The 72,089-nt window shown below is 37.8% G+C and overlaps 3 long non-coding RNA genes across 4 annotated transcripts; all 3 read left to right on the top strand.

Annotated features, from left to right (window-relative positions):
* The first annotated feature begins 16,737 nt into the window (after positions 1-16,737).
* LOC148050780 (uncharacterized) lies at positions 16,738-31,757 on the top strand. The gene is made up of 5 exons (XR_015700580.1): positions 16,738-16,928; positions 25,145-25,274; positions 26,488-26,665; positions 28,275-28,387; positions 31,275-31,757. It is a non-coding gene; the product is annotated as an uncharacterized LOC148050780 (long non-coding RNA).
* Positions 31,758-39,646: 7,889 nt separating this feature from the next.
* Positions 39,647-42,531, top strand: LOC148050779 (uncharacterized). The gene is made up of 3 exons (XR_015700583.1): positions 39,647-39,744; positions 40,780-40,915; positions 42,403-42,531. It is a non-coding gene; the product is annotated as an uncharacterized LOC148050779 (long non-coding RNA).
* Positions 42,532-44,872: 2,341 nt separating this feature from the next.
* Positions 44,873-51,228, top strand: LOC148050778 (uncharacterized). 2 transcript variants are annotated; one of them, XR_015700582.1, is made up of 5 exons: positions 44,943-44,996; positions 45,093-45,145; positions 46,167-46,289; positions 47,226-47,293; positions 49,709-51,228. It is a non-coding gene; the product is annotated as an uncharacterized LOC148050778 (long non-coding RNA). The 2 variants fall into 2 exon arrangements; XR_015700581.1 differs by having other exon boundaries at positions 44,873-45,145.
* Positions 51,229-72,089: the final 20,861 nt, after the last annotated feature.

Here is a 72,089-nt window from a genome sequence, read left to right as displayed (position 1 = left end):
CAACTAAATTTAAAAAAAAATAAAAAAGAGAAAGGAAAAACTGGCTAAATTTAGCTCTCGGAGTGAGATCAATGTGGGACAGAATAAACCCAGCATATTTAGGAGAGCCTGAGGCTTTTTTAGTGCATGAAGAATGCCCGATGCACATTTTGAAATTCAGCAGATAATGTTTTTCCATTGCTGTTATCACTCTAAAGATAACTCAGCTCCTCCCTATCTTTTTTTTGATGTTAGTTCTGATAAGTATGCATTTCTTTTTATGACCTAAAGCAACTTCCAGAAGCATTGGTCTTTTTTAAATTTATATATTTTCAACTACGTAACAGAGCAAGTCTCAGTCCCAGCAGACTGCATGCATTCCTGGAGTACTGCATCTACTACATACAGAACCCACTCAATCAATAACCCAAGAAGCGATGGTGAGTTTTCTGTACATGTTTTGTGTACTAGTCGTTACGAACACTTAATATGTAATTTATCAAACCTCGCAGTTAAAATTAATCACCTTCAGAATGGATGAAGCAATTGTTCAGAGGAAGATGTCCTTGCACGGACAAAATTGCTGTTTTGCAAAGAGGGAAGGAAGAACTGTGTGTGAGGAGTGAATAACTCCTGAGTTTTAAATGCGTATATTTGTTGGGTGTAAGCAGAACTTGCATCCTATGAATTACACTACATTATATCTGTTTAGTGAAAAAACCCAACCAAACAAAAAACAACAACAACAAAAACCCCAACCAAAACACATCAACCCCCTCAAAAAAAACTAGCTTAGCAGCTGTGGCTTTGCATTATAATCCAAGGCTTATCAGTTAAAGCAAAACCTCTCCTCCTCTTCTTCCAGCTGCAGTGGTACAGATTATCTGCATTGGCATGAGGCAGTTGGGTTGTCCCTCACAGCCCTCTTTCACAGCAAGCCCTTTTCCTGGAACCACCTCTCTGCTGTCTCCTTACCCATCACAAGGTCATTAAGGTGGTAGAGGGTTCACCATATGTCTTCCCTAACCTATGTCCTTTTTCTCTATCAAATGAGAGAGTCAAAACTCAAAAGCAGACTGTGATGGTCATTAAAGCTTAGAAATGAGATTGGGAAGATGCTGGCAATGGCTTCTGGGGTCATGCGTCCCTTGCAGTAACTTGAGGCAATGCTATGCTCTTGTTTGCACCAATGTTTATAAGAACAAGAATTTTTTTTTTTTTTTGGGAGAAAAGAAAAACTGGAGAGGTAGGGATGTTCATCAAAACACCTGCTAAAATTCACAATGGGCAGTGAACCAAAACAATCAATTATTCACACAGTTCTAGTCCCAGGGCTTTCTCTTCAAATCTGAGAACATTTTCAATTCACTTGCCTGCTCTCCAGAAGAATATTTTTGGTAAATTTATTTTACATAGGACAGAAGGTGCGTAAATATAGGATTTATGTGTGACTCTGTTTTATTTTTTTTTTAAACATAAAGTATTCCAGCTATTGTTCCATGCAGAAATAGGTGGCTGAACAAAAGTAAACAGCCCTGTTTCTTGCTTGCATCTATTTGGGAGGAGATGGTTCATTTGCCATCTGGAAAGAGATGAGAAAAGATCTGAAGGGCCTCAAGCTGTGGAGCAGACGTCAGGGAGCTTCACAGAGGGGCTGGGAAACCTCTGTCCTCCTCCTCCTGAGTCTGAGGACGAGAGGCTGTGCAGCTGAAACGAAAGCCTTTAAACTAGTACTGTCCAGCTCTTTAGAATACACAGCCTTAAAGAAATTAAAGTGCTAGGCTTATAAAAGGAATTTGGCACCAAAAATATATCCAGGGAAAGTCCATTTCCACATTGTCCTGGGAGGGAATAGTCTGTCTGGAGACAGCAGTTGAGTTTGGCATCAGTTGCTCGGAGCATTTCCAGCACAGGTACTTTTTTTCCTGATGTTTACAAAGGGTGAAATATCTATTTTATTACAATATACGTTGCCTTCAGCAAATGAAACCATTTTTTGGCCCAATAAGAAATCCACAGAAAATAAATACCAGAAAGTTTTCTTTGCTTTAAGATACTTTGGGAAAATTCTTATGAAGATGTATTTCATGTTGTTATTCTAGTAGGAAAAATACCTTTTTTTTGACAAACAGTTGGAGAAATTAGATACCTGCTCTGGAAATCTATAGAGAGATTCAAGAAAGCTTATAATCTGCTCTTGTAATTCTAACTTTTTGTGGGTTTTGTTTTGGTTGGTTTTTTTTGGTTTGTTTTTTTTTGTTGTTGTTGTTTTTTTAAATCTCAATTCAACTCATGCAAATGCTTGAAGTTTTGGATACTTCAATTTCTTGCCTTTTTAGACAGCAGTAAGAATATCTATATATTCCTGGTATTTGTGTACTGAAGGCATGTAAGTAGCATAACTGGCTGGGCCATCTCCAGAGAGGTGCAAAGGACAGATCCTCTGCCAGTCTTTGCAGCAGCCATTTCTCATGCATGGCCCTGTGTGAGCCTGCACATAGGTATCCAGCAGCTATCGAATAAAGGAATTGCAACCATTTCTTCTGTCTTGTTCCAATTTAACCATCAGGATAGCAGTTTCCTGAACTGCTAACTGAGGTCATTTTCTTTAAAACTCTGTGTGTGGATACGCTATTCCTCCATGAAAATGTTTCAGATATAGCATTGAAGAAAACCAAATTTTGTTCAAGCAATGAGGATCGGCACAAAGTAGTTATTTTTTTTTTTTTTAGTCTGCTCTAATATTTTATGAGCCATCTTTGTACATATATCTGGTTAGGACAAGGGAGAAAGATATTTTGGAAGGTTAACTTTATGTTGTTGCTAAGCCTGTTTGGCTTTTGTATAACTATCCATAAAAAATACTAATACAACAAAGAAATCCCATTTTTATTTGTGCTTTATGATTAATGTGTTGGAAAGAGATTCACAGGTCTCTGAAATCAATGCAAAAAAAATGCTACTTACCTTATTTTTTCCTATTGATTTCAATAGATGTTAGATTTAGACCCTTAGACTTTCACATCAGGAAACCAACTTTCATAATTCTTTCAGACAAAAAGAAATGACCTGTTCTTTAATATTAAGTCAATCTTCTTCTAATATCATTACAAAGGGTAGAACATAATGTCTGCCTGCCCATGCACTCATCTGTGTGGTCTGCTTTGCTATTTCTGAGTCTGGAATGTGCTTTCTGAGAGATGCCTGTCAATTATCTCTGGGCTGCTGTGTTGGCCGACTCACAAAATGCCATTGCAGGGAAAAATACAAAAGCATTGTGACTAATGATATCAATAGGAACCAAGACCAAATAATAGCGTCTGGAAAATAAAGCTGTACATTCAAATCCCCTTAGAAAAGTTTGGTAAAGGACACAGGAACTGACTTGCAAGAGGAACATGTTTTGTTGTTGTATGTGCTCCTGCAAAATCACATTTTCTCTTTAAGTACCTCTTAGAATTGTTTTGGCTGCGTGGCTATTTAGAACTGTCTAATATTTCCACGTTTGGAGCCCCCTTGCCCCCACGCCCCTTCCATCTGTCTTCTTTTGTTTGTGCTTGGTAAGGCACTTCCTTTTGTTCTGATTTTATATTCTTTTCCCCAAGACAGTTATTATATCTGATTTTATTTTCTTGTCTATTGTTTTCCTAAGCTAATCTTCTTTGTTTTCTTTCTTATGTTTTGTAGTTGTCTTTGCTATTTCAGCTCATTGCTGTATGTGTCTTCCCTTACAAGCCTGCCTTTATCTTATTTTACTTGAGAAGAATTGCTCATTTTGGCTACAGTTTTAAAGCTGTGTCTATTCTTGCCTGTATTTCTTTATTACCATGACAAATCTCTTTATTTAGCGGTATCCTGTCAACAGAAAGACCATCTTATTTTTGTTGCCGCATGTCCTGAGTGGGCTTAAGTCTCCTCTGCTGAGTTTGCTCATGCATATTGTATTGTCCGCTACAAGCGTTAACTTGTGAAGGATGTGCAGGCCACTTGCCATAACCAACTGTAACGTTTCTCTTCTAATTTTTCATTTGAAATGTGTGTTTTTTCTGTCTTTGAATTATCTGCTGTTGTAATTTTGGTCATACAGGGATTGAAGTTGTGTTCATTCAGTGCGTAAGGGAGTGTGATGCTGTCCCACGTACAGGATGCTGAGTCAGTGCTTGGTAGGTGTTCACACCATCATGTATGCTAATGACAGTTATTTTCAAAAATTACAAGCAAAAATCTATTCTTATATTTGTCTGAAAATTCATTCAAAAAGTTACCCTTTTCTTAAAGCTGAAAACTTCCCTTTTATGTTTTTTCCTCCTTTTTCGATATTTTTTTTCTTGATTTTGCATTATATGTCTATTCTTAGTTCTCCAATTTTATTTTAATTTTTCCTTTATTCTTTTCATATCTCAGCTGTAGCTGCTTTAAAAAGGTGATCAAAGCTAGCATTTAACAGGGAAAGACCTTAGGCCCCATTCATTTGCTATATTGCAAGTGGTAAAGAGACAGTGTAAAAAGGGTTAAATTAAGCATTCAACACACTTAAACTGTTAAAAAAAATTTAGAAGCTCTGATACATTCATAGAAGTATTTCTGGAGAAACTTTGAAAGGACAAAATATGTATTTTGAACTCTGAAATACTACTAAATAGCATGATTGGCATTGTTCCAGAAGCACGTTACAAGATGCAGTTTTGAGGCCTGTGTTAATATGGTATTTTTATGGATAAATACCACATAAATAAACGCACATATAAGTAAATTGTATGCTATGGTTACAGAGGTAACTACACTTGAACTTAAATAACTTTTACTGGAAGTTCATTTGATTGTGCCCAGGTACTATAAGCCTCCTACAATGAAAACAAATATGTGCGTCTTGGTCTCGCTGGCTGTAAAAGAAAAAAGGTTTTGAACTGACTCTAAAAGTACTGGATATAATTCACAATAATTTATTTTAACCAGTAGATGCAATGCATAAATATCTGTTGGACCAGTGAGTACCAAGTTGGGCTTCACATGAAACAAAGTCAGAAACTTGGGACTTTGTTATAACAGAAATTGAACCTTGCATCTAAAGGGTACCAACACTCTACTGGAAATCTCCCTAGACAACTAATAAGTACCTTCAAACTCCTCAGTAACTTTGAAAATAAAACCTTTACTCACACAGGCACTTTTAAGGCTTTAATTCTGTAGGTGAAAATTTTGTATTTATGAAATTAATAGGAATATTGTCATTGATTTTTTTTGTCCAAAATTTTTCCTTTTTTATTTAATACTATTGGCTATGGCAGCCCTTTGCTATCTGCTCCTTCTGCAGCTCTCTTGTCTGCTGTTATTCAGTTGGTAAGAGGGTCCTGTACAAGCCAGTACAGACTCTCTGCTCCTCCAGACCCCAGTTCAGTTCACTTAGACTTTTCCCAGGAATTAGACCCATTTACTGAGTGTCAGCCTGTGATGCTTTAGGACCAATATAAAATGTGTGAGGGAAGACATCCAGCTGTAAGTTCGTAATGTGGAAATTGCTTTTAACTCATTCCTAGAATGAACCCCACATTTATTACAAAAGTGTGCATGTAAGAGTGATCATTTCTTACTGCAGGGCTGTATAACCCACATAGGTACATCTACTTAATATATAATATGTCAGCATAACTTAGATGCTATTAAAAAGCCATAGCGGGTGATGTGCTGCCAAACCTGAGGGATGCTAACACTTCCGACAAGATTAACAGCGTGGGGAAATTTGACTCCCTGCATTGATCAGCAGGTTGATAGGAAAGCTGCCATGGCAACGGGGGCAATATATTGTTTTCATCTATCAATCATCTCTCTGGGCTTGACTGGGAGACGTTGAGCCTGCAAAGGCGCTTAGTTGGTACTTTAATGCAGGATGTTCAGCACATCTTTAAAATGTAATTGCACTGTGCTTCGTCCTTTGAACTCTTACACATCCCATTGTACATCCCATTTCAATTCTGTTTTGCTGCCAAGGTGTTTTATAAAGGTGCATTGAACTGCTTTCTTAGTGTGGGGGTTTTTTTTATTTATTTATTTTATTTCTCTTTGAAGTCATAGCCGTTGAGGCTGGAAGTAGGACTCCTACAGACCAAGAAGGAGCTAAAGTCTGGGAGAGACCTGTCAGGAGTGAAAAGGATTTTCTCATAAAGCTGACAGGTAAAGGGTCCATTCAGTATGATAGTTCTTTCAGACAAACCCATTAATTAACTCTTGTCATCTGTGACAGTCACAGGTAATTCCCACACCGGCAGGTCTTTGCACGTGCCAAATGGATTCCTGTTATTCCGTTGGCAACTGGAATGTGAAATCTAATTTTGCTAGGACAGAAAATAGTATCGCTGTTTATGCCAGGTTTCAAAATGCATCAAAGTGAGAGACGGAGGAGGAGGGATGCATCTGCAAAGCACCAGGAGGACGCAAGTGGTCCTCTCAGGACAAGAGGCATTGCTCTCGCAAGCATCAACAAGTAATTAATTACAAACAACAAATTGGTCTCACAGGATAAGTGTTGAGGGTCATAATCAAAAGAAGGAAAAAAACCCTAACAATTTTACTCATGGTTAGCTGCAATGAGGTAATAAATAAGTGAATGCTTGAAAGACGACAGAAAACAATACCGAGCTTTAATTCTGTAAAATATTTGATTAATGAAATTGATAGTAGATATGAGTATACACTAAGCAATGTAAGTTCTTTCTCTTAATCACTAAAACAGTGACTTCTACTGCTTGTTTGTTCTTAAATGGGGATAGTCTAGGAAGTTTTATGCAGGTGTGGCATTAACAGTGACATTAAGTAGAAATTCAAGAAAAATACTTCCCATTTGCAAGAAGATCAGAATTATATATCTCAAAACGCATATATAGTATTCATGCTTTCTTTAGACACCACAAATGCAAATGTCCCAGCAATTACTGAGGAAAATTTGCTCCCCATTGAAGATGGGGAAATTTCTCTTCTCAGTTTCAGTGGGGCCAGGATGGAGCATACTCATGTTTCTTAGATATGAGTGAGCTTCAGGACATCCTGAAGTAATCATACTTGAGTTGATGCAGTCTTCCCAAGACTTAATTATCTTTGTTGCTTCATATGTGCTGACTTTTTTCCTGAGATAATTTGGTCAGGCATATATTTTGGAATGCCTCTAATTCTCGTTTTAATTTGTAATGTGCAACTGAGCATATGCTTTTGAATCTCTTAAAGAACAAGCACAGCGTGAAGGCTGAAATGATGCGCACATGCATGTATTAATTATGGTAATAGAGCAGGGAGCTTGAAACGTCCTAGGCATGAGCTCCTTTGCACCAATGACATAGCTTATCTCCACAATTTTATATTTCAGGATTCATGATGTAAGCAATTGACAAGAATAACATTGGGATATTACGTGATCTTTCTGCAACAGAGGTAATATTGACTTTAAAGGGAGAGATCTTTACCTTATTTGCAGCAGAGCTCTCCTGAGCATTTTTCTGAAGGAAGAGAGTATAGGGGTTCAGGCTAACTATCTAGAGGGAAATGAAAATGGTGCAGTGGGAGGAGACGGTTTTCTTTGAATATAATTGTAAAGTGTCTTTCTGCTACGTGACTTCCCAGTGACTGTGATTCTTTCCCTGTTGCGCTGCTTCATCCATTTCTCAGGGTGTATATCTATACTGGTGTCTTGCAGACTGGTGCTCTGATTCCACATGATGCCTCTGACAAAATTAATGATATAACAGTGAGTTACTCTTACAAGACAGCTGGTGCTGTATTTGATATTTTTTTATTTTTTTTTTTACTTTATCAGCAAATACCAGTCCCATCTCTTCTTGCACCTGCCATCTTAGATACTGGTATTTCCTCCAATACGTGGTTTCATTATTCCTTTCCTAGCTGATTATTTCTACAACTTCCAGGTTTTGCCAGCATTAACTTTGTCATATTCCATAAGATAGCAACTCTCCACTTTTATTTTAGAGTGTTCTGGTGCTCAGTTTGTAGTAGCATACATACCTTGTATTTGTCAGTCATCAGCGTACCGCTGCCTGCCTTGATTGATGTACGTTTATCTCTTGTAATTTGCCATATCTTGCTAGCCTTCTCTCCCCTTCTTTTTCATGAGCAGGAAAGACTGGCTTCTGCTCTCCCATAAAAGTAGTTTATATATCAATCCATGTGATATGTGAATTTGCCCTTAACATCTGTGAAAAGTGCAATGTGTTGTGATGTTCAGAAAATGTGTAAAACTGTAGAAAAGTTTGTTCCTACCTCCAGTCCATAAATATCCATTCTATAAAAAAAGATTTACAGTGCTGTATCTGTGGTATATAAGTGTTCAAGTTACTCCATAATATTCTTGGAAGGCTTTTGCTTGTCTATCCAACTTGGATTTGTGTGTGTGCATGTATTTAACTTATTTTTGCAGCTAGTGTTGCTATTTTAGCTTTTTTTATCTGATTTCATTGTGTTGTAAACTTCTTTCTTTCTTTCTTTTGCTAGAAAGCTGGGTAATTTCACTTCCTTCTGTATGAGAAACATATGGTAAAAAAATATATGACTATTAAGTCAAAAAATATATAGTGTTGCATTTGCCCCCAGCCTGCTTTTCATTTTGCCTTCTGTAAGCCTTTAAAAAGGCTGTAGTATGGGAAGAAGGAGCTCATTTTGCAAAGGCATCTTTTTAATTCAGCTTTTCTTGATCAGATTTAGCTCTCAAGAACTTTCAGTTTCTGCTGGCTCAGGGAAGAAGACGACTTTTACTGAAAATCATACTGTTCTGAAATTTCAGAAGTATGTACTAGCCATAGTATGCACAGCTTTTAAAAAATATTTCAGAAATTCACCCAAAACTCTGACCTATGTTTCATGAAGTAATTAAGCTTGATCTTAGTGTTAAAGCAGCTGGGTAAGAAGCAGCAAACAGAAGGGACCTCTCCAAGCTTCTGGCTACTGTGAAATACAACTCATATAAACGATTGAAAGTTAAAGACACCAGAAGAACCCCCATAGGAATAGTAGGAAAATCGTCTTAGCCTGCATTTCATGTTCATGCTTTTTATGTGTACTTTTTGTATTTGAATAAATTATATGTATCTTTAAAGCCAGGCAGAAACTGATCACCTATGTACTGCCATTTAGAATGTAAAGTGTTCCTGTATTTTTCTACATGTTTTGAGGCTCTAACCTTTGAAGCTACCATAAGAGATCAAGGAAAATAATGAGTTAATTTGTGTCTTGATGAGTGAGTATGAATCAAGCTTTATGAACAAATACTGGTGGTTTTTTTGGACTCGAAGTACATCACCCAAAGTGTCAGCTGATGTCAGGATTATTATTATTAGACATTACTTTCTGAGCAGGGAATCTGGTCTGTTTGGATCAGGGTTAGATTCTCTGTACAATAGCTTTTCCTGCAATTTTTCATTTTCAGCTCAAAGTTTTCAAAACAACTTCAGGTAAAACATTAAATACTGGCGAGGAATGTGGTGTCAGCCTAAGAGAACTGAGGTAGTGTCACATTTATCTTTGAGTAAGAGCTTGGCCTGGACATATAATTAATGTCTTTTTTCATTGAGTTAACCATAATGAAAGAAAGGATATGAAATACTTAAATACTGTAATACTTAGGGGAAAAAAAAATACAAAAATAAAAACCAAAAAAGGTATTAAAGAAAAAATAAAACAAAACCACTACCAACAAGAAAAAAAAAAATCCAAGAAATCTATAGGTAATGTTTAGGGACTATTTGCAATGTGAAACCTAGAAAAAGATGACTATTACATTTGGAACAAAATAATTGCTACAATAATAGGAATGATACCTTTGAGAATGGAAAGAAGAAACATTTTATATAAGTGTTGAAAAATGGAAAGCTTGGAATATATGTCTTTCAAAACTTCAGTTTAAAAAAATTATTCAAAATAATGCAAAGTCATATGAATTGGAAGTACAAATTTGACAGTTACTACTGGATCTCAGAAGATTTTAGTCTTGTGTCAGAATATAATGCATGAACTAGAATCTGTATTTGAATGCAGATGCCCAGAGTATTTAAAGCTAATCAAAACAACATTTTCCTGTGGTAGCTGGTGGCTGTACAGTGGTGCATTTAAAGTAACTTACCGTTTTTATCCTCAGCTTCATTTCGGTAATATCCCAAAAGGGCAAAGGAACTCATTTATTTCATAGAAACACTAAACCCAGTTATTTTTATTGAAATATTTCATATTTTTCATATGAAAACCTCTTAATTTCAAATTATTCATAGAAAAATATTCATATGTGAGTCAAGTCTCCTTAAATATCCATTTTAGTTGACTATGAAAAAAAAAAATCTTTGAATAGATTTTGTGTAACAAAGGCATGCTTTGAACACTTGAAAATCTGTTTGTTTCTTTTTCTTCTGCTGCATTTGTTTGTTGTATTCAGCCAGCCTTCCAGGTGTTCAGTGAAACATGTCAAAGATGGGTAAAGAAAAATATTGATTAAGAAGCTACTAAAAGACAGAACAAGTTTGGAATGAAGTGATTATTTTTCTACATGGTGAAGGTTTCTGAGAGAGAGAGAGTCTCCAGTTTTGTTCTAGGGTGGCTGGGTTTAAATGTGTTTTTAATGAGCTAAGGGGGGGTGCTAAACAATAGGAGTAAAAATAGGCGGATTTTATAAAATATAAAATTATTCAAATTTATTTGGTTGAATAGGAAAATATGTTGGAGGGGTCTAGGAGAGCTAGATGAAATCATAGGAGGGTAAAAGATAAAACATGCAGGTGCATTATTAAAGTTATCAAATGGTTAATGAATTTGGAAAGGGAAAACCATTCAACAGTGCTGGGTGCAAAACCAAACAAGGATTTTTATCTATTTTAGTGTCACTCAGAAAAACAAACAAAGGATTAAGCTTTTTAAATTACAGAAAGGAACTAATACCTCAATTATTATAGCAGAACTTGTGAATCGATGACTGGACCTGTTTAAATCAGAAATAAATAAGAAAGATGGGAAAGATGATTTTGGTGGTATCTATGGTACAAAGAAGAAAAGTTTCTCATACTTGCTATATTTCATAATTCACGAGTCAAGGGAGATCATGCTGAACAGCAGCAAAAGTAAAATTGATTAAAGGATATATTTGTGCTACAGCAGTGGGGAAATATAATAGATTTAGGTCAGAAACAAATTCATAATCCTAGTGTCTAAAACCCACCCTTGAATCTAGGACAGGCAAACATTCTCAGGATCACATGCAACATCACAGATGGTCAGGAAAAGGCCCTGTGTTTTGTTTGTGTGGTTTTTTTTTTTAATTTTATTTTATTTTTCCGGCCTCAGTCATCTCTTCCAGGAGCTGTCATAACCTCCTTACTTGAGCAAGTGACTTCCACCTGCACACCCCATCATTTTGGAATTCAGTTGGAAGAGATACTAATTGGATCAAGCTTCTCCATGGAAGACACATGATTATATCTGATCTTGTGGGTGTAGCTATTTGTTACACACCTTGATGTTACATTTTGCCAAAAAAAAAAACCCTTTGTTTTGATGAGAATACAAAGATACCACATTTCATGAGCTGCTGCAGATATTCCTCTTCTTTGGTACAGTGATGGCAATTGATCTCGAGGCATGATTGCTCCTTCAGTGAGCTGGTAAAAATGGATAAAGAGACGCTGTGATTTCTGAAGACTTACTAACCGCTATTGTGGTCAATTGTTCCATATGATCTTGCTTACCAGATTTCTAGACTTAACAATCAATAAGAGTCATGACTCATGTCTTCGTATTTTCCTGACTACTTTCTAGTATTTCAGAACTGTAATTTCTCATACTGCACTTAAAAAATTGGCTTTTTCAAAACCCATTTTTTGAAGTGGTTGGGGTGAACATTGCCATTTGAGATCAGTCCTTGAAAGGTTTAAACTCCAAGTGAAAAATGCTTTACTGATATACTGCAACTTGAGATCTTACAATATATTCAGCTGCTATTTTCAAACTGTTCTCAAAGATTTTAGGGTTCACCCTGGAACATCCCTAAAGATTCAGTAGAGCAAATACAGAAAATGCCAGTGTGTGCGTTATAAATGTAGACGAGAAGTATGTTTCAAACCAAAAAGTTAATCTGCCAGTATCAGGAAAAGCTACATTTAATACAATGTGGATATTTTTTTCAATGACAGCTCTTTGATCAGATCATTTTGTTATTAATTTTGACTGGGTTGAGTGGATATTCTTTAATTTTGGTGGAAACTCTGTATGGGTTTACACATACCCTGGCATCTTTCCCAAGGGGGCAGCTCTTATAAACATCTGATTGCTACTTGGACAGCTAGTGTTAGTTGCTTTGTTTATTACTGCAGAATAGACTGATTTTTTTGAACAAGGTAAAGAGAATAGATACACACTAAAACTTCTACCACTGATCATATTCTCCTTGGTAAGAAATGGGATGACAAGAAGCCAATCAAATTTAAATGACTTTAAATCAATGTATTAAAAACCACCAAAATATATGTAGCGTTGTTCTGTATACTAGCAGATCCCTTTGGAATATGAATCAACATGTAAGGTCCTGAATATGGGTATTGAATCAGTGGGTTCATATTACATTGTTGTAGTAAATCTAAGTCTTCCATCATGTTTGAGGATTTCAAAGTGAAAACTTAATACAAACAATGAAATAATTAATACCGGTCAAGTTTCACAGGCCCCTTGACCATTCTAACACTTGGATATGTGTGAATGCATGACACACAGAACTGATATGCTTTCCCCTTGAGCTGTCTTTCAAGAGGGATTAATATGATTTATTTCATTGAATCTTTGAGCTCTATTCAAAGACATTCTGTGTTTCAGGAGGAATGTAAAATTGTAAAATAAATATTATTCTGGTGTATTCTCCCAGCTAAATCAACTCACCCAGTTATATCTAGCAGAATGCCACGCTTCTGAACTAGTGAAACAAATTTGTCTGGGCTTTCAATGGGGCCCAGTAATGATTAAAACTGATGCCTTGAATGAAATTTTTTGTATTCTGTAATGTGCACTCTGGCTTTATAAACTCTTGAAAATTTCTATAAATACTGCTGTGCACAATACAGCATAACCTGAGGAAAGCATAAAACTATTGTATGTACTTTACAGTTATATACATGTTATCTTTGAAATGCTGCTTTAAAAATCTGGATTACCCATTGTATTTCTGTAATTTTCGAAACATGAGACAGAAAAACAGAGATTATGAGGGATTGTCATTCAGATCTGGAATGTCACTAGTCTGAGAGAAAGGAACTTAATGGGTGAAAACAAATATGCAGCTGCATATTTTATAAAAATAAGTGTTTTGACCCCTTTGTATGTCAGTCATTCATCCTGTCTATAGTAAAGTAAGACACCTGACAAAATACTGAATTTTGTTGTTCCATGATGTTACTTTCAGATGCTCCTAAATAACCCTTGTTGTTACAGCTGCCAAGACTCACCTGACGAAACATGTTTTGATTTAGGTAATCATCCCGTTCTCTGGAGTCATAAAAGTAAGGCAAGAGTTCATCTTTTCTGAGGGGTAGAAAATAGAAATTAAAGCCTCTAAGACTGTTGTGGTTTAGTTATTGGGAAACTGTTCTATGCCTCATTTGTATAAAATCTGAAAACAGACAGATATTCTGGAATATTTGCTAAACTGTGCAGTCCTAGATCTCTTCTGGAATTAAATGAGACATCCAGTCTAAGAAATACAGGATATAATCCCTTCTGGACATGTAGCCCTGTATCTTGACTTTCTTAAAGATAAAAGTTAGGGTGTGCTTCTTGCCTTCTGTGGGCAGAGCTGTCCTGAAGCCCTAACAGAATAAAAGTGTTTTGAATACAGTTAGGTTTTGGGCACAAATTAGAAATCTATTGAAATGATGGCTAAAAATTATTGGCCTCCCCCTCCCCCCCATCTCCAGCAAGGCACTCTTTTGATAGCTGGTGCTCTGATTATTTTTGGAAAATTAAAAAAAGTGTATGTCCTGGTCTGCATGACTGTTTGTCCTTTGAGGCCACTTCTCCTTGGTGGTGTTGGTGTTCAAGGCAAGAATTGGACCTTTCTGAGTAAAAGAGCACATCATCTGAATTAGATAGGGTTTTTTTTAATCCTCTCAGGCAGGTTTCAGAAGCCCCTTCAATTGGCAGAAGAGATCAGGATAGACAAATTTTACCTAGGGGTACTGGTGCAATTTCTGTAATGGGGATGAAGGGGAAAATAAGTGACAACCTTTGATTGTCCTCTGGCAACATCAACAAATAACGTTTGCATTTCCTACATCACGCAAGACTCAGGAGAATTTTGATTAAGAACTGCTTATCACATGAGACCTTTTATTTTTCTCGAGAAACTTCTTTAATCTCGGGTTCTTTAGTAACTGGATTACATCTACTGCTAGGTGTGGAGTTGTTTTTTCCTAGACAGACATAAATGATATTTATTATTGCTTTTATATTGTATGCGTTGTTATTTCTACAAATTTCTTTCATGATCAGCTCCCTTTTTGCTTACACGTATCCTTGTGCGCTTTTCACCAAAAAGATTCACGAAACAGCCATTTTGTAGGAAGATGATGACAGTCAGAAAAAAAATTCTACTTCAAGGCCAACTTCTGCTTTAGTTCCTGCAAATCCGTGAACTCTCCCGAATGCATTGGATGGCTGCCACTAGCAGTAATGTCACTGTTTAGATGTGTACTTTAGATGTGTGCATCTGCCATGGTTTCTCAAAGCCTGCAACCTACAGATTCATCTCATGTGGTGATTTCCAGTGACTTAAAATACAAGGAGTATAAGTTATTTATGTGCGTTAAAACCTACGTAATTAAGACCTGAAATTATAAACTCTTTAAAACAGCTGTTTAATTCTGTATTATTGCCAAGAATTGCTTTCATTCTTTAAAATGTCCAAAATAATATAATCAAATCCTACAAGTGGCCTGAGCAAGAGACAGCACTGTGCTGGAAAAAAATGAGGGGAAAAAAATCATTGGCCAAGCACAAAACAGTGCCTTAAGGGCTTGTGTTGGACTCGCTGTCATTTGCAATGATGTTTCTGTACTTTTCTCTGTGTGAAAGGGAGCACTGAGAGTATTTTAATCCTTTCTTTTTTGATCCCTGGGCACAGAGAAAGAGATTACTACAATCCTTTAAAAGGCAGTGTTTTTTCTTATGCTGAGATGTGTTCTCTCTATGCTCCCATGTAAAAAGCTATCATATTTTAGCATGGATCAGAACAGTGCAGAAACAGTACATATAATTTGTTTCATTGAGCTAAGTAAGCTGCTTTAAACAGCTGATGCTTTGATCTAACTTGCAGATGAGATAAACAAACATTTCCTAGCATTTTGACTACATTCTTACTTGCAAGAATAAGGCATTGTCTGTAAACAGTGGGTCTACTGGTTAGAGTAATATATTTGTATAAATAACACATAAAAAAATGACTGTTTATCTATTTTCTTCCTCCTCTACTTGAGTCACAAAACCCGATTGAATTGCAATGCATGCCTGAATAAAAAAAAAATAAAAAAATTATGGAGCAGCTAAAGTAATTAGAACTATTGTTTTGAGTAGATGGAGAAACACATGAATATGGTATAGGTATTCATAAATAACAATATTAAATCAATGATAGCCTGTTTTCTTATATGATGTTCTGTTTGTTCTTCTGTATCTGCTATCATAAATCATGCAGGATGTTCCTCCAGCTCCTAAGATACGCAAGTAGTAGTTTTTGCTAGGTCATGAGTTTAGGAATTTGTTTTTGCCGAAAACGTCTGGTTTTCAGGCTCACCTTCACCCCGAGTGAGAAATGGCATGAGGAAAACATCATTATCACTGGAACTGTTCTTGGTTGTTTGTACAGAAACCACGGCCTTATTGAAAAACATGAATATTGCCAACTGTGGAAATAGTGCACGGAGTTGGAAGCAATGGAATGACATGCTCAGCAAAAAAAGGAGTTTGTGGAAATAAAAATTTAAAGATTGAATTTCAAATACTTTTTCCTGTGCAGCAGTCAGAAGGAAGACAAGGGATGAAGTGAGAAGTGTGAGACTCTTGCAGTGGAATAATCTAAGGACTTTATTTAAATGTAAGGCTATAAAAGAAAAATTTGAACAGGCTCATGAAAATAAGGATTTCTATTACAGACACTTTCAGAAAATGTGGTGTTTCAGTATGGGTACTTCTGGTAAAGAAAAGTGCAGTACCACATTTCCAGAGGGAGAGGGCTGATGCAGTATTCCTAGCTGACAAGAAAGTGTTGGTATTACTGGCAGGAGAAACGAAGCTGCTGTACTTGTGGTGTGCGCCCATGGTGCTCCTGTTCTCGTGGGCAAGCCAATGGAAATGCTCTTGTAGGTAAGTGAGTACAGTGTGAGTAATGGTCATAGTTTTGAGCTCTGAAAGACTTGTATTAAAATGGATAAAGCTGTCTTAGGACAGTTATTGTAAATATTTTTCTCTCTTTGGTCTGTATTGTGAGCCATTCTTCAGAAAGAGGCAAGAAATTATTACATTGCAACAAAGCAGAAGAGCTGCCACGTAACATAAAGGGTCCCTTGGTTTCCTTCATGTTAATAATAATGCTAAATTTCTGTTTCTGGGTTGGCATAGCTATGCAAGCTGACACAGGGGTGGGGAGGTCACTTTGACTCCCCCACATACACATACAAATAAGATTTCTTGGGAGCTTGCTATTCCCTTCATGCATTGTATCGTCCATGACCACAACCTTCCCCATATTGATATTCCTTTGTTCTGGCCAGCCTTGGCACTGCCAGGCCTCTGTTACACGAGAGGATTGGCCTGGCTCTGGGGAGTGTCTGGACAGCTATGAAAACCTCTTTCATCTTGTCTTTGGAAGAAAAGAACAGAGAAGAGGAGAGGATTGAGGCAGGAAGAAGCTTTGATTGAAAGAAAAGGTGAGGGTCTAATTTCTAGTCGTTGAAACGATTAACTGCATTTGTCTTTTACAATCAGATCTTCAAATTTCATTTTGGATCAAAGTAACATAGACTATCAGTAGATTTTATCTTTTAGGTTGTATTTCTTTATATCCTTGTATTGCTTTATGCACTTCATAGGATTTCAAGAGGCAACACAGTTGTGGGAAAAGTGCTCTTAACTGCAGATTTTCATTGAACTTAATGTCTTTGTACTAAATTCAATTTTGGATTTACTACATTTTCAGCATTTTGTAAATAGAATCTCCTATTGTAGAAAAATTGTACTTTTGATAATACAGGTATTTCCCTTGTTAGCTCTAGCTTATGCTTTTTGGTTTTGATGTAATGAATTAGTCTAAAGACCAAAAATGCTGCTTTCAGGTTCCCCTTCAGTTGCTGCCTAAGAAATAAATTTACTGTTGCACAAAATGTAAGAAAAAAGCATAATAGAAAAAAGTTTTAATTCTCAGGAGCTTGAAGAAATGTGGCATTGCAGCCTTGTGTCTAATTTTCATATACCTCAGATGAAGGGCACAGGCTGATTTGTAGCAAACTCAAAGCAGGGATAACTCAAGAAATGAACAAACTACACAGGCTGTAAAATTCAAACTACTTTTTAATATGATATTGGCTGTGCCAGTCTCTGAGTTAGTATAGACAAGGAATGGGATGAAAGGTGCTGGTCTGCCTTGGACACAATGACCCACCATAATTACAAATTCTACTTTCCTAAATAAGAATATGCTCCAAAGTTGAAGAGCCCAATTTTGAACCTCATTTTGTGGTACTGGGGAAGAGCAGTGGGTTCTGCACCCTCCCTCATTGTGCTGCATACCCTCACCAAGGGGTGATCATCCTTGTTGGTTTAAACAGAAGGCTCTACTGAAGTTCATGTTTACTAAAAAGACACAAGCATATACGAAAGGTGTCTTGAAATCTGTAGTATATCCCTTACTTGTGCCATAGAATATTTCAGTCAGTTTTGCAGCTGTGCTTTTAATTCCAACTACACCTTTCAGGAGTTGACTTTAAGGTGACAATTCTTCTCCGTTATTTAGGAAAAAAAAATTAAAAGGGTGTAAAACATGAGAAGTTAGTAATCTGGCAAAGACGAAAACATCAGGTTTAGACAAAATAAATCCAAACTCTTCCCTTCGTGCCCCCCCCCCCCCCCCCATCCCTTACTCTTCAATAAACAAAAACTAGACTAGGAAAGACTGTCTTTCTTGTGACTGATTTCAATATCAAGCAGAGTGTAACTGTACCTCCCAATTAATTTTTATTCCATGGTGGAAAAATCTTATGGACTTATTCTCATGTGAATTTTCTCACAGTTCCAGTCTTTACCTCAGTAGGATCCTTTTTAGGACTTCTCTCTGCTTTTTAGCAATCAGTTGGATTGAAATAAGTCAATGTGTTCACAGTTGTAAGGGTGTGGGCAGGAAGACCTGCAGGCAATGAGACATGATATAGACAGACTAGATATGAAAACGTACACATTAAGAAACAGGGCTGGAAAATGGCTACAAAACTTAACAGTTGCTCCTCTTAGACCAAAACACAGATTTTACACCAAACTTCAGAAATATTACTGCACACAGCAGGTACATGGCTGCAGAAACAAAGGCTCTACGTGATATATAATGGTACTGGATAGATGCTAGTCATTGATAAAATCTCTTTTGGGCTGTTTGGTGTTCTGGTGGTGAGGATATAAAACAGGAACTAGAATTTAAACACTTTAAAATGCTTTTCAAAAACACCTTATGAAAATTTCACCCTCAACCTGGGTACAGCGAGGGTTTCGGAGGTGGGAGCAGAAGCAGGCTGGAAGCAACCAGGGAGCTATTTTGAACAGTTGGTTCCCACATAGGTGATGAGCAGTTCTGGAAATAACGTCTTTCTAAAACAAAGCAGTGCAGTATGTGAATTCAGAATACAGTAAAGGTTTGTGGTTTTTTTTTTTGTTTGTGTTGTTTTTTTTTTTTCCCCCAGAAATTTCTACTCATACATTTGAGGACAAAAATATACCTCTGGGGACTTCAGGTACAATGCAAAATAACAATTAATTTTTTTTTATGGGAAATAATATGAGTAATGCATCATTACTGACTACCACAGCAAAAGTTTATAGCATTTTCATTTTTAGCCATTAATAAACAGGCTAATCATTAACATTCATTACTGAGGAATGTATTGGATATTATATTATTGAGTTATTATTGCTATATATTATTGAGTTGTTTTTCTGAATACACAGCATGCTAAATGTGGTATTTTAATTGTAAATTACTGCTTCATTGCTCCATATTCTAAAGACATGGTACAATATTTAACAGCTTTAGTGATTTATATCTTACACTTTTGTTTTGCATGATGTATTTTTGAAAACTCTCTTTCTGCAGGACCTGTGTTGCTATTTGCTGTTTCACTCCAAGTCACTATTTTGATGAAACCTGTAAGAACTAAAAATGAGAGGATAATAGCTTAATGTTTCTTGAAATGACATGTGATACTTGGAAGAATCACAGGACTTGTACTACAGCTTTCATGCATGTTTCCAGAATATATTTTTGCATAGTAAAGCTGAGGAATTTAATAGCTGTTTCACTTCTAGGGGCATGAGCACAATTTTATTGCACGTTGGCTTTTTGTGGAATGATAAACTAATTACCTATTCACTGCTAAGAGCATAATTTTAACTTGCTACAAATATTTACTGTTAATAGTTTATTATTTTTATAACTGTATATCACCTTAAAAATATGGTATTTCCTTTTAGGATTATGTTAATGGAAAAGTTCAGCTTTACAGTCAAGAGGATACTAAAAGTCGCTGGGTTTCAGACTTTCGCTCAATTTGAATATATGTAAAACTCAATAAAGTGGGCCACCGAATGACAGCTGAGCACCTGGAATACAAGCTGCAAATTTGATCCTTGCATTCTTCACAATACAGGAAATTTACTGCAGTGTTGGGAGATATTAAATTTCTGAGCTTAAAAATTTATTATGTATCTGGATAAGGGAATATTAAATTCAGTATGCCACCGGAAGGCCAGGGATCTTAGCAGCCATGAAAATTATGGCAACATGACTGCTGTTCGTCTGATTATGTGAAATGAGTTTGTGGTCTTGGTCCAGTTCTTAGCTCTTGACAGGGACCTGGGTCACCAAACTGCACAACAGCTCTGTGCCTTTTATCTTGTCTTTCATTTCAACAAAAATGTATATGGAAAGTGAATTAAGGTACTTCTATAGGAAGCTTGCATGACCAGTGATGAATCTAATACACATCTGTTGTGATGTGAGGTATAAATTGCCTTCCCTGGGAGTCAAGTGAGAGATACTAATCTCAACCCAACACATACTGTGTTTTCAAGGTCTAGGAAGTTGACACAGTTGACACTTAGATTTCATCCAAAGATATTCTCAAGAGTGGAGATCCCCGTAGCAAGAATACTGGGGGTGGCAGGGAGGAGTTTGTGGAGCTCAGACCTGTATAATCTTCATGCTCTTGCTTCTGTCTTAAGTGATTACAGAGTTGAGGTCGCTGGAGGAGCAGAAAGGAATAAAAAGAAGGTGAAAAGGAGTTGGTTCTAGTCATAAAACTTGCAGGAGAGGCATGACTTGTTTTACTGATGTAAAATTCCCTGGGTGCCTGAGTGACTTCAATTCTCAGTCAGGAGAAATCTTGGAGGTGTATCTGAAAGGGATATTTTAAATGAAATCATCTAACTGTGAAGAGCTAAAATTAGATTTTTGTCTCCAGTTACTTCTTTAACTTTAAGGTTTCTGGCTTTGTCTTAGGTAAATTATGTTTGAAGTGCCTGTCTTCTGCATCATCTCAATAGGAGGACTGTTTCTTAAAAATATGCGTGCTTATGAGCAGAAAGATTTTGTTGGCTTTTCCCTTTTGCATGAGAGTTTGTTCCTCCTGTCCTGCAATTCAGGATCAGCTCCCCCTGCATACCAGGAATATGTACATGGGAAAGATGTGCTGACGTAGTCCTTCAAGGGGACCAGACTATTCTAAAGGCTTCAGTGTTGTAAGCCTGTTTATTGTATGGCACACACTGGAAATCTGGGAAAATTTGTATCATCCCTTACAAAGGCCTGTCGCCAGGCGGTACAAGCTAGCCCTAAGGTAGGGGGGGAAAAATAGAATACCCAGAAGAGGTGCATGAACATCTCCTCAGTGATTTTCTGCCTTTCTCCAAACACCATTTTATCTTAGTATGCACTTTAATATATAAGCCAACGCTGCTTTTCCCCTCCAGACAAACTGAGCTTCTTTTTTCCAAGGTAAGCTCTTAGAAGTTGCCGTGTTTTGATATTCTGTACATAATAAATATCCCTATATGCTAATGACACAATCCTTCAACAGAAATGAACTACTGATGCATAAAAGGTTGTTACTGGCAGTACTGTGCCACTTATAGAAGCTCCTTTTCTTTTAAGAAGGCTCAATTACCTTTCTGAAACCACTGGGACATCACAAGGATAATGCTCCCTTTCAAGAAATCTCTCTCTTCAAGCTTCCTACTGATGGAAACCCTGTGTTGCTGAAAGGTGGCAATTAATCCTTAAACAAAGATATATTGCTTGTCATAGGTTCCTGCTGGTCTCCAGTTACACAAGAGACATTTCTACCCGCTCAAATCTGACTTTCTTATGTTATTGTCTACTCCTATCTTATAAACATCTGACATACATTTCCTTCCAAATAAGAATTTCTTTTTTGTTTTACTATTAGGGCAGCTCTAGGAGGTGTTTTTCCATTTCATAACAACATCCCTGGGGACAAAGAGCTAATAGTGAGACTAAATTCCCTAAAGCAATTTTCTTTGATATCCACACCCTCTCCTTGTTCTGTTGGTACAATCAAAAGTTAGAGATGTATAAAAGCTACTCGGCTACAAGTTCATTTCCTGTCAGGGCAAAAGTTGTTCTCTATAGCTTATTTCTAGTGTTTTGATCAATCTGTTATTTCAAAGTTTATTGTAGCTGTCTGTTAAGAGATAGAAGTTTCTCCTGTTGTTCAGCCTAAATTTTCATTGTCCTTATCTCATCACCTTTTCCCCTCCCCCCCCGTTTCTACTTTCTTGAAGTTTGAAAGTAGAGAATCAAACACTATTAATACTTACAGAAAAGAAGCCTTTCTGGAAAGAAGATAACTAATTGTGGAAGTCTTATGTAAAGTTTATAAAGTTTTATTTCTTATATCTTAAGACACAACAAATTTCCTCCTAGGTATGAAATATAAAGGCTGCTGGAAGAAAAGTGCAGACTTATGATCCCGTTGTCCCTTGAATTGCTCTAAGGCACTATGTCTGGCTGAGCAATGTGAGATAAATTAATCTGACAACTGTTGGCTTCTCAATGGGTTTTGTAGGGTTCTTTTTCTATTTGTGTATGATAAACATCTGTTGTCCACTAGTTTTAGCAAATCTAGTGATACACTGTAAAAGCAAGAAGTGGAGGAGAAATTTAGACAATTCTGCTTGCTCCTTTCATTGTCATTTATAGGGTTAACAGCTGTAAAGCCCACATACAAGACAAGACAGGTCCTTATCATATTGAAAAGGAATAAACATTGATGCTTCTGGAAAATGGAGTTGTAAGACATGTCCTCAACCATGAGCCTTCTAGTTGAGCCCTTTTCTGAGAGAGCAGAGCTGCCTTCTAAGAAGGTTGTCCTCCAGCCCAGGAGCGAATGACAGATGACAGACCAGTTAAGGCAGGCTGAAAAACCAAGCCTTGTGCATGGACAGCACTATTCTGGAAACATGGGTGAAATGGGAGGTAGGAAGAGGTTAATAAGTAGCGAGAGAACAAGGAAGAAGAAATCAAAGTACAAAAAAAAAAAAAAATCTCCATCTATCTCTTTCAATCCTTTGGCTTAGAGTTGCTAGCTCTGGTTGGCCTCCCACTTTTTTTTTTTCAAATCTCTTCATAGCGATTTATTTAACACTTCTGTTTGCTTTAAAAACTGAAAGTACATCAAGGCTAAATATAAGCATATCTCCAGCTCTTTGTTCTCTGCTACAAAGGTTGTAGCTAAGATTCTTCACTACCTTGCACCTTGAGATACTAATTACACATGTCAAATTAGGTGTGGACTGCTACTACCAACATCAGAGAAGATTTTTGTTTGATGTCTTACACCTTCCCTGCACAGACTGAAATCACTGCTAGAGGTGCAAGACATACTAATACCTACCTATCTACCTACCTGTTTATCTTGATGGAAAGCTTTCTGATTAAAATATGGGAGTGAAACAGTGCACTTGGGATACACTCCTTGCTTTTGACAGGCTGCTTTTATAAAGCTAGGCAAGTCAATTGACCATTCCTGTTCCAGTCCATCTCTGTGAAGTGTGGTCAGATGCACACACAGCATTTACCTAAGGGCAGTTTCCAAGCTTAGTTCAATAACAGTTGTCATATGCCTTTTTATTCTTGTGGTAGATGTCATAGAAAGAAAAAACATTTATATTTAAGGTAAGCTTGACAATTTTTTTCACTGATAACAAAAAAATATTTTTTTTCTGTAAAACCTCCTTAATGATCTATTTCCTTCAGTAACTAAAGTAAACAGCTGCAATCATCTTGTGTGTTAGCCAGCATTGAGTACTCTAGAGCAGATTTAAATTCCCTCTTGCTCTGCTGTTGTCCTTCCCTGCATTTCTTTCCCCTGCTCGCTCTTTAATGTGCAGTCAGGACCCCATTTCTATGGAGACTCACTCATCGACCTGTTTGCAGTGGTTAAGGGTAAGCACATTCAGGAACCCTGGGACTCTGGCTTATATGTTCTTCTAAGAGGGATCTTTCATTTAACTGCTCTTTATCCTGCCTGCTCTTCTGCATAGGTAATAAATAATAACAATCTCAATAATATATTAGACATTTCCCCTTTGAACATAACCTGCAGCCCTACTGAAGCAGGGATAGCAATATACACCATTGTGTTTGGAGAAGAGGGACAAGCCAATATGTCTTGATAAAATGTCAGGGCCATCCGTGTGTGATACATTTACTGGGCAGTGGGTATAAGCCTTCAGGAAATGCATCTTGTAGTAAACAGGTTTCAAAGAGACAGTTGTTACAGAGCTACCACAATTTCAACTTTGAGCAATGAATACTGTAAAAGTAAACTGCCATTATAAAATGCGTTAATTGTGATTTCCAGGAGTTTTACTTTCCTATTTTATCCTGCTGTTTATACCCAACCGAGAGCAGTAGCAATATAAAAATACATAGATTTGTTCAAATGTTCACTAATACACTGTTTAATTCAAATTGTTTTTATATAGCTTCCTAAATTCTATTTCATTTTGTTATTTTTGGATTTATTACTGCTTTAGTTCATAAAACTGCTGGATTCCAAAATCTGAATTGCAGTCCCTCTATTTTTCTTTACTACAATAAGTTGTATACAAGTATTGTTGATTACTTTCCTTTAGTTCCTCATGAAATAATAAAGTAACAGCTTTTTATGCTCCATTTAAATTTTGAGTGCCATCCAAGATCCTTCTCTCCCTGTTTTAGCATCCATTTAAAGTGAATTTTCTAATCAGCTATGCCCTCCACATCATAAAGCCTCCCCTCACTATCTTTGCTGATAACTCCAGAGATTTTTCAGGCTGGGAAATTATTGGTCATGCTTCCCCAGTTATGGTTCCCCCAAGGGTCTAGCCCTTAGGAAATTCATGCTCTGAACTCCTATTCCCTATCTTGAGAAATATATAGATTTCATGAGCAGATGGTTACATGTAATTTCGAAGGTCAGCATTCAAGGAGCTTAGAAAACTTTAACTGAATATTTACATGCTCTACAACTTCATTCACTTTTGGTTTTGGTAAATTTATTTAATTGATCTTAAGCTCATTTTCTCTCTGAATGGTCTCTCTTACTTCTCAATAAAAGCCCTAAATGGACAACATTCAATTTTAAGTGCAAACATTAGTTTGAATCAAGACTCTTGTTGATTAAAAAGGGTTTTCAATAACTAACCAACCTGTGTGTTCAATAAAAAACATGAAAGACTTGCATGCTTAAGACAAGATTGTAGAAAACAGACATATATTTACTTGCATGCATATGTACATATATGTCTATGCACACATCTGCAGCCAGTGAGCTCTTCCAGACAAATTTACTCTTTTAACCATGGGTGCTTTTGCCCACAGCTCTGCTGCACTGAGTGAAGCAAAGCCCTTTTGACCCTTCTCGGGGCTCCTCGCCATGCCAGTGCTTGCTCCTCCAGCAATGCTCAACAGAGACTGAGCTATGCAGTATCTCCAATTCAAGTTATATGAGGTAAAAATAAGGCAGGGTGACTCTGGAAATTGGAATGTGACTGTGGTGGTTCAAAGGGTGGGGAAAAAACGCAGAACTCAAAGTAACCCCATTCAAAACTGCTATACATCTGGAAAAGCATGTTTTCCTTCAACAGGCTTCTCTCCTGACAAATTTCTGAGAAATGAAAAGTAAACAAATAAATTGAAAGCTAAAATGCACCTCCACACATCCTATTTTTTGTTATATTCCCTAATCAGCAATGGCCTGATGTTACAAATGAAAAACTTGGATTATAACTGCGAAAATGAACTCTGCAGAGAAACATCAAACTGTATTCAGATCCAAGAAATGGTGCTTAACTCAGGCTGTAAAATGAAAAGACAGTCAAAAGCAGAGAGAACTCATCATTATGAGCTGGCTTATTATGCTCATATTTGACCATTATCAAGTGTTCAGATGTGAGATGTGATTTCTAAACGTGCCCATAAGCCTGTGCTCTTAGAAATGGATTCACTTTTAGAAGACACTACAATGTGTATATTCCCACAAATATTCCATAGCTGCTCTTGATCCTTTCTCTCCTACCCTCTTATTATGATTAAACTTTATTAAGACCTTTATTCATAAGATCTTTTTTTCTATGTCTTCTGAGATATACTAGAGGTGCTTTTATGTTAAATATGGTATCAATTTTAATATTGTAGTTGGTATTGGTATTTCATCTTGTTTCCAAGAAGCTCTGTTTCTTAAAGAATGGCTCAAAAATTTGTTATCTTGTTCATGCAATAAGACCAAACAGATATGAAGGTACTTCTACTGATATCTTTTTCTAGTAGTACTTCTAGCAATCTTCCTTGATTCTACTACTTTCAAGGTCAGTTTGTTCCTTATTTAGAGAAACAAACTTTGTAAAGCTCCTCTTAAGAGACTAGCAACTTGGGATTTTGGTTGCTTTTCTCTTTGTTCCAGTACAGTTTTGCCTGGGCTTTATAATGCATCTACTTGAGGATAAGAAATCTATTATAAGACATGACAAGGACAAAAGCTCCTCTGGGTTGCGTTGCAGAGATAGGGTTAAAATGCTTTTTGTGCAGTGCATTTTGCTGTAACTTGCAATTTCTACCGATACTCCATCGTTGCGGTCTTTCACTCTCTCCTCTGCTGCCTAGTACAACTCTCTCTCTTGCTTCAGTTGGTTTCATCCTTTCCCTTTTGTCTTTTGTGTTTGAAGGCAAGGTCAGAGAGCTGCTTGTCTGTGCGGGCTCCCAGCAGAGCAGGAGATAGCTGACGTGAAAGCCTGCTCTGAGCCACGCGGGGGTATGGAGGACGCCTGAAAGGGAAGTTCTAACAGGAAAAAAGAAAGCTGGAAGGACCCAGAGGTTTAAGGCATAACCCTTTGGAAACAAGAGGTCAGTTAAAGGTTTAAAATTGTATCTGGTTTTCTTCTGGCTTTGATGGAAAGTTCCTTTAGAGCCCAGCTGGAAGAAAGGACTCAAAGTGATGGGAGGGTTTGCAGGAGTGATGATTTTTCTGCCTTATCATCAGTATTGCACACTTTGCAATATCTGAAGTCTTTTACTTTGCTGTTCAAAAGTCTGTGGAGAGAAGAGTAAATTATACTCTTCAATGACAAATTGACTGTATGAGTAAAGTGCACACACAGAAAATTAATTACAGCAACTTTAACTCCAAAGATTTCTTTCTTCCTTCCTCCACCCAAAGAAAAACTGAGGGAATGTTGCCTATAACAGCTTGTAGCACTATTAATTCTTACTTCATGTAGCTACATATTGTGCTTTGAACATAGGTCATATAACGCGGAGAGGTGACGATTTCTTTGAGCTGGGTACCTGAGACGGCTTCACAACAGACAGGGCTGAGGGGACTATCAGGCACTTTGTGGAGTCTTTATAAGTAATATAATGTACTTAGGTGAAACATGTCAAATAGTCACTCCTTCTTTAATTAAAAAAAATTCAAATCTATGGACTCTTTGCACAAAAGAGTCTGCTTTGGCAATTTCTTTATGTTTTTTTTCTCCTTTTTTTTGGCAGCACAGTTGCAAAAGAGTGATACTCTGACATTCTGCAAAGAACTGTAATCTGATTTTTCTGGTTCGAAATTAATATTGGTTTCAAATATGACCCAACAGACATACAAATCTTACTCAAACTTGTTAAATGCTGGATAAAGTATTTCAGTTGATATAGACTGACATTTTTAACCAAGATTTTTGATTTGTAAAAATATTCTCAATTCCAACTTTTTCTTACGAACTGTGAAGGGAATACTTTTAGACATGTTATTGTATATCTAAGTGACCAGCGATTCACTTAATCGCTTTACATGTGCAATATATGACATAACTAAATCATGTGGCTTTAATTGCTTATATTTTGTAAATGCAAGGATAAGACTTTAATTATTAAATTGAAATTATTAAAGCAGTGCAGAGCATCTACATTACAAAATCCGGAAGTCTGACAAGTTTCCTGGAATCAGCTGAACAAACTCCGGCTGTTTAGATAGAAAACCCAAATGTGAAATTTGTGGTTTCACTCTATCCCTGTTCCTGAGCATTCTTAAGTAAGAAAGAAATCCTTCTTTTGTGTGACTTATCCCTAAATATACAGGCAGCTGAATTGACTTCAAAGGATTAAGTAAAGGTTTGCACGTTAAAGACCTAAACTGTAGTATTTTGAGCTTGAATTACTTGGTCTTTTTTATTGTCTGTGAAATATATTCTCTTTGAGATTGGTCGGTCTCATTTAGAAAGTAGATTGCATAGCCTTACATTTCTAGAAAAGTTACCTTATGATGACTTTGGTAATTTCACATTTTTATCCATTGTGAGATACTTTTCTATCACCCTATCCAAAACCTGAAGTATTTTGCTGATAAAACTTATGTAGCCAGTATTTGCTTCTGTATTGCTTTTGTGAGAACTGCCAAATAATAATTTATGTGCAAAAGTTTTTTGTTTGTTCTTCTGAAGTATAACTATTTTTTTTTTTAAAGGAAAAACTGTTGAGAAAGATGCAGTTTTATTTTTTGGCCTCTCTACAAAAACATCTTATGATTTAAATCAATTGGATGGAGGAAAAATCCAACGCATCCAAGCAGACAGCTTGGTATGTTCTACAACACATTATTCCAACCCACTGCAAATATTTATAATGGAAATGATAACTGAACCTTAGCTACACTGGAGCAATACTGGAGGTAGTGGTATGAAGACACTCTGATAGATTGTATCTTAAGTCAAGAAAACCATATGCATACTGAACAAAGTCATAAGGGGTATGCAAAGTATGCCATTTCACTTCCACTAGCTGTAACATTCCTATTTTTGGACAATTTTGGAAGGGAAAGATGAGGGAAGCTGGGAACCCTTTGCTTTTCCTGAGGCTTGTGAAGGTGGGCACAAGGCACAGTCTAGCTCAGCAGCAGCATTAGGGTAGGGCTGCGTGCGCATGCCCATGTTTTGCATACACTTATGCACAAAGTCAAAAAGTTAAATTGGCTATTAATAGAGAACTAATTTGATGCTTTTAGATAGTACTACTCAAATTGTTCTTGATAAATAAATTATTGGATGAATTGAGCCCTAGATTTACATATCATTTCTGATCCTAAATTATGCATTCATTATTCACAAGTGTTTGATGAACAGTTTATGAAAAAAACCCAAACATTAACTATGCATTTTGTAGGATGATTGACTCGCCATCAGTGACAAAATTGTTGTTTTTCCATGATTGAACAGCTAACCTTAAAAAAAAAAAAAAAAGGCAGCTTAATCATAGAAGTGCTGAACCCTGTTATGCATAAGTGTATTTGTTCAGACATCTCAAAATATTTATCCTAAAAAAACCCAATTATCAATCACTAATAGAAATAAAGATCTATGGTAATCATGGTTATGGAGTTCATTACCTATTTGAACGTGCTCACACTGAACAGAAACTTGGAACTGAAATACAAGGCTGGAGCTGATCAAAATATGTAACTGAGCAGCACAGAGAAGTTGCAAATAACCACAGCAAGCTGGCTATAAACAACATGTAGACTAAGAATTTATTGTTTTTTGAAAAAGCGCAAGGTAAACAGGACTATCCTATACCTCTTCAAACTACTGATCCTGAATTCAGTTCAGTTGTGCCAACGTGTCGTTCACCTCATTCACAGTCCAAAGACTCAAAGATCTAAGGCTGTGGAGCAGCCATTGATGCATTTGGTGATGGCTATGTGGTCTGTACTGAATTTGTAAGTTTTAATTAGTGAGGCAGAAAAATTCTTATAGCAGTATAGATCTATAATACTGCTAAGACTGACCAATGTCACAATGTGTTGAAAGCTGCGTGGTCAGTCCTCCATCAGCTTGGGGAAAAGAAAATGTAAATCCATAAGACAGTACTGGAAATCTTTAGGAAACCTTTGTCTTAGTAATGTCTAAAATGCCCGTAACCATGTGATTAAGCAGCAATGACCTGGTTATATGGAAAAACCTACAGAAAAACTTACTCAAGCTATTTTAATTGATTGTTCAGTCACCTGCAAATGATGCCCCTAGCTACGAAATGCAAATTTGCTTCGAAATATTCTTGTTCATATGATAAGAAAAAGGTCTGCTGTAATTTGAATATCGGTAAGCTTGGCTTGAGAACCCTCTCCTCTGCACGTGATATATACATGAATATACATATACATATTTTGTATTTTATATGTAAGCATAACATCTATTTATTTATATATATTTGATAATATGGACTTGTAGACAATTCTAAAAGGTAAAAAAGATACATCGCATCAATTTTTGCAATTGGGGAAAACATGGATGTTAGCCCAGGACAAGTACTAGCTCCCACTTCAGTTATGAATCTGCTCTTTGTCAACATAGGCTACCCACTTAAGGAGATGAAAAATCACGTGAGCCCCTCATGGTAAGCCATGTATCGCACAGAAAGAACAACGAAGGTCTTAGACAATACTTGCTGTTCACTGCTGTGTGATGGGTATGTAAAAACCCTTTTTTAGTTCAGTAGACATTTTCTGGTTAAAGAAATATATTCACAGACTAGGGCCATTATTGTTGAAGCAGTGAACTTTCTATACTGGTGAAATCAGCTTAACTAGACCTGAACCTGAATGGCATCTTCTACTGCTGAGGAAAACGCGAAAAGACACAAAGATGAGAAGGAGCAGACAACTTTGCATGGCTTGTTTAAGCAGGTTATCCTTTATAAATATCACCGATGTGGAAAGAGAGCTGTAGAGCACATACTCTAAATGTTGATTCCTCTAAGTGAATTGCAAAGCCATATTAATGGTGGTTGGAGAGGACCTCTGGAGACCTGTGGTCCAGCCTCAAAGCGTGACCTCACCGGTGGTCCTTAAGTGTTCTCCCTTGTTGTGTATCCATGCACTTATGCCAAGCAGTCTCTGTGCACCTCCAGCAAAGCTTGGTGTCCCATTGACTACTGATGGCAGGGTCCTCTGCACCTCCTGGATATCCCCTTTGGTCTCCATGGTAGAAAAGCTCTGTCTCATGCTCATTTGGTAAGAGCTTAAAAAATGTGAGCTGAAAGTAGAGATAGGACTCTTGCCACCATTTGTCTTCTAGATTGTCCCCTCAAATCCTGGAATATTTGCTGCATGTTGTAGTCTTCTGGTGTTTTCTCCAATCATATCTTGTTGTATTGGGTCTGGCTGAGATGGAGTTCATTTTCCCCATAGCAGTCCTCATAGAGCAGTGCTTTGTATTGGTAGTTAGAAAGGTGTTGATGACACACCAGTGTTTTGTCTACTGCTGAGCAGTGCTTGCACAGCATCAAAGTTGGCTCTCCAACATTGCCCCCTCACCAGTAGTCTGGGGGTAGGCAAGATCTTGGGAGGGGACATAGCCAGGACAGCTGACCCAGACTGACCAAAGGGATATTCCATACCATATGATGTCCACTAAGCAATAAAAGCTAAGAGAAAGGAGGGCATTCGTTATTTATGACTTTTGTCTTCCAGAGCAACCACCACATGTACTGAAGCCCTGCTTCCCGGGAAGTGGCTGGACATCGCCTGCTGATTGGAAGTAGAGAATAAAATCTTTGTTTTCCTTTTGCTTCCACGTGTGGCCTTTGCCTTTGCTTTTGTTAACCTGCCTTATCTTGACAAATAAGTTTTTTTTTCCATCTTATTTTCTCCCTCCACCCCGTCCTGCTGAGGAGGGGAGTGATAGAGCAGCTTGGTGCACATAGCATCCAGCCAAGGTCAACCCACCACACTTGTTATGTAAATTATAGGGTTGATACTTCTTCCTTTAAGAAACTATTCCACAATCTAATATGTCTTAATGTCAAGGAGATTTCTTCACATTGTTTCAAGCTATACCTCCTTAGGTTACCCTACATAATTTTTTCCTACTTCAGCTCATTCATCAAATATTTATATGTAGTTCATGTATGTATTTACTCATTACTTAGCTAAATTTTACATACTTAGCTCATCCTCCAGTCTTTAAGTATTTTTCCCTAAAGGTTTATTTTAGCTCAGAATGTGATTTGATTACTCGTGCAGAAGAATGATTATTTTTTCAGATTTATATTACCCTAAACATATTAGGGCAATATCTGTGCTTATTTATATCTCACACAGTGTCAGTGAATGTAGAAGTATTAAATAAGTACAGAAATTGGTCTGTGGGGCTTGTGTTGCACTTTGGACAGCACTTGGTAATCTGAAGTGACATCCAGCTGAAAAATAGCAGAGAGCGATGAGCCAGAATACAGTGCATTTGCAAAGGCATATTTCCTTCTTTGTCATCTGGTTATTGAAGAGGCAGAGAAGTAACATTGGTCTGTGGTGCAGAAATAAAAAAGTGCATGTGTGTTTGTACGTACGTATCTCTGCGTACAAGCATGTATGGACATACGGATGGTAGAGAGCAATGGAGCTTCTTGCTGAGAGAATGAATCAAGGACAAAAGAGAAATTAGTAATAATTAGTGTTTTTCACATAATTGGATTAATATTTTTGTGTTCTTTTTGCTGCAGTTAGGGAAATGCATGCATTCTGCATTGTTTTCTTATTTTATAGGTGCTAAAAATGTTCTATGGATGCGTACCCCATATTCTGACCATGGCAGCCTGGTGCTGTGCTCCAGCCACGTTCAAAACCTATTAGAGGAAATCGTTCTTATTGACTTCAGAGGCATGTGAGCTGCACACAGGGTTGTGCTGAGCAGTCCAACTTATTGAAGTTATTCACGTCCTTGAACGGGTGGGACCCTTCTGTAGCTGCCTGGTGAAGGGGGCATGTACAATTCTCAGGTCTAGTGGTCTTGTGTTTGATTAGGGAAGTAAAAGTGGTTTTTCTTTGGAACTCTGCAAACCTTAATTCTTGGCTATAAAGAAGTGTCTGGGGGAAGTGGTGTGTAGGTCAACTGCCAGTGTTGCTTGGAGCTGGATGTGTTGCTGAAACCCCAGTCTGAGTCTCTCAGGATGAAGGGAAGAAACTCCTGTCAGTTATTTCTGATCTTAAATCAATGACTTTTTCAGGCATGCGGCAGCTTTAATATTTCTCCAAGAATATCTTGTAGAAGGAGCTGGAAGGTGTATTATGGGGCATACAACATCTTAGTTTACCAGGCAAGTGGAGCTACCACAAATATTGCCTCATTGTTGGGTTTCTGCAACAACATGTTTTCTTTCCCAGATATGATAAATCACATATGGTAGCTCTGGACAGAGCCCAGCAGGTCCTGGTAGCCTTTCACAGCCTCCAGCCTGTAGGTCCTCATTGATAATCAGGTTTATAAGAGCATAAAGTGTTCCCATGCTGTGTAAAATCTTTACCCCTTTGCTTTAGGAGGGTATTTTGATATATACCGTGTTCCTGGTTTTGTTTTTATTTGACATGAGACTACATATTATGGACTTAGCTCAACCTTATCTTTCCCTGTCATGGCTATATCCATATTAGTAGCTGCTCAAGGAGAGTTTATCTGGCAATAGATTTACTTAAATGCCATCACCTGAACCCTCATCCCTACACGCAGCTGTGGAAGACCTGGAGGGGCTTATCTGGCTGTTCTTACGCTGCCAGTGTGGTGATGGTGGTCATTCGGCTGTGCTCCCCATAGGAACTGGGGTAATGTACAGAAACAGGTGAAACCCACAGGCATTTCTGCAAGTTGCAACTTCTAAATGTGATTTTTTTTTTTTTTTTTTTACTCTTTCAGTATCTATTTATCTCTCCTCCAACAGGTCCTGGGAAAAAATGTCTACCCGAGGCTGTCTAACCACTTGGCACTCTACTAGCTGGACTAGAGAGAGGTTGCAGACAGGGGTAGGTGTAGCATGGGAGGGATACATGTATTAGCATTGTTTTGCTCATGTTTAAGTGGTGTGAAGGAGGCTCGCAATTCCCATGCCTGGATTATATACATTCGCAAAGAGGTTGTGTACCTTCCCGCTAGCCACGCAGCAGGCATGCCTCTCGCACTGCCAGCAGAAGGGGCTGTGTCACATTTTGCAAAATAAAAGTGGGAGCAGCTGGTGCTGATGGAGGGGCTAAAAAGGTTTTGCTGCTTCTGTTTGTCTGCTTTGGTGCTGGGAGCAGGGCTGCTGTCCTCATTGCCTGGCAGGGGAGCCTCTCCCTACCCCAGGTTCTGTGCTGCACAAGGGCTGCTCTCTTTCCTTGTCTTGTTTTAAACTACAGTGTTACTGCTTGCAGTGTCACTTTATATTAATTTCCATGGGGCTGGCAGAATTCAAACAGATATCTACATGTTGCCTATGTTGATTTATTCCTTCTCGCAGTTGTTGCAAGTCTTCATTGCTTCAGTAGTTTTTCCTGGCTGTCTCTATCTTGTTTCAGTTTTGTGCTGCACTGTTAGTCCCTGTAGTTTTAGTATTTTTTTTTTTCTGTGTGGTTCCTTGTGCTGAAGAAAGCATCACCTGCTGCTCTGTTGCCTCTGCACTGCTCACCCAGGCTGAGTTGGGCAGAAATAAGGTAAGGAGAGAGAAGGGTGCAAAGCTTCACGCTTGTGGTACAGACACATCACCCCTGAAAGCTTGATTTCAAATGTGGACAGTGCTTTCGTTTATTTATTTCTTTCAAAACAGCAACTACATTGCCAAGCTCAGAGCTGACTCTGTAACTATTACCTTCACTTCACAGAACCAGTAAATAAAAATGAGAAAATATTGTCAGCGTTGTCAATCTTGACCCATGTAAATTTTACTGCCATATCTGAAGGAAAAAACCCAAAAGAGATGCTGACCTTTAAGCTAAAAATGATGTGACCGTAATTTCATGAGTTTGTTTTTCCCCGCAGAAAAAATGATTAAGGAGAAAGAACATTGTGGAGTTGAACAGGAGAGCATTCTCCAGGGGTGGAAAAGTAGACTTCAGATTAAGTTATTTCCTCAATTTATTTAGGAGAGGGCAAATGAAACCTATCATAGGACCTCGGCTATGAACTGTTTTCTTGGATATCTTCAGGAAAAGAAAAATGGAGTAAAGGTATTAAAAAAGTAAGTGAGAACAAATTATAGCTATGGTTAAAAAAAAAAAAAAGTTTTTCTTTTTTAGGGGAGACTGCACAAGAAATGAATATAAATAAGTATGTTTTAAAAAGTTCTAAGGTAGTCATGGTAAATGTTCAAAGATTCAGAAATGACTGAGCTACTTTTATATACACATGCTTTTAATTCAGCTTTTTTCATACATTTGAGTTAAAATAGTCTTAAAGCAGTTGCTCTAGTACAAAGGCTTTTATAAATCTTTAGATCAGTTCTCCACTTTTTGAGGTTTTGATCACCTGTAAAACACTAGCTATAAATGAAAAAAATATAGTCCTTTCAATTTTGAACTGGGAACGTAACATTTAAAATGCTACATTAAGCTTTTGAGCATGGTATTTTCAAAAAGAAAGATAAAGAAAAGAGTTGGGAAGAGTGCAAATAAAAGAGTGAAAGGTTTATAATGTTGGACTGCAGGAAAGCTGAACATATTCAATTTGGAGGAAAGGAATGACAATAAAGCAACAGGCTACAAATCCATAAAGTGATTTCATGGGAAGGAGAGGGACTAATTGCTCTTGTCAGTCTTCAAGGTTAAACAAAGGAGTTATGGGGCTAAATGAGAAAAAATAAAACAGGCGGCCCTGATGCTTCCTGCTATAGGACTGTGTTTTCAACTACTAAAAGTTTTGCTGAATAGTGATACCATGGATTAAATTATTTTTTGATAGACTTGCATGGTTCAGACTATCTTAAAAAACTTTATCTTTAGTTGAAGCTGCCAACTTTCAATAATAAGATTAGGTGAACTTATAAGGAGTAAAAACTATTTCTTAGAAGTGATGGCTGCACATGTTAAAACGTTTTGGTTGTGTGTGTTAACATTTTTTTTAATATTCTTTCTCTTTAATTAAGAAGGGCAAGAAAATAGCAATTCTTCGGGGGAAAGCAAGAACATATCTTCCCATATTTTGAAAGTGCTCAGAAAGTTAGGAAGCAGTAATAAAGTAATAAAGCAGAAAAAATTTATTCCCTCTGCACCCCTTCTCTTTTTTATCTTTCTCAATTTTGGGATCCTTCAGAGCTTCTAGGGGAAGTGTATTGACAGTAAACATGCTTTTCCTAGTTACCTTCAGTGCCTCAGTAGTAACCCATGGTCCCTGGGGATCTGCAAATCACTGATTGAAAACAGCTATCTAGATAATAAAAGCTGCAGGATAACTCATTTAAAAGTTACTTTGCAGAAATTATGATTACTGAGTCTTGCAGCAATATACATATGAATTGTCTCTTGACTTCGATGGAGTCAATTAAAGCCACTTAATTAGTGCAGTTAGTAATCATCTGCTAAAATTACAGACTTTCATTTCTGTTATGATTCATCTATTTTAATACCATTTAAAAAATGACCCTGTGTAGGCAAGTCTGGTTAAGCATTTTTTTTTGGTTTGCAGCTTGCTTTTGCACTGAATGACTACTTTTAAATATTTGGCAGGTCTCTTAATATTTTAGACCTCTTGCAGCAACATAATTTCTTGTGCAGGTCTCTATTTTTCTACTTGCTTATGGTTCCTGCTTTGCTTCCTTGTTATCACTCATGCTTAAACTTTCTTCTGAACTCTGAGACACATGCATCCATTTTCCTTGGCACTTTTTTTTTTTTAAATGAATTTATTAGTCATGAAAGGCCAGCAATCTTCCCTTATGGGAGACTGTTGTTTAATGCATTAGACTAGACTCTTGGATTGCACTTTGATTTTGAATCAAGTCTGTTCTCTTTTTCAAGCAGCTCCTGTACAGTGAAACCTGATAATTCTGCATTTAACATATATGCCGGGGAAAAAGGCAGTGGAAGAAGCAGACCCTGTAAATCCCCACTGCCAGCACCGTGCAGGAGAGGCAAGGAGCTCATTACTGCCTGGGAGATTGGCTTCACAGAGTGGGGGAGGAGGGACCTTGAATCATACCAGGAAAGGGAATCATGGTAATAAAGTTTTTCGATATTGATTCCTCTTAACTTCTACAAGCAACAAAAAATGTTTTCACACTTAGCAGGGATTCTGGTGTTGTACCCAATCTGAATGCTTATGTCTAATGTGTCACCTGTAGCATTCTCAAATGAGCAATTTTTCTCCGACTAGGAAACAATTCTCCAGCACACAAAGCACTCCTATCGGATGTGGTTCACGTTTACTTTCTAGAGTTGATTCTGTGATGACAAATCCCTTTAATTTTGACTTGCTCATATTTGTCAAACAAGTGGGAATCCAAAATATTGCAAGTATTATTCTCGAGAAAAGCATTTGTTTTGACAGTATTGAAAAAAACAGAAGAAAGAAGAGAGATTATCCTGTGACAGTATATCTTTTTAAGCCTGAGAGTCATCGATTCACAGCAGAGGCTTTTACAGCTCTTCACATGCAGCACGTGCCTCAAAAATTGTTTACAAGAACAAGAAACCTCTGCTGAGCTGACCTGCAAAATTCTGAGGTTTTTTTCTATAACAACTATTCCATATTCATGCATCCATGAAAGGATGGGGTGGGTGGAAGATGGCTTTGAACCACCTCTGCTTTCCTACTTCCTAGGTCCCTGTTGATACCAGACCAGTTTTACGTACTGGCTGTACAGCCCAGTAAATTACTGTAGTGCTCATGAGGGAATAAGATCACAACAAACAATGCCACCCATGAGAATGAAGTGCTCACAGGAGAGGAAGCAGAAGGTGCTCCAAAGATGTCCATCCAGCCAAAGCATCTCCTTGTCTCCCTTTGCCTTGGAGTAAGCCAAAGCAGCTCCTGGACACCTGAGTGAGCATTGCACAGCTGCTGAGGATGGATAAGGATTAATAAGAGTCTGACATGTATGTCCTTAAGAAGATGCAGTAGTGATTTTATAGTGCAATTCCACCTCTGCCAACTAAACTGGGCTGGCAGGTTTTATTTCTCCTTGGGAGGCTGGGGACACGTTCTGGCTACGTGACATACCTTACTACTTTGCTGATATTTCAGAAACTCTTTTCTGTTTTGCTGAGCAGCCTGGAAGAGTGTCTTATCTTTCTGAATTGAAGTGAATCTGCTGCATTCTTTTTTGTGTGTTTTCTAGCTTTGTCTGTGTAGGTTTTTAGTTTTTGGTGGGTTTTTTTAATTTTTTTTTCCCTTTTCTTTCCCCCTACATGGATAATAGAAGTGTCTGTCCTTCACTGCAGAGTTTTGGTTACCAGAGCTCTCATCATACTTAGTCTCAATTTCTTCAAAGTGGTGACCCTTAAATCTTTCACATAAGAGCTGTGCAGGGAATTGTCTTCACTTGGGCAAATGCTCTTCTCAGTTGCATGGGTGTATCCAGAGGAGTCAGACTGAAGACAATAAGATATTTCAGATTTATTTTGGCCTTAAAATTGTAAATCTGAATTTAAATTTATATTCCTAGTATAAATGCAAATCAAATGAAATGTGATTTAAATAAGTACATTTGCTCAGTAAATATATTCTTTTGGTTTTTAAATATTTCTCAGATTTGAGTAATATAGAACCACATAGAATGTCCCCCTTATGTTCATTTGCTTTATCTATGCATGTACATGGCCTTGCTGTTGTGAGAAATGTGTCCAGGCCTGGGCTCCATAAACTGTCACAGCAAAGTTGGTAAACTTATATTATATCCATGTGACAGACTGAATTGTAAGGATTGTTACAATACAGAAATCAATAACACATGTTGGAATGCTGTTATTAAATATAGCCGTGCCTCGGTAAATGAAAAACCCCATCAACTTTCTATGAACCAATGTTTTTTAGAGGGAGAGTAAGCCATAGATCAAGCTTTGACAAATTCTGCTACTGTTGAATAGATGAATTTTTTGCTACCAGCCTGCATTCCACCTATAGGAGAGAAAGAAAAGTAATTCATGCTAGAGAGACAAAGTGATTTTTAAATGAAGCAAAGGAATGCACAGCTCCAAACAGCAAAGTTTTGATTCAGAAGTAAAACTGCTCAAATATTAGTGCACCATAAATTTTAAAATGTGTTCTCTTCCACGTAGGAATAATTCCTGTTTTAGGAGAAAAAGGATTCTGTTTGATATTTATGACAATTGGAAAAATAAAAACTAAGTCCTGCTGTCTTTTTGCAGTCTATGGAATTTTTTTTCTTCACAAGAAGAAAGTACAATAGTAAAATTGTAAAATCTAAAATTTTCAAAATGCAGTATAGTTGCTATCTTTTTTTTTTTTTGGCAAGCTGTTCTCATTTCATAATTGGTTTGCTAATTGAAAGTCATTATAGATTTAATTTCTCCAATTTCTTTTGATGTTCTGATTGTTAATATATGTTGACCTGAGCCTGAACTCCAGCTTCCATGTCTTTTATTTCCATTAAGTTCAAGTTTGAATGTCCTATTTGCTCCTCAAAAAGCAATTGGTAGTCCTTTATAGATGAATTCAAGAAAGAGATCTTGTAATGGCAAATTCGATCGTGAAGTGACCACTGTCAACTGGACTTAAGTAATCAAGTGAGGCATCTTGGTTTGTTATACTTATGAGCCAGATAAGACTTTCTTGGCTTTATTTATGGCTGGTTTTATGCTACCGATATGTTTATGCACTGGCAGTCGTTATCAAAAGCGTTTTGAAGTTATGTTCCTTACTGTGCTAATAAGTGGACATTAATAAGGAAGCCACTCAATTACCGGATACAATAATCAGTGAAATAGTCTGTATTTGCGTTAGATACTATGTGGAAACAAAGTATTGGTAGTTTTTAAGACTAAAAAGATTTGTTATAACAGAGAAAAGAATTATACCAGTAATTTTCAACCAGGGACCCATTACTCCTTGGGCATTTACAGGCTACTTTTAAAGGACCCTGAAAAACCATTGATGGTATGTTTGTACGCCTTTTAGAGCATTTCCATTGGAAGATATCTAAATAGATGCCCACAAGTTAAGGAATGTTGAAAATCACCAAAGGTGAGTGCTTTTGAAAATTCTGCTTTTTCTATAAATATTTCATAACTAAAATTGAGAAAACCAATAAGAAATGTTAACTTTTTTGTTTGACATTAGTGTTTGTTTGGAATTATGCAGCCTATTTTCACCATGCTCCAAAATCGTTTATCCAAAAGAGGATGCCTTGATTATAACTGTTTGTAGACTTCAGGAGAGGTCTGATTTTTCTATTAACACATATTACAAAACTTGTCATTATTTATAGGCATCTTCTCACTTTCGGTAACTGCAAGATAAGCAGAAAACAATTTTTCCAAAAAGGTTTGAAATATAATATCCAGGTAAAAAGAAAATGGTGTAATGATAGGAGAAGGACATGTGGCTTTTTAGTCAAACTCTGCATTAAGAAACAACCCAAAAGAGGAAAAAACAGAGAGGAGGAGGTATTAGAAAAGGTAAGCAGAATAGTTAGGGGATACTAGTAAATAATACTTAGCGATACCATTAAAATATCTAAAAACATTTTCTGAAATATTGATATATGCATATATAGTCCCTCATTCCTTGTGTATATATTCATTGCATGTCCCTATAAATCGCCGTTATCTCTATTTACTAGTGCTCCATTTTTTCCTGTGCTTGTGACTGACATGCAGAAGTAATATAATCTTGGAAGCTATAAAACATTACTTGATGGTTCAAGAAGTTGCTCCCAATACATCCCACAGAAGACAGAACAGCTAGATTGCCAGCCTTTTACTCAGTTATCTTCCTTGCCTCCAAATGATGTGAAATCATTTTAATAAAACCCAATGTGAAATAGATTGGCTTTCAGCAAATGTGCATTGTGGCCTAAGACATCAGTAGAGAATTTTTTATCAAAGGATATTCATTCCTTTATTAGTTTGATATGAAAATGAAAACTAATGCTTTCTTTTTATAAATAAAATCAAGAAATTTAGTCCCTTCCTCCATTGACAGGCCTTATGGACACAGGATGCTAACCAGTTGATAGTTAATGCTGTAACTATAACTGACCTTATCTGCTTTCCCTAGTAAGTTGAATGTATCAGTGTATCAGTGGTGTCATTTATGCAAAAGACCAAGGAGCACAGGCTGGAACAGAGGCAGGAGCATGGAAATGAAAGCACTGCCAACCTCCTTCAGCAATGAACGCTCCTCACAGCCCTTGGTGAGTGAAAATTGCTTAGGTCATTTAGTGCAGCTCCAAACCTTGACACTTACCTCCACACCTTCCCTTGCTTTTACAAATTTGGCCCTTGAGGGTGATGTAGACTGAGGACCCACTCTTCTCTGGCTGAGCGTGCTGTGCTCTCTGCTCATCCACAGGGTCTGTTAGCAGTAATGAGGTGGCCGTTTGCAGCTTCTCCTTGTGCTGGCCCTGTACTACGGGGACAGACCGTGGGACTAATGGCAGTCATCTACCAGCTGAACACCTGGGAAACTGACAAACAGATACAATTTCAGATCAACTGAATGAGCTCCAAAATTTATCTGAGCTTTCTCCTCCCTCTCGTCTCGCACATTAAGCCCAAACTACCAAAGGGTTGCACTCCAGTGTCAGTGCAGATGCTCATCTTCAGTAAGTGGGGGTGCATTGAAGATGGAGATAGCATGTCACCGCCAAGGCCTCTTGCTTAGCTGTGGCTCTTCATGACAATGAAGGGAAAGGAAGAACTTTATGATTAAACATGTTGCTAAGCTCTTCTTCAGGTGGCATTTCAAGTTTGTAGGGCCTGTTTAAACCACTGCACTTTGTTGCTGTGACTACTCTGCCACTAGATGTGCAAAATTAAAGCTTCCCTTAGGTTGTTCTGCATGGTGCCTTCCTACCCACTTACCAAAAGAAAAAGAAAGGAAGCATTTTTAAGATGTAAACCTATTAAATGCAATAGCTGCATAGTCCCATACCTGCTGAAAATGACCTCACATCATAGGACAATACATCCAAAACAATACCTAATCTTAAGTTACTCATACATGCCTGTGAAATTCAATGGCTATACGCTAAGAGATCCCATTATAAGTGATGTAAGTATGACTTTGGCTGGTGTGCTTATTTCTGCTGCTTCTCTGCTATGTCACTGTGACACTTTCCAAGTGTCTCTAGGCTGCAGGACAGCCATATTCTCCATATGAGGCAATTTCACTCAGCAGTCTTTTTCTAGTAGTTTCCCCATCTTTGTAAACTGAGGTGCCTGCATCTTCTCAAGTATCAGTGAGTTCGGTTAAAGGCTCTCATATCCTGCCGTCCATCATCAAGGGCTATGGAAAACCTAATTATTTTTGTGTATCTTGTTTGAAAGGTTGGTCATCAGTCATAGCTGCTTATATGTCAAATATAACATCTGAAGTCCCCAAACTCCACCAAATAAGCACATGTAGTCAAAATATCTTTCAAAATGTGAAATATGCTACTAAGATACCTCTAGATTATGTCAACAAATATAGTACAAAGGATAACTCTTCCTATATAGTAAATGTATTATATAAGCAACCATGAAAAACTTTGAAACACAAGATATTTGAAATCTCATTTGATAGAGACGCTTCTTGCTAAAGCAATTTCTCTCAAAGAAATGTGGATCTAATTTGCCAACTGTGATTTGAAAGAAGAAATATATACATTGATTTTTTTTTTTTTTTCCCCCCACACAGGATAGATTTTACTCCAGAGCAGGGGAGAGGAAGAGGGGACAAAAGTACTCAGTTCTTCTTCATATTAATACTTCACCGAAGGCTCGCTGTAAGCAGAGATGTTCCCCTCCATGGATGCAACAATTCCATACATCACCAAATGGTTTATTTTTAAACCCTGTATAAAAATGTATGTCATGAACTATCTCCTAATAAAACCTGACTGTAGCCAAAGGTTTCTGTAATATCCAGCCATTTAGCTTCATTACAGATTCATTTTAGATTTTCTTTTTAAAGGTAGAGTTTTTAAAACGAGCTGGTAAGAAAAGAACATCTTGTCAAATATGTTTCACCATTTTTCTCCATATAGTGATTATGTTGTAAGACCTAGCAGCTGTGGTATTCATCTACATAACATGTTAACATAAGAGGAAGATAGCAAATTTTGATAGGGAGTTATGCAATGAGGAGTCGTCCCTTCAGGACCATTGAGACTTACTTTGAATTAACAAAGGTATTAATTTGAAGCACAATGGAAATATTTGAAAGAAACCATTGATTAACACTTTTTCTTAATAATTTTTTCCTGTATTTTCCAGTTGTGTTGGTAACAGGAGACGGGAACACTTTCAGAGTGGTGAGTCCCAAATTTTACTGTGTGAAGCCACTAAAACTAAAAAGCACAGCTGTTTATCGCAGGTTCTGTGATTCTCTCTGAAGTCAAAAGAAGTAGCATAACTTAAAGTATGATTCTTTTCTTTCATGATATTTTGAAGTACAGTTCTCAAGCCTGAATTTTTAAGAAACTCTTCTGATCAGATATCATTCGGGGCAAGGTGATGCTGAGCTTTGTCCTTATAATCTGTTATTTTAACGATGGTACTTTGGAGCCTCGCAAGCTTTCCGTTGTCACAAAGTCCAAGGAAGATACGAAAAAGCTGGATAGGAATGACAGGGAGATTAATGAACCAAGAAACCCATGGGAAATCTCTAGCTGTTTTACTTCATGGGCTTAACACTCATTTTGTACCTAGCCTCACGAAAGTACCTGATGTCATCCACCTTAGATCACTGTGTTTTCTTTGTAATAATGTACTAATGGGAAGGAAAAAAAAAAAAGTATTTGTTAACCTTAACTCATGTGTACAACAAAGCACTTAGTATTTATTATTTTTCTTGACTGCTTTATTTATGATACTGTTGTTTCTTCCCCTTGCAAAGTCTACCATTCTCTGTGCAGTTTAGTGATAAAAAAGAAACAAAATCTTAATCTCTTCCTAGGAAATTCTCTTTCAGATTTCAACATTCTCCCTCAGACTGTCTCTGTTATTCCAGTGACGTAAATACTTCATTTTGCTATTCTTCACCTTGGATATTTAAGTCTCAACTTTGATACATACACAAACAGCGGCTCTGTCTGAAAGCAACAATATGAGAGTAGAATACTTAGATTTTGAATCTAAATCAAAATGTATTTTTTTGCTATTCAAACTCCATGCTGCATTCTGAAGCTACAGGAAGATCCCCTTTACAGTGTTTTGCAGAAGCCAGTGAAGCCAGAATCACTCTCTAACTTTGCAGTTGCAAGCTCTGTACATCCCTCTCTGCATTACAGGCCAGATGAACACACGCTGATGGGCTGTTTCCATGCCACTTTAGTCATGGTATTTGTTTTCCTATATTTTGATTCCATAAGATGATATATGAAGCAAAATCAATAATGCTTGCTTTTAAGGTTAAGAGCACAGCTAAATAAATAATTCATAAGTCATTTGATCAATGGGACTTCAGAGAATATCCACCAGCAGAGAACAATTTTCTCAGATATACCCATTATTTGAAATTATATGACTATTGTCTTGGGTAAATTTTTAAGTCCTTTTATTGACCAGAACTAATTTTAAATAAGCACTTGCTCTTTGTGCTTTGCTACTTATTTGTGACCTGCCAGCTCTGAGTCACCTTGTGCTGCCTGGCTGATTGGATCAGCAGCACAGCTCTTCCCCTGCAAATACTTGATGAACAAGCATGAATAAGCCTTAAAAAAAAAAATACTTCTTGGTTCTGGTCACAGGAGGAAAGCAAAGCAGGTTAAAACTTGCCTGAAGTGAAGAGATTTCAACAAGAGATTGGGCGCTATTCATCCAGCTCTGCATGAACAGTCCAGTGACTGCTACGCAGGCATGCTCCTGCGGTGCTGGCATCACCCCTGGAGCATGGCAGCCTCTCCCAGCCGCTCAGTCCATGGGACCAGGTTAGAGCTGGATGAAAATAAAGCATCCAGCATAGGCTGGATCAGTTCATGGATCTGCTTCTGTTGCATTGCAACGCTTCTGATATTTGCATTTCCAAATTTTACTTTCTGGGGCTGCTGAGGACAGATTTGTGCCACCTGCCTAAGCGGTGCCTGGATGGTAGGGCAGCATAAATTATGAACAGCATGAATAATTGTATCCCTGTATTAATCTTGCTCTTGATGGATTGCCACTCTAAGCTGGAGTTTCCTAAAAGGTTAATGATTTTTGTGCAAAACAGAAAAACATGGATTCCCATTGAACAGTGTCAGCTAAAGCAGCAGGGCCAAGAGCACATGAGCTTTCAGTCCAGGCTCAAAGGTAGGTTTGAGAGACTCCAGCGGGACTTGTTTCTTTCCAACTTCTACCTCTGATTGTACCCATAATAGTATTACTTTGGGCTAATTCCTGCCACAGCTGTGGACAGACTGGACCCGTCTGGACAACATGGGGACTTCCTACACCTCCTGGTAAGGCAATTAAGTTTATGTGGGGACCTGATGTTTAATTGAGATAGGGTGCTTCAAAGCATGCAGAACCAGTGCTGCAGCACTACTCATACGATTCAAAGCAAGAACTAAAGAGTATTTTTGCATTTCAGACAGATTGTCAGCTGAAGATTCATTATGTGTGTGTGTGTGTGTGTGTGTGTTCAGTCCGAACAGAACAATTTGAGAAATTTTCATTCAGTGAATTGTTTTTTCATCTGTAACCCAACACGAATGCTCTGTGTCAGAACTGCAACACACCTGTTTCTCTGAAAGCTGAAGTAAAACGAATAGCAAAGTATTCTTGCCAGAAGCATGAAATGTAATATCTTTTGTATCATGGTTTGGAGAAATATATGTAATCCCACAAAAATGTTTTTCAAAAAAAGGAAAAAAAAAAACCACCTCTGACAGCATTGTTGTAATTACCTTGTTTGCTCTGTGAAGAATGGGTCCATCCGTCCTCTCGCTAAACCCTTACCTGACTGTGGGGTGGTGGTGGTACTTTGGCTGAGGTAGGGTCTTCTTCCTCTGCCTCTGCCAGGCAGGCAATGGGTGGGTGAAGGGGTAGAGAAATATTTAATTTGTCTACTAAATGCAAATGCATAATGGCAAAGGAGAATGAAGGCCTGTAATCAAAGTGCTAGTAATGGTATTAATACTTAAATATGCTCCATATCAAGCACTATATTTTGTCAAGTTATATACCTCACATTTAAGAATAGCTGTTTAGGGCATCGCCAAGTGTCTCTTTCTGGGGCCTTCAGAGCTTGTATATGCTTTCTTGAAAAGTGTCATATGAATGGCAAAAATATCCATGTAATTAAGAACAATGTGGCCCTTTCAAATGATATATTTTAAGGATATATTGTCTTGAGTAGTAATCTGTTATTCTACTTATTCTTTATTGGCACTGTGCAAACAATAGTTACAAATGCATTAATCTTACTGCACTCTCTTTTAAACCATTCATTCTGGAGTATGTAATACATTTATCTTTCAGTCCCATGGGTCTGATCTGAAGACTATTGAAATCAATGGAACAATCTGCAGTGCTTTCAGGGAACAGTGAAAATGTATTAAAAGGATGTTGGGACACATTCAAGTTGAAGATATTTTTTGCAAGGTAAAGTTCAGCAAAATGCCTGTGCTGGTGAATGGCAGAATCCACTCTCAAAAAATTTTAATTCAGAAATTAAATGCAAAGATGGAAGCACAGTAAAAAAAAAAAAAAGACATTAATCAAAAGTTATCTAATATTCAGGCTTCACTTGCGTAGTTTCCATACTTAGGTATCTAAACCATATCTCCACATGTAAGTCTTGTCCGCATCACGTCTTTTCTCACAATCAGTTGTTTTTCTCCAACCTTGATAAGTACTATCTTGCCCACTAAAAAAACCTGCTGACAATGACTTTCCTAGTCCATTTCTTGGAGCATGTCATTTATTTCTATGAATTTTTAGCTACGTTTTCTATTTTAAATTGTTTCAGAAATAGGTTTCTTTGTTTCTAGTGTTATTGACAGCTTATGCATCCCTGAATTTATTATTTCTCATTCAAATTTCCAAGTCTGAATCCTGCCATGATCACAGTGGGACAACAGCTCCAATGTACAGCTCATGTGCAAATCTACTTCTTTATCTTCTCCCAAAGCTCTTAAAAACTTTTTTTACTCCAACATTTATGTATCAAAGAGGAGCCAGGGTGCTGATACGCTCTGACCATTTGCTTATCCTTCTGACCTTTATTTTCTTGTTTTGGTGTACTCCTGTCTTGTCTCTTGTCTTCTATTTTGGTGGCAAATTTCTGGGCTGGGGAACTTCCCTTGTAAGAGACCTAATTCCTCATGCCCCTACTCCATGAACAGAGCTCCAGGCACTGTATTTATACAGATTATAGATGATCTGTCATACGTCCTTATATAATGCATTCTAATAGACTTAAACTGGGAGAACATTTTGTAAGTTATGTGTAGGAGCTTCATCATCAAATCCTATTTGCTTTTTGGATTTCTATTCTAGTTCCCATGAATCCCTTTGTAAATGTCCTTTTCTTCACAGAATATTATCAAACAAATTTTCTGATTGCTGGGTATTGTTTCTCCTGGAACATGATAGATTCCTTTGAGGTAGGATTTGTCAAGTTTTTACATCTGCTTCTCTTATCATAACTGACAGTATTAGAAATATTTGGATTTTTGCATACTTTCTTTGTCTGGAGTTTCCTAAAATCTTTCCTTATGAATAAACTCATGGAGGTTTTGTTAGTGGACTGGGATGTGAGATACCTAATTTTGAACTCTGACCTTGAGTTCACTGTGATCTTGAATGTCTCAGGCTTGATCTAACCACAGGAAATTTTGCCAGGCATGTTGAGATAAAAATGATATTTTAGGATGTAGCCATTATGGTCAAACACTAAGGCATCCTAGTGCAACAGCAAAAAGATCTTTTGACAGAATAGGTGACTTCCCTGGCCAAAAAAGTTAATGATTGCTAGGATAACTATTGGTATAATCAGTTTGCAGCTACACTAGGAAGACTGTGCTGGTATAACTGCACAGGCAGATATCTGCACTGCAGATGACTTTAGCATTTCTGTATCTCCATTTCCAGCCTATAAAATGGAGACTTCCTGTGGAGGAATGGCATAGTTATCAATGGATTCATTTTATATAATTGGGTACTCTGGTGATGCAATAAGAACTGACACAAAATACTAACCAGCCAACAGCCTGATAAACCACATAAGTGATACTGAAGAACAGAAGTAAATTCCATATAATTTACATTCAAAAAAGCACTTCTGTTGATCTGGTCAGCACTAAGACAGCATAAAAATGCTGTTTTGCAAAGATGATCCAGATGTCCTGTGGCTGAAAATGTTCCCACTGCATTGCTCTGCAGGCTAGATTTTTCTCTTGCCTTGATGCAAAGCCACTAAAACTGGTGAAGTTCCACATTGCTGATCTGTGGGACATGGGAATTAGACCCACGGTAGAGCAATATTCATAACTAGTTAGTTGAGCTACCTTGTTGGATAGCCAGGTTTGTTTTGAATTCAAAGAATGAACTATTCTTTCGGTCTGTTGTTTATTACTAGTTCAGAGCTACATACCTGAGCCAGTGTAATCAAATAGCGCATGCTATACATACACTGGGTTTGCTGACTCAGGTCTCTGCTGGTGTAGATATCTCCATTGCTTGCTATGGACATGTCCTGTGATTATTGGACTCATCCAGACAACTATATAATCCTTTCTTCTCTAGAGTGTGCTGTGCCATAAGCTTTCAGTTTATTTGGTACTTTACATATTTTTAACTTTTTCTTTAAATGCCCTAGTATTTGTCAGACTATTACATCTTCTTACTCTGCAATTGTGATGGTATTTCAGAGAATAGAACTAACAACCTAAATTTTAGAGTTTATGCTTTTTCTCTCAGAAAATGTGATTAAAACTATGTTCTTACTGTTCTGAAGATTTAATTTATTTGTCTTTCACAGATAGATTATTTAAATGCTCTAATATTCAAATGTAAATATTCAAATATAAGTCCTATTTGCTGTGGATCTTAAAACAAAATCTTTGTTTCTTAAGTCTTTGTTTCCAATAGAGGAAAGTATCTTATGCCAAAAAAAAAAAAAAAAAACAGCTCAAAACCAACCAACCCAAACCCCAAAAACCACAAGTGCAGTTTGTCTTTTGGATAAGATTATTGCAAAGCTATTTGAAGCAAAAATCCAACATACAAAAATGCATATTGTATTGCCTCAGGTATATAAGAATGAATTACAGGTTTTGAATCTTATTTATTTTCCATAACAGCTTAAGAATGTTAAAGAACAAGTCAAAAAGTAATCACTTGTTTCTTTGTTTGTGGTTTTGTTGTTGAGGGGCTTGGGGTTTTTTTATGGGTTTCTTTTCTTAAACTTTATCAAACCAGAATATGAAAGTAGGTCACTGCAGCAAAGTAAGGGCCTTGTATAGAAGAAAACAACCCCGCAGCCACCTGGGATGGAGCCACATCAGGCATGCAGTGTCACACTGTGGGTTTAGAGCTGGATCTGCATGAGCAATGCAGTTCAACAGCTCTGGAGCCAGAAACGTTATCTGCCCTGTGGTGACGTGCTGCCTGAGGCACGTGTTGCTGTTTGGCCATTTCGGCACCCACTTTGGATGTCAGCCTCATCCAGTGCCAGAGGGGCAGCACAAACCCACGGTCTGCTCTGCTCAGCCGGGGGACCAGGGAAGGACAAGCTGGTCTTATACAGGATCAGATCATTGGTATCAATGTTTATAGACTGTTGAAACCTGGTCCTTCTACCATACAAAATGTTCTCTTCCACCTTAGACAGTTTTGACTTGAGATTTTAGGGGCTGAGTTTTTGAACTTCCGTATGGGTCTAGACATGGGGGGTCTAGAAATGGCAGGTCTACCTATTGGCCACCATAATGTTTTGGAGAAGGCATTGAAGTACAGTGGTGAATGTTTGTTTTCCTTCTTGTTATTTCTTCCTTTTTCAATGTCTGTTATCTTCACAGTGGACGAAAACTCCTGGAGAGGATTAGCACACGGGAGAGTTAGTTAGCGCCATTTAACCCTGGGACAACGCCTCACTTCTGTGTAAAGCTGCCTTGCCTTTGATGTCTGCAGGAGTCTGGTGTCTGGTGAATAGAGGAGCAGGTGGGACACCTGAGGAGAGCTTCTTCCTTTGGAAGTCTGAATCCATCAAACAAAACCTTAGGACATTGTTTTAAATGCTGAAAACAAAGACAAACCCTGATATGGCACTCTACTTTGTAGAGTTAATTTGTGGAGTTTTCAGATTCCCTAGAGGGTTAGTGGCCTGAGGAACAGAGAAAAACTTCCTTAAAATATCACTGTGGAGCCAGATACTTCATTTTACATACCCTCCATGGCGTTAGATTTTTGTCACAAAATTTCACATCCAGGATCTCTGATAAAAGCAGAGAAGTTGTGAGTGCCTACAGATGAGGCAGCTCCAAAACATTTTTTTTCTGCATGTGAATTCAAATATTGTAGCTTCAAATCACAGTGATTAAATTATAGTCCGATCACAGTCTGAACAAGAGGATGTTGGTGAAATAAAAGTAAATGCATGTAACTTTTCAGACTTGTGCAAGGTATTTGTATGTAGAGTCAATACTTGTCCAGATGCCTCACATAATTATGGGTGTGCTGTCTATGGAATTTCATTTGATATCTTAGCTTTACCTAGGATTTTTAACAGTAATGTTAATGGTAACTATAAATGCAAACGGATTTCACCAAGGGCAAGAAGTTTGACAGCTCTGTTAATTTTCTTTTCATCTAATGCAAAGTATTTTTGGAAATATTCTTAGAAATGCCTTGTCTTCAAGTAGTTCCTGGTAAAGGTAAAATGAAGGTCCAGTTCTGTTTCATTTAACAAGCAGAGAAATGCTTTATGAGTATAAATAAATGATCAGTGATTTTTTTATGTTTTATTTTAAATGTGTCTACATGTTAGGAGAAATGAGAGAACAGACTGACAGCTTTCTTATTTATATTAAGTTGATATTTATATTAAGTTTTAAAGATTCATTTTCACATGAAACCAGCTTTATAATTATGTTTTCAGTTCCCAGAGTGTAATTGTTACTTTATGAACATTTGAATTTGATCACATTGAACAAGTTATTGGTAAATTATATTTACTTTTCCATGGATGATCTGTGCTCAGACTTACTGTAGATGCCACATATAGGAGCCATCTTGCATCAGATGTTATCTTTATTAATGCTGAAGAGTGGACATTTCATTTTACCTCCTTTGTGTATATTTAGCTTAATTTTAACTTCAGCTTCGATATTGAGTTTAACTTAAAAGCATACCGGTTTTGTTCTATTTGTAGTTACAAGGATGGGAAAGCAGCAAAGAAAACCCCAGTGTTATTGTTTTGATTATATCTCAAGCTTACTTTTTAATATTTTAATGTGTCTTTTCAAAGCAAGGAAATATTTCAGTCCGCCTGACTTCTTGCTATCCTCGCTGAGGCTGTCAGTTATCGTATGGCCACTTGCCCACCAGCCACTGGACTGACACCAAGAATTAATCTAGTTTGTGCCCCTAACTAGCCATCAGACTTGCAGACACCACAGACCTGAACGGAGAAGAGGTGGTGATCTCACTGTAAAAGGCTGCCTGTCCCTTTTGCCTCTCCCCTGGAGAGATTAAGGTCGAAGACAACAGTGATACAGCAGAGGTGACTCTGAAAGAGGAAAACCAGCGCAGAAGATTTAACTTTGCATAGTAATACTCCTTTCTTGTGCTGTTGCGAGCCTGTTTCAAATTTAATTTCACAAGTTCAGACACACTTGCAAGTAATTATTTTCAGTGTCTTGCTGTTGCATTCAAATTTGTCAGCGTAACCAATTTTCAGTTTCTTTAGAATCAGATCATTTCTGCTTAGAAGTGAAGCCTCATTAGCCTTCACAAAACAATATAAAAGGGAAATGTCTGAAATGATATGATTAGAGATGTGTAAAACTACTTGGGGAAACACAGATACCTGACAAGCCATTAATGAGATCATTAAAAATATTCAAAAATTCAATTTCATCTGAAAATAAGAGATTTGTTGTAAAATGCTTAAAAATATACTAAAAACCTGCAACATAGTTTGAAAATGTACAGTGAATTTTACTTCCTAATGCCGGCCATTGACTGACACACTGGTGAAAGAAAAATATCAATACTTGAATCAAATTGAATGGCAGGCTGTAACTTCTCCCATCCATGGAGATATTTAATGTGTAAATTGTACAAATATTTGCAATGGAAGTATACAAAAACCCCCGTAGGGATACAGTGGTGTGGAGACTGCAGGTCTGCTCATGTCCAAAAGTACAGCAGTTGTAAAAATGCGGTCTTGCCAAATGTGTTCCTCAACTAATTTTGTCACAGAATTTTATTCTTAGAAATTATGATGAATTTCACCAGGTTTAAACCGGCTGGAGATTAGATCCTGGCAAAGAGATGTCCGTTTGCAAGGACAAATGTTAAAGCTTGTGGCTTTAGGCTTGTGAATTTCTCTTATGCCCAGACTGGACAGCCCTGTTTCATCCATAAGGAACCAGACCACCTTTAGACTGTTGAAGGAAGAGTCATATCAACCTGGATGAAAATTAAACATTTACTAAGGTGTTGGCTCTGCATCAGGTGCCCCACGAGCGTGGTGGGATGGCCTGCCCGGTGCGTTTGCATCCGAGCTGCTTGGCTGTGGAGAATGTAGACACAGCCCTGGCAGAAACAGTGGCTCCAGCAATGAAATCCTGACTGATGAAACTCATGGGGTAAGCTGTTGACCTGATCAAATGGTGCCTGAATACCCCATGGCGTGAGCAATGCCTGGGCACTGCAGTTGCTAATCATTGATGTGGCCATGTCAGATGATGCTCCACATGCTGCAGAGAGCCAGCAATCAATGGTCCTCACTGCAGTGCTCCAGGGGAGTGAAAGGTGGGGAATCAGCTCCTGTGCACCTGGTCCCTGACCCAAAGGGCAGTGTTCAGTCTCTGTATACATCGGCTATCCATTCGATGGACCTCTTGTCCATAATCTCTTGGCAGGCTGTTGCAGCTAGTCTCTCTATTGATTTTTGCTTAGAAACACCTAGAGCTATTAATTCACTAATAAAATCTGAAGAGTTCAGTTTTCAAGACATTTAACTCATTTGGAGGCAAGGTTTATTTATTGACTGATAAGCAATTGAATAGCTCTGCTCGTTTCTAAGTAAAGGCATCATACAGACAACTGACAACCAAGTCAAAATCCATCCAACTACACTGAGCTTTAGCCCAGCAACTGGACTCAATTTGGGCCATTAGTGTCCGTGCATATGCCTGTTTTTCTTCCTTCTTTTGTTTCTCTTTTAGCTTATTTTCCCAGTTTAACTGGGGAAAAAACATCCATATATCTTTCTGAACCTGTGTTTTCTTAGCAGCAGACACTGCTGTCATCAATACTGCATGGCAAATCTTGATGGACCCAGTTCGAAAGAAATCAGAAAGTTTGCCTTTCCTTCCAAACCGGGTCTGCAAGACAACTTTCTGATTGCTTTCCTTGTCTCTCCTTCTGTTATTTTCTCTGCCCTACTCCGCATCCAGATGTTTTGTCCATGGCTCCTTGCAGATTTGCTGAGAAGAAGCCAAGGTGAGACAAAGATGTAGGTGCAAAGTCTGGGGGGGAGGATCAGGTGTGCAGATGGGGCTGCCCGCTGAGGTGATGTTCCTGCATCTCATGCTGGTTGCCCTGGAAGCCTACCTGGTTTGGTGTTTACCTTTTCAGGAAAGACAGAAATTACCAAACAACAAAGGCAGAGTCAACAGGAGAAAACAATCAAAGCACCTCTGTCTGGGGTAAAAATCATTACTGGTATAGGGAGAAGGCTAAGGTATGTAAATTACAAGAATATGGGGAGACTTCGTGTCTTCAGATATTTTTTTACCTTTCAATAAGGTCAAGTTTTGAGTAAAAAAAATAACCTCTTATTTAATTTTAAGTCCCTCAGGGCCCTTGTAAAAAAGATGTAATATTTCACTGCATAAATGATATACTTAAATCTATATCAGATAATGTCTCACTTTTCTATTTACTTAAATGATGAAAGATGGTTTATTATGACTAAGATAATTTTCTGTCTTTTTTTCTTTTAAATTTTCTTAACAGGGATGACAGACTAGAAAAAAAAAGTAAGACCAGCCATCAATAAGTGGGTTTATTGGTTAAATTTTAATGTTATTTTTAAGCAACTAATGAATTGCTTTGACTAATAACTGTAGAGCCAGACGTGATTCATTCTCATAATCAGGTTGACAGTCACCATCAATCCTGTAGTTTTAGTTCATCTGATTATAAAATCTTGTCTCCTTTTCCCATATAACATCTTACCAAATTTCACTCCACGAAATATGATGTGCTTGCTGGGGCTTTGCTTGGAGAGTCCTTAGCATAACTTTTGCAATTACATTGCTACAGCCATGGTGGGTCAGCAGCCAGCCCTGAGATTCAGGCTGGAGCCAAAGCTTGGGGAATATTGACAGTCTGGAATAGCTTTCGGTGTTTGTAGATCGTGGCTGTTTTTGTAGAGGAGTTAAACCTAGGAAGCTTCAGATGCAAATCAATCTCTTGGAGGAACTGAGCACAGCCAAAGCACTTGCACTTGTTGAGCATACGCCAACAACGCTCAAGGGGTCTGAAGTAACATTGCACTCCTTTTAATTACTGCACATACATTTGGAGAAAAGAAATCACCTAGTATGTGGCAAGAAACTTTCACGTGTTCTAGATAAGGCAGGTGGGTGATTTCTCAAATGCTGTATGACACTGAATTGAAGTAAACATTGCAAAGAAGTTTTGTCACTTCTTTTTGTGAAAGACTATCTACCCAGCAATAATGTTGAATATTTGAGGAAGATACAAGTATTGGTTTATTAGGGAAATTGATTGCAACTCTTTTATTTCAGTAATTTCTTTATTTACTTTTATTTTAGAAAAATATATCCATTGAGACATTGTTACTTCTATAGCTAAAAATGTATTATCTACCTTTGGTCATACTCCCAGCAGCAAGACAGACAAGTTATTTGAACCTTCCTGGGTGTTCCCACAATAACTTGCAAAGTGTTTGTTATATTGAGATAGAAAATAAACATTTATTTACTATCAAAACATATAGCTTTTTTTTAAAAAAAAAAGGTAAAAACTTTTTGGCATGTCCTAATAGTATATAAGCATATCACTTAATCATGAACTGGTGCTGTGGACTGGCTGGCTGTTAGGCAGCCAACTTTCATTGCTCCCACTGCAAGAAGAAACACTCCTCTTATAACAACTGGGTCACCTTCTTAACTGTGTTTTTATACTGTAGTTCACACTTTTGCTTGTTGACAGATTTAGAGCACTTTGTGAAAGCAATAATTGGCCTGGGAATATAGCTGGCATGCTTCCCCAGAAAAGAGCTTGAATTAGATTGCCTTAGGTCTTTCATTAACTGGTAAAACTAATGCAATGTGCTACCGCAACTGCCGTGCTGTTTCAAGAGCGTGCTGAAATCCTGCTGAAGGAACCGGGAGGACAGCGTGCGCCGTTCCCCCTCTCTGGCTGTACTGGAGCTTTTTGGCAGCTGTTGCAAACGTTAATTTTTAGCATTTATATAGCGGTTTCCCTCATCAGAGCTCCCAAGCACCCCCCAGCTGACACCTCCCTGCTGCGCCATGGGAAGGAACTGTAACTCCTGCTTTGCTCAGGGGGATGAGGCATACCCGTAACATGTGGTTCATCACCCTGTGGTGTGTAAAAGCAAAAGGACAGAGACCTTTCACTCATCTGAAGATGCAGCCCATCACAATCTCAACCCTTGGAGTCTTATAAAGGATCTGAGAAGGCTGAGATATCCTGTGGTGCAGAGGGGAGCAGAGGAGGGACCAGCTGGGTGCTGGGGTGTAGGGGGATGTTGTGAGTGCTGTCATGATGAGCCCAGAGAAGGTGAGCTGGTCCACCTCAATGAAGGGATGCTGAAGATGGGCAGGAAGGTTTCCTGTCCTGCAGCACTCCCCGTTCTTTGTCAGGAAAGAAGACATAGTTGGCCAGTGGTGAAGACATTCAGCTGGGTTTTGGGGTTGATTTATTTTGGTTTTGGAGGTTTGGGGTTTTTTTGTTGTTTGTTTGTTTGTTTTTTTCCCCAGTCTGTTTTTTTTTATCTCTGAAAAAATAAAATCTGTTTTCATGAATTTGTAGAAAGATGCTTCAGGAATTTAATGCAATAGGGTCATATTCTGGCTATTAATATTAATGCCTTAATCCTGGATTTGGAGGTGCCTTCTAGAATAAAACTAGAAAACTGTGCACTTTTTGAAGCGTTGCTAATAATACTGGAGGAGTAAAATGTATCCTATTTGAGTTATATATATCTCAAGTTCCTATTTGAAGAAGTATTCCAAGATGAATCAAAGATCCTGAAAGAAATCCTGTATGGATAATCTTTAGATTTATTGTTAATTATTATGGAATTGATACCTAAGGAGCTAAAAAGCTTTACCTGTGAAATCATCATATCTTTTCAAAATGAAGAGGGATTGGATAGAAGGCAGTGGGAGGGTAAAAATAGAATTATTATGTAAAATTGTTTTGGAAAGAAAATAAAGTGCTTTTCCATCTAAGACATCACAGTTTGTTCCGTTCACTGTGGTTCTCTTTCCTCTGAAAAAAAAAAAAATCCAACTGATTATATACCTTATGCCTGGTTTCATTCATGGAAGGTAATTTTAGAAATTAATTTCCCTCATTAGGTTGTATAACTCAATACTAATTTACTGAAATGATCTAGGGAAGCAGAAGTAGACTCATCTTTAGATATTAAGGTATTTCAGTAAGAAACCCTGAAGTTTATTATTTCTGTCAGTTTGGAGAATTTTGTTAAGGTGTCCGATTTGAAGGATGGTCTGTGTAGTCCCTAATAAACACCTTTGCCCTCGAACACTTTAAGGCTGCTATAGTATTTTGTAGATAAGCTACTGAATGAATCAAAACTAAGCGCATGCCCTTAGGTTAGGCCATGTCTCTAACTCAGAAAAAAAGTCCTTATTCAGGAAAATCATATGTATGAAATACAATTTGTCCTGAAGTGCTTCTGAGACCTGTATCTCTGAAACAGCGACAGCAACTAAATAAGAAAAAAAAAAAAACAAAACCAGAACAACTTTCTGGTTATTTGGCACTTTTCAGAAGGAAATAAAACAAGAGAAGTACCAGTTTTGCTCTTCACATTTGGGAGAGGGTCTATACCGATAGCAGTTTGCTTAGTAAAATCATATGTATTAAGTTATAAAGTAACCCTTTTAATCATTGTTTCTGGGAAGAATACATATTTCTCTACATGGTTCAGTAAGTAAAATTAAAGTAGTACATTAAAGCAAAAGTAGTAATTTATATTCTATTAAATCTAGTAATAGCAAATGTATATTAGTTTTGCTGCCAGCCGTCTCTATATAATATAAATACCTGGTGTACATTAAATACTTCAAACCATCAACACAGAAGAGGAGGCAGTATGTGAAATAAAAATAGACACTTAAAAATCTTATCTGATATAACAGTTGAGATGGATTCTGCAATTAGGTCCCCAGAAACTTTATACTGAGACTTTTAAATATCCTTCAAAAACAATACAAACATAAAATAAATATTGTTGGCTAGAAAATTATCACAAGTTATTGTTATCTCCCAGTGTTTTCACTGATACGGAATCTGATCCTGAAAATTATCTACTTGTGCAATGATGTTGATTTTAATATGAGATTTGCACATGAATGTATGTTATTAAAATCTTCCTTAAGTCCTTCCTAAAGATTCTCCTGGTGAGAGTTTTCTACTCTAACAGCTCTTATTCAGAGTATCAACAGAGATTAACAATTATTTTGTTGGGCTTCAGAGGAAGCCGTTGTCAGGAGTCCTTCATAAGATGACACTATGGAAGCCACTGAGATGCAAGGTAAAGTTTCAGTGTGGATTAAAAACTGGCTAAGAGACATCATGTGAAAGAGAAGAAAAAGTGATCCTCATGGCAAGAGGCAATGACGAGGTTCCAGCATTAATAGTGAGATCATAATATTTGTAGGATGCCAATCTCTTAATATTTGACAAAGCTAGAAAATATTAGAGGAATTTAAAAATACAAGTAAAATAGTGCAGAGGCTGATACATCCATTGTTGACAAATACACCTAAACATGATTTTGGGCATCAAAACAAGATTTTATTTTAATATGCATCAGTTTTCAAAGTAGTAATCAAAGCCCTAGTGTGCACAAAGTATAAGCACTACAATACAGACCAGGGAATAGATGTTATTCTGCTGATGAAAGCTAAATGCTCAACCAGATTATAATGTTAGTAGCTAGTCAGTCTGTCAGAAGGAAAAGATATAGAAAAAAAATATGGAGGTATTTCAGAAATACTGCAGCAGGCAGTGTGAAGTACTGAATTTCTCTGAAGACTGCTGTAAGGGCTGAGAGTCAAAAGATCGAGATAAGATGCTCAAGACAAGAAACAAATCAAAGGAGATAGGCTTAAGTTACATTTTCCATTAAATAATTAATGATGTACTCAGAGTAAACTAGCTGCTGCTATTTGCGGTTTTAAGAAGACAGTTAGAACAATACGTTGTCAAGCACACAATTTATTACAGGAGAAATACCTATGTATTAAGGAAAAATATACAATAACAGTGGAAACCATTGCTGTTAGTTTATGTGTATCAAGGCTCAAAGTTTAATTGGGACAGAAAGTGATACCTGCGTGCCTGGATCTGGATCCTTTCTCAGCTCTTCTGAAGAAATATGCATCAGCATTCTTCTAGGCGTATTTCACCCTCTAGCATTGGGTTAGAGGCTAATTTCCTCCAAGGAAAAAAAGAAATCATTCTTTTGATTACATTTGCCTATAACAGGGTTTCTTATAACTTTCTATGATGGATTTATTGCTGCCCACTAGCAGGAATAGAGTGAAGTGGCCATGAGTCGTCTGTAGTAAGGAAATTCTTTTATCCTGTAATATATTTTTGAAAAGGAACCGTAGATTTGGTTTATACATCTGCTAACACATCATGTTCAATCAACTAATAACCAATACAGACTGTAACAGAAAGAACACTGACATTGTGGATAAAGATATGCATGTATTCAAATATCTTGTATTTCTTCTTTGCATTCACATTTAGAGATAACTGTAAGTGGTAAGCTATCCAAGTATAAAATTGTCTGGAAAATTTGAACTTGGTGTTTTAAACTTGGATTACAGTCAATCCTTGACTGTAAGGATCTTATTTCCATTAATATGTTACCAGAACGGTGCTGGAGGGCCAGCTGTTAAAACCCTGCCACTAGCCCAGGGAGGAGATGGGAGCAATTTAGATTTCCATGCTCCTGAATATGAATAAATCACCCTGTTAACTCCTTTCTGCTAGAGTGACTTCTCACTGGGACTCATAAGCATACTTCACAAGAGCAAGGTTGAGGCTTTTTTAATTTGGAGAGAACAGGCTGCTCTCTACAGGGTATTCACCCTTCATCCCAGCTCCAAGTAACATAAGGGCTACAATGACACACACACAACATGCGTGGGCCAAAATTTTCATAGTTGGATGCTGAAAGGTAACTACTGAGATCCTAAGGATCAAAAAAAAAAAAAAACCCCAAACCAAACCCCAAACCCCCACACCCGAAGTATTTTAGTATAAAATCCTACTCGTAAAATTCAGATCCTTGATGCACGTATGCTACCTTGCCACAGATATCTGAGGCTGCACCCAGTTTTGCAGCGGGCTTGCAGATGCTCATCTGGGAGGAAAAAAGCCATTCCTTCATTAGCTGATGCCTAAAATCTCAGTAAAGAACCAGTTTTTACATGAGAGGAGCATAACAAAAAAACCCCATAAAAACAGATACTCTCACCAATATAATGTAGGGGAATGACAGATTTGGACTTGAGATCTAAAAGTCAATACAGAAGGGGAGAAGTTGATTAATGGTATTAAATTACAGTAAATAATGACAGAGCTTTGAGAAAAAACAGATTTGGCTGAATATGCTTTTCAATATAAGAAATGAAGCCACAAGCTGAGAGTAGAATGTTAAGTATATATAAATGATGAGAACTGGGAATACAAAAAAGTGAAAGACAAGTTAGTGTGTTACATAAAACATGAACAAATGGTTAGCAACATTTTATAGTTAAAAAGAGGAATTTTGTTTAGCCTGTACGGGACTGTCCCTCTTCATTTTGAAATCTACAGCACGTTTGGTCACTAAATTTATGCATTTATTACACATGCATGCACACATGCATATGTACCCCGCCCCCCCAAATTCTATATGGCGGAAAGGCATAAACAGAACATATCAGACTGGGAAAAAACATAAACACTGACTTTTGGGGCTTTTTAAAATCCCTGGCTGACTTTAGTTGGACCATACTTTTAACCGGAGGTTTTATTAGTGACAGCTAAGAGCAGTCTGCGTATCTTAAAGTATTCATATAACATACAGATATCTGAAATTGAAGCTTTATGCTCATGTTTAAAAGGGACTTTCTCACACTTAAACTAGGAATGACTTTATGAACTTTATGTTCTATGTCATTGTGATGTTGTGTGAGGTTGAACACATGCAATGACAAACAAATGCACACGGATAAATGTGTGGTGTTTAATACAGCTGTAATACTCATCTGAAATGATGCTAAGTTTTTTTTCTCCTTTGGTTTAAACTTTTTTTTTTTTAACTTAGATTTTTTTACTGTTGGTACTTTATTGTTAGTCTTCAATCTGGGCTGAAAAACTCAAGTAAAAATAGTCTTGCATATTTGCTACCTTAAGCATACAGGTTTCGTCTAATCTAATGCCTTGATTTTGACTGCTTTGTAAATAAATAAAAGATTGCCTTTAACATTTTAACAGTTGTTAAAGCAGCAAAAGAGATAAAAGAATGTTAAAGGGTGTGCAAAGATTGAATTAAAGCATGTCCTAGCATTTTAATGACAGTTTGACCATTACGAGGAAAAAATCAATTTGCAGTCCCTGTGGACAGCTACCTGAGACTGAAGCTGAAACTGTTCCATTGGGAAATGTGTTAAAAGATAAAAAGAGTCATATTCCTTATTTTCTGTGAAGAAACATAGAAGGGGTTTTTAGAGACCAGGAGATATGCAAACCTTTTCCAGGATAATAAGAAGGGAGAAGATCATGTGTACTCTAGTTCTAACATTTCCCAATTAATATTCTAAAGATATTTCATATTTTTTAGAATTTAAAGTGAAATGTGTACATCAATTATGAAAATTCAATTATTTAGAAATTGAACAAGGTTTTATATACATTGCTATTCTGTATTTTACTCTTAAAGAAATGGTGCGTTCTAATCAAGAGTCCCAAATCCATGAACATCTGACTGTACAAGTATTTCCCATTCACAGCCGTCCTCCTGCTGCCTCTGGTAAGCTAATGCATTTGAAGGTGTGATCCAGCGCAGATTCAGAGTTCATGTAATAAAATTAATCTGAGATAAAATAGACCCATATTTGTATATTGCTCTAATGACTCTAGAAGCAAAGTCCTTTTGTGGAAAGGTACCTTTGGATGTGCCGAGGACCTTAAGTCCTTAGAAACTCCCTGGGGCTTGTTCCTTTACGCCCTGTTTCCCAACACCTTTAGGCACTCAGAGAAACAGAGCTGAGCTTACACGGGTTTGCCAAGGTGCCTGGGCAATTTAGGACAACCTCTATTTTTTTCCAAGCTCTACCTTCTAGACCTAGAATGTCTTCAGGAACATATGTTGTCTGTGACTTGACCTGTCCCTTTTCCTACAGTATAGGATTACTATTATGAATATTCTGCTCTATAGATGCCTTCTGTGTTGCTCCCTGTTTTTCAGGTATGGCTTTTGAAAATCTTCAAATCAACTATCATCCTGTTTAGGTACCAAAATGACTTTTAAGCTTCTGATCCTCAAGCCACTTTGAAAATAGGATTTTCATTCTTCAGATAAAATACAAAAACATTACTCTTGATATATTACATTCTTTTTTCTTCCTCAGTTACAGTGTAAAATTTGAGGTGTAACTCATCACCAGGATCCCTGTTGTGTTTTGGAAATTGCTTGCATACCTGAGGCTGCTCTCTGTCCCTTCTTTCTCATGGCCAGATTGAGTCCTACAAGCCAGGGCTGGAAATTGCAAAGTCTAGTTCTTTGATGATTATAATTTGTTTTGTTCCCAACTAATTTATTGGGGTCAAAAGCAGCTCAAAGAACAGGAAGGTACCATGGAAGACCTCAGGAATACGGCTGTGATCATGTGCATTTGTTCTGGTGCTCTAAAGAGTCTCCATGTTTTTGCAACTGCCACAGAACAAAAAAAAAAAAAAAAGAAAACTAAAATATTCTTCAGTTGTAAAGTTGGCACAGGAATCTGAAGTCTCCTCTTACAATACTAGTGGAAACAACAGCCTAACCTAACCTCCAAGAATGGAGTTACACACTCTTGGCCACCCGCCTCACTGTGGCAGTGTGGAGTTTTAATTTGGAACACAGTGCTCAGCAAATTAACAAATAAATAACTTATTTATTATTAATAATTTATTTATTACTTATTAATAAATAACTAGATGATCTTTAAGGTCCCTTCCAACCCAAACCATTCTATGATTCTATGATTCAATGATTCAATGATTCTATGAAATAAGTAGCACCATGAGACACTGAAGAACATGGAACCAAGAGAAAAATGAACAGCATTAACTGCTGTGGAAATTATCCACGTGCTTCTGCTTGTTATCTGCATTTTCTCTTAGGCCAATATAAGCATCCTGGTATTAAGTATCTCCTTTCCGGCATGAGCTCTGGTTTGCAGGAAGCTGCTCAGGGTTTCACCTGTGCCACTGCTTCACAAATGTGGTGGGACAGTTTGTCCTTCAAGACCTTGCTTCAGTTTTTGGCCTTTCAGTGCCAGCTCTTGATTATAGTTTATAAGAAGTTCCTAAAGTGTCATTTGAAGGAGTGTCATGAAAAAGGTTTGTAAATCTCTTGAGTGGTTTATAACATGACTGGAAATTTTCCTTTTATTCTCTCATGTTTTCTCATTTCCTTTTTTTTCACCAAGAATCCTTAAACAACTGCAGATATTTCACATTGTTCTTAGAGTCATTTACTGTCCTTATTAAAATTTTGTCACATAAGTGAAGAGTTTAATCCCCCATAATCATATATCGAATGGCAAGCTACTCCATCTCCTCAACCTTTAGAGTGTTCTGTAATTGGATTAACTGGCAATTGTAGTTCTCCCCTTGTGTAGCCTCAGCAGCCTACAAGGAAGGGGAATGGCCTGTTGATGAAAATACAGCACTTTAAAACGTTAGTGCGGTTAGTCAGGCTGGGGTTTTGTTCTGCCCACTTGCTAAATCAGGCACGAAGATTTTTTTTTCTGTTGTTTTATCATCATGAATCAAACTTGAAAAAGACCAACCTCAGGAACAGCACAAATCAATTTGTGTGGTTCTGACTGTAACAAGAGAGAGAAATAGTGAGGGGTGCCTTTTTTTCTCTGCTTTATATATTTCAGGTGTCTGTATGCTGCTAATTGAAACCCATTTCCTAGGCTCCAGCTGGTGGTGTTACAAACGGGAGGAGGGCTACCTCAGCATGGTAGCTAAGGTAATGTCTGTTTGAATTTGAAACGGCTTAACCTACCTCAGACACCAGATGAATTCTTTTATAGCATATGATCCATGGGAACACTTAAAAATGAATTTCCACATGCCAGAACACTCTTTCAGTGTATTGAAAGAGACTGACTAAGGCACTGATTAAAGCAGTCTGGAAAGCCCTGGGCATTCCCACCACTCCAGCCTCAGACTTGTGCAGAGGAGAGCTACTTGGCTGCTAAAGCAAATGGGTATGAGACTCTTGAATTTTATGAAACAAGAAGACATACCAATCATCCTTTAATGTAGCTAATGAACCTTGGTGATTTAAGCTTGGCTGTATCTCTCTGCCCCCACCAGCTGAAGGAAGGAAAGGCAGTTGCTTTCTGAAATGGACAGAGTTGGGGAGACGCTCTGGGTGAGATGAGGGACCCCTCTCCTCCCAACTGACTGAGCAGCCCAGCTTTGCTTGTCTTCTGGGGGTATGGCCCAGTACTTAAAAGTATACTTGCATACTTACAAGCTAGTGACTAAAGGCTCTTTTAAATAACGATGCATGGAAACAATTACTTAGCTTTACATATGTGTGTGTATGTATGTTTTTTACAGCTATGATATATAGGCTGTTCTCTCAGATATATAGCATAAGAACTATTTCAACCCTGATACAGAGAGAGTTTTCATGGTAAATCATGGTACTCAGTGTTAGGGGTCTATACATACTGCTAAACTGATGTCCTCTAGATCTCTGCCTAAACACTAGCAGCGCAAAACATCAAAGTTATACCCCAAACAAATGTCTGGCTACCCTTTCTAAAAACACATTGAAACATTCTGACTTCAGTTCCACAAGTATTTCCCTCCTGATCTGTACATGGAGTGTATTAGTGACTGTCTGGGAGTAAAACTCTGAATATTTATACATAGCCTAAAGCCCAGTAGTCACATTCAGTGAAATCATCTGCTTAACTGTGCACTGGTTGTGGTTGCCTATGTAATTGGGAGAGATGGTAAAATACTTAAGTGCTTCCAGTGAGCTTTGTGTCAAAGTTATTTTATAATAAATTTGTCTTCAGCATCACACTATGTGCTGTTATGGACCAGGCTAGTGTCCCTTTTTGGAGCACAGCCCTAATTTCATCACAGATGAGAAAAAAATCTCTGATGCATATCCCTCCAAGAGGAGATTTTTTTTTTCCTGGGCTAATTGGACAAACAATGACATTTTGAAAAATTAGAGGTTTTGAATGTTCCAAAAATATTCCTAGTGTATTTTTGCTTCCTCGTAACTCAGCTGCAGCTTGACCTAAAAAGAGCTTAACTTGCTGCGTTGCGATGTCATTTCTTTGGGCATGTTTAGTGCAGGTGAGTTTGGAGTGCTTTGCATGTTCAATTCCAGCATGCCCTGTCAATGCTCAAGGGAAGGGATATTATTTTCTCTTTCCACACCCATTTCAGTTTAATTAAAAAAATCCTACATTTCCAGCATGAAAACCATCAATACTCAAAATAGGTGAAATCTATTCGTCTATTCATGCTCCATGTAAGACTTTGAGTCCTATTGGGGGCTGCAGTGGTACGAAATGATAATGTTTCAACTTACTGTGGGGTAATTTAAGAAATAATCCAGTCAGTATATTTTTCCAAGCATCCTTTAAAAGAGTGTGATTTCATAACTATAACTCTCTCTTAGCGAAATATTGTTCAGTGCAAAATGATTCCACTTGGATGGAGCCTTATGGATGTCTTAGAAAAGTTGCCATTCCAAGGAGGGGATGTTTACAATTTCTTATCAGGTGCTTTTAAAGTCTGGAAGAGGCGTATGACTCTTATTTTTAGGTTCTGTCCTTTTCTTCCGTTCCCTCCAGCTCCCCTAATATTGGTGTTTCCTGAGAAACCCTGGCTGTCAGATGGCATCGTAAAAATATGAAATGACACGGAGCTGTCATTTGGGGGAGGTGATTATTGCGCAAACAATGTGTTTTCTACTGCTGGCAAAAATCTTAGGTTTAGTCTTCTTCCTGAAAACAATAATTTCAGTCAAGATTCAGGAGAAAGTGAGCAGCACAGCTCTGCTTCCCTTTGCATACTTTGTTGAGTATTGCTCTAAGGAAGAGATCATTGCTATTCAGAGATATAACCTTTTTAAGTCCTGGGTTGTGCTCCTGATGCTGGATAGATTTGTTGTCATGAAAGCTGTATACTAGAGTTGCATAACTCTTTTGAGGTGTTTATGTACAAGCTCTCCCAAGGGTGATGTTTTATCAAACCTTATTACAAAAACTCTCCTCTCTGCAAGCTATCAAATTCTTAGTGAGTGATTAAAATTCAGTATTGTGCCTGGTCAAGGATAAGCTGAGGCTCTCTTTTATATCATGTAAGTAAGCTATATTACCTAGAAATTTCCAGAAGATTTTATGTAAGCCATAGGTATCCTGTGCTGTGGTCACTTACAGGGTTCTGCATTAGGATGGGTTGGAAGGAGTTTTGTTGTTGTTGTGTTCAGATTTTTTACTTCTTCTCTGCACTGCTTGTTTGGAAGTGACTTGGTTTACCCCTTTTCTTGTCTCCCTTTGCCTCTGTGTCCCCCAAAACCCCTCTTCTGCGTTATCCCTGGACTCCTTGGCTCTTTCATCAGATAGTGGAACTTCTCTAACCAGACTGGGAAAATGAATTAGGTTTCAGTACTGAAATGTGCCACTACTACTGATTCCATCAAAGACAATGAATGCTAGCTGGGGTTTGTGGTTGTTATACATTAAAAATCCAAAGCTGGTTTCTTCACTGTGTTGGAGGTGAGGGAAGCAAGTGAGGAGAGGAGGTTCTTGCAGAGTATTTGCCACCAGAGACAGACAGCCTCTCTGCTGTCTTCCTCCACCTCTTCCAGAACAGATGAAGTTTGGTGTAGCAGCTACAGCCTCAATATCGACAATCTCTCCCCTCACACCTACTAGCCGATGGGAGAGTGGTGGGGCAGTCAGAGCAGGAGTGAGTCCTGCATGGACCACTCATGAAGTCAACCATCATGCAGACTCATAGCAGTCCCCTGAGCTCACACTGCTCCCCTGTGCTCTCAGCTGGGCCCTGTGTGGATTTTGCCCCAGACTTTGAGGTGTGAAGGTGGGTTCTGTTTTGTTTGTCTGCAAATATATAAACTGCTGACATCCTCTGTGTTTGAGAATTATGATCCATGAGATGAACCAAGGTAAAATCCATGGGAGTGGCAGTGCTGTTGCTCTACTGGAGGGTTTATTTTGGTGGGATGTGCTCAGGGAACAAGGGAGAAGTGTTGGAGCTCCCACCTAGTTGTGTTTAACGCCGGCAAGCAGCTAATGTATGGTTTACAGGTTACTTAAGATGTGATTTACAGTGCAATGACTGTCCAGGTACTCAGGAAGAATTTGCAGACCACAATAGTTTCTTCTCTAGGTGAGGGCTAGCGGTGCTGTGGCTTGGCTGCCCTGAGCCAGTGGCTTGCCAAGCATCAACCCCGGTGATGGGGCAGAACGGAGCTGCCACTGCCATCTGACCAGATTTATGGATGCAGCTAAGGTGTATGGGCTTGTCTTCAAACAGGCCTGGCATGTGTGTAAAGACATACCAGGCGACCTGTGACTGAAGAAGGAAGCACCTATCCATTTACATTTTCTGGAAGTCTTGGAGCATTGGTCTGTAAACTCTGTATCAAGTGTTGCCTGACAGCATCTAGGAAGGATGTTCTGCAACATCTGTAAGTATTCCCAGGTAATCTTTGCCTTTACAGGAAGAGATATGGTTTCTGGGGTTCTTGCATTGGTTTGCTATAGACTTGTTTGCTTAGATAACACTTTATATAGTGTTAGTCTAGACTTGCACAACTTGCTTATTTCTCAGGTTTTATTCCTTTTCATTTCGGTCACTTTGCCTCTCAGACTCCATCCATTCAATTTTATCCACAGTGACACAAGACTACTTTCACAGCACTTAGCATATATACCCTGACTTGTCCTTATTACCATATAACTTGTGTGCAACCTCAGTTACAGTGTCTTGAACATTGCACTGTAAAAGTGCCTCATAAGCCAGACTGACATAACTTCAGGCTTCTCCTGATTTTTTTTTTTTATTTTTTTTTTCCCTGAGTGCTCACCAAAATGAGCTGTTGCATTCAAATCAAAATCCGTAACTCCTGCTCTGTCAGCTGAGTTCTACTTATGGAAATTGTTATTAAATGGGAGTGATTACTCTGTTTTGGTACACGTCTCTCCTATTTTTTCACTGTTGGTCTGTGATCTGTCACTTAGAATTTTAAATATACATTAGAAACTTCCTTCCTCTATTTTTCTGCTGCTGCTTATACTTAATTTTTTAAAGGTTTATATCTCTACTTGTAAGGTACTTTCTCTCTTTCTAGAGATATACGTGCCATTGACAGTGTATACAGCATAGGTTTTATTCATTTGTGTATTATTATAGCCCATAAAGGGTTGGATTAATATGACGTTTTTCAGATCCAAACTCTAAATGAGCCCTCCAAGCCTTCAAGCTGATACTTGAGATTTCCTTGAGAGAATAAAATCTTACTGGGAATCATAGTACTGAATGGACCTGGAAATTCAAATTCTCTACAGGCAGGAGATGCTGCTGGTCTGTAGGACAGTGCTCAGGAAAAAACATTTCATCATGGCCTGTAGTAGCTGCAAACACAAAGTGTATGAGTGTGCATGAGAAGGTGTAAGAAGTTGTGAAATGAAAATCAGGGAAACTGAGTCTTTAGACATGGAATTGAAAGGGGATGAATTAAATGTGTGCAACTGCTTTATACTCTGTTGCCTGAGCAGGGAAGTGTGTAGCACAGGTAGTCCCAGGGATTTTCTTATTCGTGCAAATTTAACCAAACAACATTACTTGCATCTAAGTGTGAGTTAGGATTTAACAATGTACCCTTACGTGACATAACGATGTAGCCCTGTCTGTAGGGATTTAAAAATAAATTCATGAACAGAAGTACTTTCTCATTTAATACCTACATATATATATAAAATACCATCAAACCCCATCTATCCAAACCTATATATCAATTGCACAAGTGCTGAAAGAAAAAAAATACCCTACCTTTGAAATAGAGGAATTGCCATACTGGACCAGGCTGGAAATGCCCTTATTTTAACCTCTGTTTCAGAGGTTAAGGAACAGTTGTTCCTTAGGAAGGTCTGAGAAACCCATCATGGAAAAACTGGGGAATGATTTTCTCACAAGGAAATATTTTTTTTCCTTACTCCATCAGTTAGCAGCTGACCTCTGGCCTGAAGCACAAGACTTCATATCTCTGATATAATTATTTTTATCCTAGGTAATGTAAAAATCTCAGACCTTCCACAAACCTGAGAAAACAGGTACGCCTTGCAATGTTCCTGCACTACAAAAAGGAAAGGAAAGCATATTTCTTTCTCTTTTAGTTCTTCCTCTAAAGAAAATTCAGATCAGAAAGAATCAGAGAAAAATACTTGAGGAAAGGTCACTCTACTGAGCTTCTTTGAAACTCAGATAAAAGAACAATGATAATCCCATTGTAGAGTAGCATTAGATGCTTTAATTCAATCCTATAAAACAGAGTCTCTCCAGGGGACTTCTCGGCCTCAGACCACACAAAGACTTGCCTGCCCACATGAAGTTTTTGTGCTGGAAGAGAAGATGCTGGTGGCACCTTGAGCTGCCTGCCTTGGGCAGCCGATGCCAACCTGTCAGCACAGGGAAAAGGGAGATGATGGTTTTCTTGGGTGATGATGGGGGGAAAATTGCATGAGCATGGTGATGCTGAGGAAGAGCTGTTCAATTCCAGAAATGTGATACAAAACCTTACCTAAAGAAATTGCAGCTTTTGTAGACTTAAGATTTTTTTTTTTTTAAAGAAGCAACATGGCACAAATAATTTAAACACTTATTCACAATCCAGACTCGATAATGAAAGGGCTCATCATACAACTTTGGCTGTTGGGGTGCTAACTTGGACAGTGATGCTGTGTCAGCCCCGTTGCGGGTGGGAAGGGCACTTGGCACCTTCTGCTGTTGGTTGAACACTGCAATGCCAAGTAAGAGATTTTTATTTTCCGTTTGGATAGTTAAATTCTGCCCTCTCTTCAATTACAAACCTCAATTATTTTAGGAACCAACACTTCAGTGCCAGCAGCACAAAATCTATGCCAGTGTTGCTAGGTCAAATCTGATGTCCTCTATTTACGTTTATTTTATAACTGAGCAATAAGAGTCAATTTTTGTCTGTGACAAAGTTCATTTTTCTGTGAGTAGACATTGATGGAATAAGATACAGAGGGTTATAAAGTTATCACTTTGAAAATGTCTCTTATTATAGTGCAAATATTATGAATTCTTTCTTTTTTTTTTTTTTTTTAAACTTGAATTAGAAAACACCAAGTGTAGCTATCTTTGGTTCTCTTCTCTGACATGGCTTTGCCAGTTTGTAAATTTTCTTTCAAATTAGTAGACTGAGTTTTCTTATCAACCCTTAGCCAGTTGTAATTACTGTCACTCTTTTCAGCTGAGTTAATAGGTTTGTGCCAACTAACCAGAAATTTTTGTCACAAATTGGGATTTTACTGAGTGCTCTGAACTTGCTGATATTGTTTTAAACATAAGTACTGTTTTAGACGTAGAGGTGGCAGGCATGGCTAAACTTTGTTCTTTGACTTCACAGATTGCACTGGACAATTCAACAAAAGCTTTAGGGCATAAAGGATTATTTTCCCCTTGTTTTTGTGAGGGATTATATTTTTTGAGAATAACAATTTAAAGTAGAATAAACACAAGACAACATGCACATGATGGAGCTTTTGAAGTTTCAGTTCTCTGATGGCAGTATCTGGTTCCACTAAGGATACTTCGCATCTCTTCCTAGTGCTTCCTGCCGATAAATATTTTGACGTTTACCCATCCTGGGGCTTTCAGGATCATAGGAAAGCAATACATAACACACCAGCCATCTGTGGGGTGCTCAGCAGCTGTGTAACACATTACAGTTTTGGATGGTGTCTCTTGTCAAGATGGCTGAGCCAGATGTTTCCCATTGCATGGGAATTAAAGTCCTTTTTGTAGAAGTTAAGGGTTTTACAAAGTGTTGACTTGGAAAAAGAGAAAGTTTGCCTTGTTTAAGAAGTGCGCCCTTGTTAGGGACAGTGGGGAAGAAGAAGAAGTGGTGGCTCCTCTTCCTCCATGCTGGTCTTCTGTATTCAGTTGTGGGAGGGGGGAGTTGGCAGAAGACATTTTCAGCTGAACGTATATTTATATATAACATTGGGGTGGGTGGTACATGTTTTTCACAGGGTTTTCCAAGCTCCTTGCTCAAAATCAGCTAAAGCAGCAACAAGACCTCTCACGCCCAATTGCAGCAGCCTGTGATGGGGCGTCAGAGCAGAATAGGGGAACAGCCCTAAGACCATCTGCCCATTGTGTCCTGCCTTTGGCAGTGGCCAGGAGCAGATGCCCAGGGCGAGAGTATAAGAACTAGGCAAACATTGAGAGATAATTCCTCTGGATATCCTCTCCCGGCTTCCAGTAATCTGCTGTTTAAGGGCTTACTGACCTGGAAGTGGCAGCTACATCACTGCATCTAATAGCCCCCAGTGGACTTTCCCGCTGCAAATCTTGCTTCATTATGCCCTTGCACAACGAGATGCAATGACTTGAACAAGCAGTCCTAAATCAGAAATTTCTTCATTTTTAATGCTGGGTTATGGCACCTCAAAAGCATTCTTTAATATGATTTAAAATATTTCACATGTATATGTACTTATGCAGGTCGTCGTGCATAAAAATCCAGTCACACAGCCTCCCTGAAGGTAAAGTCATTCTAGTGTTATCAGTGTGGATCAATAAATCAAAATACTCAACAAAATACTTTGGTCCTGGAGTCCAAAGCTGTGTCTGAAAAGTGTTCATGACCACAATGCAAAGCACTGGCTGACTTCCCTTAGACAGTGTTTCTGTTGTGTGGCAGTATTGGCTATTGCACCAAGGAAGGGAAAGGGTTAATATTTTAAAAGCCAGTGGAGATTTTTTTTTTTTTTACAATAAATCTATAGGCTTTTTCTCTCCTGCCACACATGAATGATATGTAGATATAAAACATCTGTTCCTTTTGAAAAGAAAAAAAAAGAATAGTTACTATGAGGGAGGAGCATGAAAATGTGAAGGGAATCCTTCGGCAGGAATGAGGTACAGCAGATTATATTTTGCCATTGCTGTGTTCTCTGCAGATGCTTTTAGGCATAGGTGCATATAGAATCTTATATAGGTTTTGTTGCCATAATCACAGATATAAAAGAAAATACTGCTTTTCTCCCACACATTAAGCTCTGTTTTTGTTCTCGGGTTTGTACTAAAGAGCGACGGGTTGATCCCAACTGTGCTGGACTTTGAGGCAAAATACATTGAAAACCTGAACCCAGAAGTGACTCCAAGGTGTGTGAGTTGGCTTGCATATATTAAGCAACATATATTTGTGATGTGGCTTGTAGGTAGGAAGCAGCCTGCTTTTATGCATGCTAAATCTTAAGGCAAGGCCTCATTATCTGTTTGAAGAACATTAATCAATATACTGATTTGACAAAATTGAGGCAATGTGCAGTCAGACCTATTAAGTCCTTATTACCGGTGTCTTTCTAAGTAGGAATTGTGCTACCAGGGCTCTTA

This window comes from Nipponia nippon, unplaced genomic scaffold (assembly GCF_047370975.1).
Source record: "Nipponia nippon isolate SJK-2023a ecotype South Korea unplaced genomic scaffold, ASM4737097v1 scaffold_7, whole genome shotgun sequence".
Classification (NCBI taxonomy): Eukaryota; Metazoa; Chordata; class Aves; order Pelecaniformes; family Threskiornithidae; genus Nipponia; species Nipponia nippon.
This window is presented reverse-complemented; position numbering and strand designations above follow the sequence as displayed.